General features: G+C 39.7%; 4 protein-coding genes and 2 pseudogenes across 4 annotated transcripts; 5 read left to right on the forward strand and 1 right to left on the reverse strand.

Annotated features, from left to right (window-relative positions):
* The first annotated feature begins 12,320 nt into the window (after window positions 1-12,320).
* LOC113181144 (olfactory receptor 1L4-like) lies at window positions 12,321-13,286 on the forward strand. The gene has a single exon (XM_026386543.2). The coding sequence runs from the start codon at window positions 12,351-12,353 to the stop codon at window positions 13,284-13,286; it is 936 nt and encodes a 311-aa protein (XP_026242328.2). The 5' UTR covers window positions 12,321-12,350.
* Window positions 13,287-26,893: 13,607 nt separating this feature from the next.
* On the forward strand, window positions 26,894-27,872 carry LOC113181140 (olfactory receptor 1L4). Its single transcript, XM_026386540.2, has one exon. The coding sequence runs from the start codon at window positions 26,937-26,939 to the stop codon at window positions 27,870-27,872; it is 936 nt and encodes a 311-aa protein (XP_026242325.2). The 5' UTR covers window positions 26,894-26,936.
* Window positions 27,873-31,243: 3,371 nt separating this feature from the next.
* Window positions 31,244-32,871, forward strand: LOC113181070 (thymidine kinase 2, mitochondrial pseudogene; annotated as a pseudogene).
* Window positions 32,872-37,339: 4,468 nt separating this feature from the next.
* LOC113181071 (protein regulator of cytokinesis 1 pseudogene) lies at window positions 37,340-38,642 on the reverse strand (annotated as a pseudogene).
* Window positions 38,643-54,609: 15,967 nt separating this feature from the next.
* On the forward strand, window positions 54,610-55,539 carry LOC113181126 (olfactory receptor 1L6-like). The gene has a single exon (XM_026386512.2). The coding sequence runs from the start codon at window positions 54,610-54,612 to the stop codon at window positions 55,537-55,539; it is 930 nt and encodes a 309-aa protein (XP_026242297.1).
* A 4,016-nt stretch (window positions 55,540-59,555) lies between these two features.
* On the forward strand, window positions 59,556-60,551 carry LOC113181073 (olfactory receptor 1G1-like). Its single transcript, XM_026386443.2, has one exon. The coding sequence runs from the start codon at window positions 59,556-59,558 to the stop codon at window positions 60,549-60,551; it is 996 nt and encodes a 331-aa protein (XP_026242228.2).
* Window positions 60,552-60,948: the final 397 nt, after the last annotated feature.

A 60,948-nucleotide genomic window follows, 5' to 3' on the forward strand; every position in this document is an offset into this window, starting at 1 on the left:
TCTCCCAATAACTCTTCTCAAGAAGTTATAAATCCTGCTTATTTTCAAGAAGAGATTACATGGACCTGGTAGGATTTTGAAAAGGCATTTTGGATGAATGACCTAAGGCCCCTGACTACTGGACTGAACACTGACAGAGGAAGCTTCAAAAGATAAGGAAATGGCCACAAGCAATGGCGCACACCTGTAATCCCAGTGGCTCGGAGGCTGAAGCAGAACGATCATGAATTCAAAGACAGGCTCAGCAATTTAGTAAGAACTTAAGCAACTCTGCAAGACCTGGTCTCTAAGTAAAATATTTAAAAGGCACTGGGAATGTAGCACAGTGGATAAGTGCCCCTGGGTTCAACCCCAGTACAAAAAAAAAAAAAAAAAAAAAGGATAAAGAAATGGGCAGAGACTTGAATCAAACTGTGAAATATGATATATTAAGAACTATGTAATGTTTTGAATGACCAACAATAAAAAATTTAAAAATTTAAAAAATTTTAAAAAATCATCAGATAGAACTGTACCCAATCCAAAACCACTTGATCCTAAATCTTTCCCCAATAACACTATACATTATTTTATGATCGAAGAGAAACATTTTTAAATTTGTATAAGCTTTCATAGCCTAATAGTGCTAAGCATAGGAAGAATTCAGCATCTGAATACTTATAATAAAAAGTACAATTCAAGGAAAAAAAAAGAAATGGGCAGAGTATTTCAAATATCGGAAACCAACCTATCATGCAGAGACAACAAACATAGTATTGTGTTTGAGTGAAAGGGAAGAGCCCTATGAGGCTTCTTTGGTTTAAAGGAAAGAGAAAGACAGAAGAAACTGCAAACATACTTACCCTTCTCACCCACACTGAAGTGTCATGACAGGTGGATCCTTGGCCATGAGAATCAGTCCTTCTCCCAGCCCCCTTAACTCTTCCTTTGTCCACACGTCCAGCATCCTCTAAGCTGTCCTTTCATGTGCTGGAAAAAGCAATATCTATCAGGCAGCCTCAGCTCAGTTGTGCTATGGAAATAGTAACTTCAAAACCTTAGGACCACAAAGCCAAAGCTTTACTTCTCATTTACACTAAATGTCACCATAGAATAATGTAAGGGTGCTGTTCATTTTAAACCCTTAGGGACCCAAGACTATGAGTCAGCCACCATTATAAACATTAGTCTTCCCTTTGTCAGAAGCTGAGAAATGCTGCTGAAGAATTTATATGTCCACTTAAATACTCTATTCCAAGAGTGACCCACACCACTTCTGACTAGAATTCATTGTCTATAACTAATCTCATGACCCCACCCAAACACTGCAAGCCAGAAGGCAAGACCTAACCATGTACCTGCAATATCAAGAGCCAGAAAGTTTGGGGAACAGAATTCCTGATGGCTATACATCTAGAATAACATTCAAACACCTAAGTGTGGTAGTTGCTTCATAAAGTCTTTTGACTATGCTACTGTCAATAACAACAGTAATGCAAAACTGACACTCTCTCTAGGTCCTTCTTCCTCAAACATTTCATCACATTCTCTCTCTCAAAGGGTAAAACACTGATTGCAAACTCATCCTTATCTATGACTTTCTGGAAATCTTCAGTGCTTCCCAAAATGTTCTTGGTGCTTCCCACAATGTCTGACTGAAGTTCTAACAGTGGAGAACTCACTGAAGTCATCAATTACCTTGAATATACACAACCCAGGAAGAAGAGTCACTTGACAAATTAGAAACGAGTACACCTGATAGGAATGGATGATCCGAGACCACATTTCATGTGGGAGGTGGGAGCAGAGCACGTGAGGGGACCAGAGAGGTGAAGAGAAGTGGGGAGAAATGTAGAGACCTGGAGGAGATCATTTCAGCAGAGAGATGAAGAATCAGCCCTCAAAATCAAACAGGAACAATCCCAAGCCCTCTTCTAGTTTCAGTGATTCTGCATTCTTCCACAACCCCGAACTGCTAGTCTCTGGTTGCTCTGAGAACGAGTCTTTCCCAAGGGTAATCCGGTCAAATGTCACATGGGGAGATGCATCCTGGATGAAAGAGAGATGCTGGGGTTTGAGGAAGCTGGATGGTACACTATCTTGGTTCCTTTCATGAATGGTACAGTTTGCACTTTGGGCCCCTTTGAGGGGTCTTAATTCAATTTACCATACAGGAATAGCATTGTAGAATATCTGATAAATGACTGTTACCCAAATGTCCATAGAAGATTTTTAGCTTTAATAGTAAGAAATAAACAACCGAATTGAAAAATTGGCAAAAGACTGAAACACATACCTCACCAAAGAAAACACACTGATGGAGAGTAAGCATTTAAAAAATGCTCCATGTCATTTGTCATTAGGTAAATGCAACTTCAAACAACATTGAGATACCACTACACAGCTATTAGAATGGCCAAAATCCAGAACATCAATAATAATAACAAATGCTGGAGAGAACTCAAAACAGGAATTCTCTTTGATTGTTGGTTGGAATGCAGCCCAGCACAATCGTTTTGAGAGAGAATTTGACAATGTCTTCCAAACCTTAACATACTCTTACCAGACAATCTAGCAATTGTACCTGTTGGTATTTATTCAAGTGTGTTAAAAATTTATGTCCCCACAAAAACCTGCACATAGACATTTGTAGCAGCTTTATTCATAATTGACAAAACATAAAATAGAAGTAATCAATATCCCCCTTTATAAATAAACTTTGAACATGCAGACAATGAAGTCATGTTTCGTGCTATAAAGAAGAATATTAAGCCATAAAACATATGAGAACAGTTTAAATGTGTATTACTAGGCAAAAGAAGCCAATCTAAAAACCACTTATACTGTGTGAGTCTAACTATACAACACTTTGGAAAAGGCAAAACTATGCAGACAGAAGCTAGGGGCAGACAGGGGTGAACAGATGAAGCACATAGAAATTTTAGAAAAATAAAACAATTCTTTGTGGTAGTGTGGTGGCAGATACAGGTCCTTATATTTGTCCAAACCTATAGATTGTACAACACCAAGAGTGAATCCTAATGCAACTATGGACTTAGGTGATAGTGATGTCTAAGGAAACTTTCATCAGTGGGAACAAATGTACCAGCTGGGGATGTTGGCAGTGGGGATCTAGGAGCAGGGAGCAGATTGGAACTCTGTACTTTGTAATAAGTATTTTTTGTGCATGTAAAACTTCTCTAAAAACTAGAGTCTTCTTAAAAGGAAAATTGTTTTTTAAGTCTATTTAAAACTTGTGATTATGGTGCCATTTACAGATGAGGACACTATACATAAGTGAGGCTAAATAAAATCCACCCATTCAAAATTGGGGGAACTGGGATTCCAATATAAGCCATCTGCCCTGAGAAACTGAGATAATAAAATGTTTTGGAAAGGCAGATGGAAAACAAAAAAATATTAAGGCTCACAAAGATTAAATATTTTCAAAGCTACAAGCCTGTAAGACTCAGGAATCTCCTCAATCTGACTCCCAGGCCTACACCTTCAAACCTTTTCCCAAAACATTTTGGATGCAGAAACCCTTGGGGATATCAGGGGCCATTGCCTGTCCTTCCAGGTAAGTACACCTAAGCCTAAACACAGGTATGCACAAACAGAGACACACATGTCCATAGAGAACACACGTGTCTAACACACCTCCACCCCTGCTGCTCCATGGTTCCAATTTCCTCCCCAGGTGTAAGAGGCTCACCTCTGGAGCCAGCTTCCCCATGGTGATGTTCTCCCCTCCTGGGAAGACCACAGCCCAATCCCCCCAGGGGCTACACCATGCAGACAGGACAGGCCCCTGGGTCTCCCTTCCTATCACCAATTCCCACGGTTGGTAGGAAAAAATCAACACACTTCTGAGGCTAGAACAGCACCTCAAAAGATCTCCTTCTAAAGAGATTCAGAGTCTGATCTTACACACCTTGCAAATCACAGCCAGCTCAGGACCCTGAATCTCCCCTTCACACCCAGGTAGGTAACAGGCTGAGGGTCTTTCATAACTTGGACTGGGGGACCAACATCTTCATATGATCCTCCCACCTCTCCCTAATCCTATCTTCTTCTCTCCTCCATCTCAAAACCCAGGAAACACCATCTCTCCCTCTATTTTGTCCTCTTTCTCCTTTGATCAAACAGCAGGACTGTAAAACATCTGCTCTGTGCAGAACACAGTCATGGGCACTGGCCCCTGCCTTGAAGGGCACAGCCCACATCCTGCAGCCCCAGACCCACAGACTGGTCTCCTCCAGGTAACTGGCTGAGCAGAGGACCAAGGGAATAGGACAGTGAGAAAGGTACAGGGGTCAAGAGCACACGCTCCCCATCTGAACCCCATCAGCCTCTGGCTATGCCCTTGGTCCAGTCACTCAGTTCTCTTGTCCCTCAACTGTGTTACCTGTACATTAGGGTGTTGTACAGATTAAATCAATTACTGTATGCAAAACCCTTAGAACAGTGCCTGACATCCTGTCATATGTGAGCGCTGTTTAAATAGCAGCTCTTATATCACCACAGTTGAAAATATCCATGGGAAGGGGCTGCAAGTGGGCATTTCCATACAAAAGGGCATCTGGGTGAAGCACTGCCAGCTCAGCAGAGCAAGACAGAAGATCAGCTACAGAAAATCCCTTGTTAGCACCTTCAGTTGATCGGACTCATACCAAAGGTAAGTTAAGGCAGAAGGAAGACAGGTATTCACAAAAGGAATCTCAGGAGCATATGTTCATTGCCATTTGCCCCTGAGTGTAGGTTGTCACAGCTAGGAAAGGCCAGGGAGCTCGTCTTAATCTTCCTGGCATGTCTACTAGGGAGGAGGCAAATTGCTCATGGTGGAGCTGGAACCAGGACCATGCTCCTGACTTTGGGCCCTATCCTCAACCCAACTGCCACAGGGAAACCCAGTTATAAGGTGTTCCATTAATTACCAGGATCAGAGATGGTCATGATGTGACATGGAAGATGATTTCAGATTAGTAGAACCACAAGGCATGGAGACCATTCAGGTAAGGAACAATTATATGAGGAGACAGTAATGAGGAGACAGAAAAGATATGCAAGCCATTGGACAATTGTTCAGAGATCTGAAGAAAGAGAAGACCTAAAAGCTAACAGGTGGATAAGAGGATCTAGAATCACGCTCACGTTTGTGTAGCACAATTAATTTGGAAAGTGTCTCATTTCTAACTTTCAATTAAATGAGATCAACTGGCCAGATGTTATAACCTTCTTGAAATGAATAAAATCAAGGCTCACATAGGCCAAATAATTATTGTAAGGCTTCTCAACAGCAAAATCAAAACCAGAACCTAGTTCTTCTGGCTCCAAGTCCAGGGATCTCTTCACAACTGTCGGACTTTAAAATTGGAATTAGAGAGGGAAGAAAAATTTTAGGACAGTCTAAGTCTACTGTATTCTAAGACTTCAGGAAAGGAGGACACCGTGGGAGCAGTACTTGTCACATTGGTGAGCCCATTTCTGAAATCCATTGCTGGAGGTTGATTCTCTGCATCCCAGCTGTCTTGTATTCCATGGCAAATACGATGGTTCCCCAAGGCTGGTAGGGTCCTCAAAGATTTGTTGAATCTCTGAGGTGTTGTTTCCCTTCTTCCCTTATTTTGGAGTGAAAAGTGAGGACAATAATAAAGAGGGCGACCAGACAGCCTACCTCTACCATTTGGAGAATCTCACATGAAGTAGTGTCCATAAAAACAGCAGGTTGGACTGTCTGGACTATGTTTTGAGAGATGGAATTGGGCAACAAACTAGACTATAGAATGGCAAAAATAGAAAAACAAACTTCTTGTGAATTTTTGGAGTCATTCCAAAGTAATTAGACCACCTCCAGATATTGGAAGCTCCCTCTCTGGAATTGTGGAAATTGGACAACCACTTTTCTGAGGTGCTAAAAAGACAGAGGTGAAAAGTACAGGGATCTAGATACCTATGACTCCAAGTTAAGCCAAGCTCTGAGAATCTGTGTCTTCAGAACCCTTCCTATGGCTCAGGGGGACACAGTCTGTACTCCCTCTTTTAAGAGTTGCACTTACCAGTGCTGGCTGGCCACAGCTAAGTGAGGTAGCAGGAGGTGCCACAACTCAAAAAATTAAATTCTTGAATTATTGAGAAAGGCAGAGCCAGGTATCCTGGAAACTACTTATTTCCAGTAGAAGAAATGTAGTTTAAAAAATGGGTCAGAAACTAGCTGAGAACAGCCTAGAGCTGGGTTTGATGAGAATCTGCCAAGAAAAACGTTGAACCTAAATAAAAATGAAATAAAAATTAGAGTCAAGAAACATAGAATGGAAAGCTGTAATCCGACATAGGAGTAGAAACTAGACAGAGGGATTTCAGAGCTAAATTAGGACTCAGCCTATAAAGGACCCTGCAGAATCCCTAAGCAGAATGTGTCCCTTCCAGGGGACCGTGCACCCTACACTGCTGACTTGGATAGGATAGACAGGGGGAATGGGGTTGCTAAAATCTACAGCCCAGAAAAGACCCAAGGTCAGGGTCCACTGCCGAAAAATAAGAGTTCAGCTCGGGATCCCAAAGAGCCAAAGTCACAAAGACCTGCAGTCTTTCCTCTCTGAAAGCAGGAAAAGAAGAGAACAAATGGCTTTGTGGACAGGAAGGAAGAAAAGGGAAAGGACCACAATGTTTGAGGCAAAGGCTGGAGTAGGAGGAATGGGTCAGCAAGGAGGAGCAAGGCCCTGTCAGTCACAGGACATTTGCTTACAGGGGACACCAATTTAGTTCTCTACCTATTGTATGCCTTTAGGAAGTGTAGGGTGGAGCAGTTTAAAACAGACTTTGAGGTCCAGATCGGCTGGGTTTGAGTTAGTCAGATGCACCCCTCACCAGTTCTGGGACTTTCTGAACTTCAAACTCCCTATTTGTAAAAGGGGGGTCAAGAGGAATAAATGAAGCTGGTGCTGAGCCACAGAGCCTGCCCAAAAAGAAAAATGTAAGCTGATGTTTCTTTGCCAATTGAGTCACTTTCCAAATGTCCTTGATCATTCAGGGGATCACTGCATGGATGACTGGGAACTCCCTCAGGTATTACCCACCCAGCATCGTTACCCCATTTGGTAAAGGAATTCTGTGTTTCCACTGTGTACCCTCTGGTTTCATGTAGATCCTTGGCTAGGAAGATGGCACATAAGTGATGGGTAAGCAAGGAAAGGGAAACCAACCTGAGAGGACAAATGTCCACAATGTGAAAATCCCAATGGAGAAAGTTCAAAAGGATAGAAATATTGTATATTTCCCAAACATCCAGGAAGGGAATAAATACTTCCTAAGATGGCGTGGTGTAACTCAAAAAGCTTAGAAAGACTCCCAGTCTCACCCAGTCCTTCCCAATCAAACCCCATAACTACAATGTCATTTATTCAGTTTATGGGTGACAATACTAACCACCGCCTTGTGAATTTCCAAGTAACACAGGTAAGTGGGGTAGAAAGTGTGTACACACACACACACACACACACACACACACACACCCCTTGTTATTGACAGATATACAAAAGTGAAATGACGTCCCCAAGGCATAAGGAAATATACAGTGCTGTCAGATCCCACTAACTCAGAAGAGGCTAAGCTAGTGCCACCAAGAAACATCACACAGGTCCACGGATTCCAGATTTAAGCACAAAGGTAATCAAATACCCTATTGGCACCAGGGCAAACTGAACCAGGAGAGAGGTAGAAAGACATAGTGAAAGAAAAGGGAAAGATTCCAGAGTCAGATGAATACCTTTACCAGGAGGAGTATAAAGGGAAGTGTCTCAGGTTGGAGGTATCAGCAAGGATTTTCAAGGTCATAAACTCCAACTTAGCACTCCTAATCTATATTAATATAATATATTATACTTAATATATTTTGCATATAATATATAATGTGTACTACCATATATAATATATAATATATATTTATTTATATGTACATGAATATCTATAAGAGACTTTTCAATTTTATTTATTTATTTTTAAAAGTTTTTGTGTTTATTAACATACTACATACACACACACACACACATACACATACACACACAAACACCCCCCCCCTTATAATAGCCAGTTGTGGAAGAAAAGTATATAGATGGCATGATTCCATTCCTGTTTATAGTGTTCATATAACTTTATGCAGACAAAAACACACAACCCTCATTCTCTGGGAAGTGCAATTATGAGAAACTTTTGAATTATAAAATTCATAGAAAGACTCATTAGTTTTTAAATGCAGACACAAAATCAGACCACAAAAATAAGTATGTAAGATGCTACATAGTAATTAACTCTATTTTAGCCATTCCATAATGTATATATATTTCTAAAAATTAAGTTGTACATCATAAATATACAAAATTAATTAAGAAATATGTATACTATACAAAATATTTAAAATAAAATATATAAATATAAATACACACAGTATATAAAATACATAAAATTATATATATATAATACATAAAATTATATTAGAAGAGAGGGAGAGGAAGAAAACATATATAATATAAAGGTCAATATGGAAGTTACTCCTCATTCCAACCCTCCAACATGACTTTAAAAGGCAATAACATTCACATAAATAAAACCATAGCAAACATAAATATAAAAAAAGAGCCAGACACAGTAGCACACACCTGTAATCCTAGTAGCTCAGGCGGCTGAGGCAGGAGGATCATGAGTTCAAAGCCAGCCTCAGCAAAAGCAAAACACTAAGTAACTCAGTAAGACCCGGTCTCTAAGTAAAATACAAAATAGGGCTGGGGATGTGGCTTAGTGGTTGAGCGCCCCTGAGTTCAATCTCCAGTATCAAACAAACAAAAAAACAAAGAAGATTTTCATTACAAAAATGGGTTTATGGTATATACATTATTTCACACTTGTTTTAATCACTGAACAAAATATCACAGGTGGTACAGTAACAGTGGTAACACGCTTAACAATGAAAAGCTCCAGCTGTGTCACCCACTGCCTGAACTCAAATCCCAGCTCTGACACTAACTGCCAGAATAGGTAAGTCACTTAAGTGCACTAAACCCTGATTTTTTTATCTATAAAATAAGAAAAATAATACTAACCTATTCTTAGGATCTGGAGGGGAAATATGGTAAAAGATGTGCAAATGTCTACTTTAATGTATGGCATATTCAGTGCTAACAAATGTTGGCTGACATTAGCCATCTTATTCCTTTAGACACAGGGTGAGATTTGGTAAAACAATACACTAAAAGTTGTTGATGAGTTCAACTATATCTGCATATGTAGGTTATTTGTGGATTATTATTAGTTGTTGGTTTGGTATTATAAGCATCACATAATAAAGATCAGAACATCCTTGTCTTTGTGACACACATTAATGACTATTTCTAAAGGACAGATTTCTTTAAACTGAATTATTGGATAAAGATGTGTAGATTTTCAATCCTGACAGAGATTACCAAAGGTCCATGCCAATTTGGCCTCTCATTCACAGCATGTGAAGATCTGTTTACTTTGGGGTATTAGAAAAGGAAATTATTGCCAATCTGATAAGTGAAAATTGTGTTTCAGTCTAATCTGTATTTTCTGATTACCAAGTATGAACATCTTGCCATGCGTCTTCGGTAATAACTGTGTTGCAGATATTTTCTGTGAGTCAAGAGCTTATATTCTAGCTGCTGTTTTATCCTTGCTTATCATCTCTTGGTGTTTCTTTCACAGTTATAGAGTGATTCTTCCTTCTGCATTTCACTTCTTGCTTGGAATTCTCTTCCCATCCTGACACCACAGAAATATGCCCCTTTAATTTTATCGATTTATTTCAAAGTGCATATTTTTTCACTTCTAGATTTTTCCCTCATCTGGGTTTGAATTGGAAAAAATTTAAGTTTATTTTCTTGAAATGTTCCAATTGTTATAAATATCAACCAACAGACAAGACTGTCTCCACTGTAATTTATTAATTATTTAGTTCAACATGGATTATGATCAAAATACATGTATAAAACATAAAAATACATGTATAAAACATTTAAAAAGAAAGTTACTTATTTTTGTCCATTTTAGATTAAGTCAAAGCACAGAATAATTCCAAACTAGAATTTAACATAGGGTTAGGAAACTTCCCATCATTATTATAATATTTTATAATTACCTTCTTTGTCCCTAATCTTTACTCTAAATGAATTTCAGGTCTTACTTCCTTTTTTATTTTCTTTTTCTTGCTTTTTAAGATTTGTTTGGAGGGTTTTTGTTTGTTATGTTTTTTATTTTGTTTTGTTTTGTTTTGTTTTGTTTTGTTTCATCCCTCTGGTTTATTCTCAACAATTTTTTAGACTTCCTTGCCATTTCAACTGAAATCTTATCTCATTACATTTCCTAATACAGGATGAGTATCAATATTTTGAGATTTATCTTATATGCCTAACCACTTTGATGAAATCTTGATAAGTTTTAGAAGGCTTTCAGGTGATTGTCTTGGATTTCCTTAGTACAAAATCATGTCATTTAAAAGATTAACAAGTTCATCCTTCCTAGTATGTATACTCTCTATTTTTTTCACCATTGAGCAATACAACTTAAAACAGGAAATGGGGCTATCCTTGCAGTATCTTTTCTTTTCTTTTTTTTTCCAAGACAGAAACTTTTATTTCCAGAAATTATGGATAAATAACAAGTCAAATTTAAACATTCTATTTGAAAGATGGGTGGGGAGGGGGATATACCAATGTCACTTAAGTAGAAATTTCTTACAGCAATCTGTATACGGGGTAAAATTGGGAGTTCATAACCCACTTGAATCAAACTGTGAAATATGATGTATTAAGAACTATGTAACGTTTTGAACGACCAACAATAAAAAAAAAAAAAGAAATTTCTACAATGAGCAAAAGTTGCTCAGAAGCCAGTATGACCTTTAATGTTTTGTCACCCTGAAAGATATATCCTGCTGTACATCTTGTCAGAGGAATTTCTGAAGAAAAGCACAACCTACTCAACTGGGTCACAAAAGTTAAGCAGTGTCACTTATGGCATTTTTGTTTTTTTATTTTCTAACCCCCAGGCTGAAATACTGTCTCTGTCCTACTCTATTCTCTCTCCCACACTTCATCTTATGAAACACCCATGCCATCTAATGTTCTCTTGTTCTAACCAAAAGGCGTTCTGCAACATAAGCCAGGTGCTACCTGGTCTGCTGTGAGGCTAGAAAACAGCCAGCCAGGATTCCAGGATTCCAAAGCACAAGGACGCTTTACACACTAGAGGTAGCATATTAAGTCAGCCACAGGCCAAGATCTTGGAATATTTTCTCTGTTGGAAATAGTTCCCAAACCTGGCTGGTCTGCCCTGGAAGGGGACTCTTGTGTGTGCCTCCAGGAGTGCTTGTGAAGGTGATGTGATATCAGAAAGGCTTGAAAAGCAACATGGGAATATCAAACCTATTTAAATTGTTCTGGTTAAAATATTCAAATCCAGAGTAACACTGAGAGACATAAGAGGAGAAATGTCGTTCGCTCGCTCTCGCTTCCCCTTTTCCAGGCTCTCAGAGGCTGCGGCAGCGGCGGCGGCGTCTCGATTGCGGTATCTTTTCTATGATATTGTTGGGAGTGGAACTCTAACATTCTAAAGTTCAGTATCCTGTACTACTTGAACATTTAGAGTGAGGACATCATAGTGTTTGATAATCAGAAACAATAACATATTTAAGGAGCTCATTTAGTAACATGAGCTGTTCCTGGTAGTGTTCCTATTTTGAACACATCTCTGAACCAAAATTTTCAATTAGAGTATTCACATCCTATTATTCAAACACAAATATTTAAACAAACATTAAGAAAGTTATGCTCTGAAGACAAAGGAGATACATGAATTCTATCGCTATCAAGAAGCATTAATTAATTCTGCTGTTCATTTCTATATTATCTCCACTAACAGCACTACCTCCAGCACTATGGAAAGAAGACTCTGAACGAGAGGACCTCATTCCTGGGAACCTCAACTGATACTAGAGAGACTCAGCAACTCTCTCTCTAAAATAAAGGGAAAAAAGTTAAATATCAGTCAAGAAACAATCTAAAAAGAATTTTATGAAAGTGAAATGATAACAATTCAGACAAATCAGTCCACATAGATGTTCCAAAAAACACATGGAAAACCATCTTTTTCTAACTTGGTAAGAATCTTGGAGTGTTCTGATTTGATCCCTGATCAATTTTACTTATTTGTCTTGAATTCCATAAGATGAACATATTTTTAAATGACTAACAAATGGCACTGGGCTGTATTTATAGGCCTGAGGTCAGGGGAGAAGCAGTCCTGAGAGATTCCCCTGCGCATCTGTCCCACCCCTCCTCCAAAACCTGTCCAGAGACATGGAGTTAAAGAACCAGAGCAGCAGCACCTCGGGCTTCATCCTCCTGGGCCTCTCCTCCAACCCACACCTGCAGAAGCCCCTCTTTGCCATCTTCCTCACCATGTACCTGGTCACCCTCGTGGGGAACATGCTCATCATCCTGGCCATCCACTCTGACTCCAGGCTCCACACACCCATGTACTTTTTTCTCAGCAACTTGTCCTTCATGGACATCTGCTTCACAACAGTCATTGTGCCCAAGATGCTGGCGAATTTGCTGTCAGAGACAAAGGGCATCTCTTATGTAGGCTGCCTAGCCCAGATGTATTTCTTCATGACTTTAGCAAACACTGACAGCTACCTGCTGGCCTCCATGGCCATCGACCGGCTGGTGGCCATCTGCAACCCCTTGCACTATGATGTGGTCATGCGCCCATGTCGCTGCCTCCTCATGCTGCTGGGTTCTTGCACCATCTCCCACCTGCACGCCCTCTTCCGGGTGCTACTCATGTCTCGCCTCTCTTTCTGTGCCTCCCATGTCATTAAGCACTTTTTCTGTGACACCCAGCCTGTGCTAAAGCTGTCCTGCTCTGATACATCCTCCAGCCAGATAGTGGTCATGACTGAGACCCTAGCTGTCATTGTGACCCCCTTTTTGTGCATCCTCTTCTCCTACCTGAGAATCATTGTGACAGTGTTCAGAATCCCCTCTGCAGCCGGCAAGTGGAAAGCTTTCTCTACCTGTGGCTCCCACCTCACCGTAGTGATTCTGTTCTATGGGAGTGTTATCTATGTCTATTTTAGGCCCCTGTCCATGTACTCAGTGGTGAAGGACCGAGTAGCCACTGTCATGTACACAGTAGTGACTCCTATGCTGAACCCTTTCATCTACAGCCTGAGGAACAAAGATATGAAGAGAGGCTTAAGGAAATTAAGGGACAGAATTCACTCATAGAAAGAATGAAATGATACAATATCATTATTGGGAGATGACCTAAAAGTTGACCAGGTTATCCTTCCTCCTAACCATTTTCTACAAGGCGCTCAAAGAAGTCGTGAGTGGTGGTGATGCTGGCTACCAGTGAGGACACTGGATGGGAACAAAACACTTGGTTTCTCTCCATGACATTGACCAAAGACATATTCAATACCCAACTAGGTGTCACTAGTAATCCAGGTGTCATGAAAATAGTTTTGAAATCCTCCACACATGGACTTAATGTATCTCCAAATAACTCTCAAGGAGTTGTAAATCCTGTTGGCTTCTAGAAATTAAATGGGTCTGATAGGGAACTGGAAAAGATATCTTGGATGAATCAGCCATTCTGAAGACTGGACTGAACACTGACAGAGGAAGCTTCAAAAGATGAGGAAATGGGCAGAATATCTCAAATACTGGAAATAAACCTAATATGCAGCGACAATAAACATAGCAATGTTTAAGTGACAGAGAAAAGCCCTGTGAGGCTTCTTCAATTTGAGAATAAGGTGAACTGGATGCCTTGGTGCATGGCTACAATCCCAACAGCTCAGAGACTGAGGCAGGAGGATCAAGAGTTCAAAGCTAACCTTAGCAAAAGTGAGTCTCTAAATAAAATGCAAAATAGGGCTGGGGATGTGGATCAGTGGTTGAGTGTCCCTGAGTTTAATCCCTAGCACCCAAAAAAATTATAGAGTAAGATGAATAAAGCTGGAAAGACAGAAAAAAAAACTGCAAACATGCTTACTCTTCTCATCCACATTTGAGTGTCACGACAGGTGGATCCTCAGTACCCAACTCCTCCCACCCCCACACTTCTTCCTTTGTCCACACGTCCAGCATCCTCACTCAGCTGCCCTTCCATAGCACAGCTAGGTCATGCTGTGCAAAGAGCAACTTCCAAACCTTAGGACCACAAAGCCAAAGCTTTACTTCTCATTTATATGAAATGTCCACCATAGAAAAGTGTAAGGGTGCTGCTCATTTTAAGCACTCAGGGATCCAAGGTTATGGGGCAGCCACCATTATAAACATTAGCCATCCCTTTGTTAGAAGCTATTGAGGATTTTGCATTTCCATTTAAATACTTTGTCCCAGGAGTGACCCACAACACTTTTGACTAGAACTCTGTCGACAACGAATCTCATGACCACAAACCCTGGGATCCAGGCGGCATGGCCCAACCAAGTGCCCACAAGAAAAGGAGCTAAACAGGCTGAGGTTGTGGCTCAGTGGTATAGTGCTTGCCTAGCATGCGTGAGGCACCTGGTTCAATTCTAAGCACCACATAAAAATAAAATAAAGGTTATTGTGCCCACCTACAACTAAAACAAGTTTTTTAAAAATCTGTTTTAAAAAGGGGGGGGGGCTGAGATTGTGGCTCAGTGATAGAGCGCTCACCTATCATGTGCGAGGCCCTGGGTTCAAACCTCAGCACCACATAAAAATTTTGTGTCCAATTACAACTAAAAAAAAAATTTTTTAAAGAAAAAGAAAAGGAGCTAAGCATGTTTGGTGAACAGCATTAATGGCGATTGCACATCTAAAATAACATGCAAACACCTCAGTATGGTAGCTGCTTCATAAAGCCTCCTCAACTATTAATTCACATATTTGCAGCCAACTGATTTTTGACAAAGACATCAATAACATACATTGGAGAAAGGGCTATCTCTTCCATAAATGGTGAGAAACTATACACACACACACACACACACATGCACACATGCACACACTCAAAAGAGTGAAGCTGGACTCTCCATCTCTCACTATATACAAAAATCAACTCAAATGGATAAACAGCCTCAGAGTAAGACCCCCAAATGTAAAACTATAGGGGAAAACACTTTAGGACATTGATATAGGCAAAAATTGAGGGTAAAATTACCAAAACAAAAATGCAACAATAGAAACATGGGATTATATCATATCATAAATCTTCTTCAGAGAGTGGGATTTAGCTCAGTAGGAGAGTACTTGCCTAGCACATGCAAGGCCCTGAGTTTGATCCTCAGCCCTAAGGGGAGAAAAAAGACACATATTTCCTTTGTGTTTCTTCACAACAAAGGAAACAATCAATATAGTGAAGAGACAACCATCAGAATGCCATATGTGGTGACCCATGCCTGTAGTCCCAGTCACTCCAGTGGCTGAGGTAGAAGAATATCAAGTTTGAGGACTGTGTGGACAAGTTAGCAAGGCCATGTCTTAGAACTAAAAAATTTTCTAAAAAAGAGCTGGGAATATAGTTCAGTTGAAGAGCACCCCTGAGTTCAATCCCAGTACAATATACATATATTTTTTCAACTATTCACTGGACAAGGGATTAATATCCAGAATATATAAGGAACTCAGAAAGCTCAACAACAACAAAATCAGATTTAAAAATGAGAAAGTGATCCAAATAGACATTTCTCAAGAGAAGATCTATAAATGGCCAACAGGTGTATGGAAAAAAATGTTTAGCACTAACCACCAGAGAAATGCAAATCAAAACCACAATGAAATATTATCTCACCTCACCTCAGTCAGAAAACCAATAATATACAGAAAGCAAAACATGGCAAGTGCTGGGGAGAATGCAGAAATGGACTCTCAAACACCTTGTGGGACTGTAAATGAGTACAACCATTGTGGAACACGGAATGGTGCCTCCTCAAAATATACTAACCATGGAAATACCGGATGAGCCAGCTAACTCACTTCTGGTTCTGGGTCCAAAAGAAATGAAATAATGATATCAAAATGATACCTGCATACTCATGTTTATTGTAGTAATATTCATAATAGTCAAAATATGGAATCAACCAACATGTCCATGTACAGGTGAATGGAAAAGGAAATATAGCAATGGACTATTATCCAGCCATAAAAAAAATGAAATCCTATCATTTGCAGCAATGTGGATATGTGGCACTAAAGGACTATTATGTTGAGTGAAGTAAGCCAGGCTAACACCACATGTTCTCACTCACATGGAAGCTAAAGGGTTATCTCACAGAAGAGAGCAGAGGGGAGAAACAGAAAAATACCAAAATGCACTTAGACAAGAGGAATAAGTTCTAATGTTCTGCAGCACAGTAGAGTGGATATAGTTGATGACAACTTGTTATACATTTTATAATAAACTATAAGAGAGGACTTCAAAGACTCCAAACACAAAGAAATGATAAATGTGTAAGGAAATGTTACTCACCCTGATGGGATAACCACACATTGTATACATATATGGGGTGGTCATACTATGCCCCTTAAAATGTACAATTATTATGTGTCAATTAAAAACAAATTTTAAACAGAAAAGGAAAGAAGCAAGTTGGAAAATATACTCCATTCAGAATGGGTCAATTGGAGGTGACCAAGGGAATTTTGTGAAGTGTTGGTGGATCGCTCCTTTGGAGCTCAGGAAGGAGCCCTTACTCTGGAACCCTACAATCCTGTCTCCATAGGAACACACGCAGTCCTCAAGAAACGTCAGAACATCAACTAACTCCATAGAGCTCAATAGGGCAAAGTAGGGAATGAAAAATGGCAGGAATATGGATATCAAATGGCATAGAAACATTCAGACCATCATCATCAGTATCATGAGTATCTCTTGATTGATAACTACATGCAAGAGACACAAAATTTTCAGGATTCAATGTACAACAAAAATGTGACATCCCTTATTCAAAAAGTAAATGAAGTTTAACACAGTGACAGTAAGGTACCAAGTTCTTCTGAGCACTGGGAGCACACCTATGAATTCGACCCTGGAGCCTGGCAATCTATTTAGAAATCAAAATTGTTTAATAAGATAACGAGGTAAGAATGGGTATTATCTCTGTGAAACAAACTGAAGCATGCAACTATCTAGCAATTTGGCTATTATACCACTAGTGATCATCCAGACACAGACCTTCCACACTTCATAAAAGTTAACTCAATGAATCATAGACCTAAATTAAAAATGAAAAACTATGGAAGTCCTAGAAAATAATAGAGAAGAAAACCTAGATGGGCTTGGAAATGGCATTAACTCCTTAGATAAAACACCAAAGACAAGATCAATGAAAAAATAATGCGTGAGCTGAAATTCATTAAAAATAAAAGCTTCTGTTCTGAAAAGAGAATTGTCAAGTGAATGAGAAGACAAGCCATAAGCTGGGTGAAAATATTTACAAAAGGTATATCTGATAAATGACTGTTACCCAGAATGTCCATAGAGAATTTTTAGCTTAACAATAAAGCCATTATACTGAAAAATTGACAAAAGACTGAAAGACACACCTCACCAAAGAAAACACACTGATGGAGAATAAGCATATGAAAAGGCACTTCATGTCATATGTCATGATAGGAAAATGCAACATAAAACAACACAGCTATTAGAATGGCCAAAATCCAGAACATCAACAATAACAAATGCTGAAGAGAACTTAGAACAAGAATTCTCCCTGATAGTGGGCTGGAATGCAACCCAGCACAATCTTTTTGGAAGAGAATTTGACAATGTCTTACAAACCTTAATGTTCTTTTACCAAACAATCTAGCAATTGTACACTTTGGTATTTACTCAACAGCATTAAAACTTATGTTCAAATAAAAACCTGCACATAGACATTTATAGCAGCTTTATTCATAATTTACAAAGCATAGTATAATCAAGATGTCTTTCAGTACATGAATTCATAAATAAACTTTGAACATCCAGACAATGGAATCATGTTGAGTGCTATAAAGAAAAGAATATCAAGCCATAAAAAGATACAGAAACAGCTGAAATGTGTATTATTTAAACACCAAGAATGAACCTTAATGCAGCTATGGACTTAGGTGATAATGATGTCAAGTGAAACCACAGGCACCTCTGATAGAGAATTAATCTCCAGGATAAATAACTCAAAAAACTTAACACCAAAAAATCAAATAACCCAATCAATAAATGGGTAAAGGAACTGAACCGTCACTTTACAAAAGAAATACAATTGATGAACAAAATGTCCAACATCTTTAGCAATTAGAGAGATGCAAATCAAAACTACTCTAAGATTTCATCTCACCCCAGTCAGAATGGCAATTATTAAGAATACAAGCAACAATAAGTGTTGGCGAGGATGTGGGGGAAAAGGCACACTCATCCCTTTCTGGTAGGACTGCAAATTGGTGCAGCCAATATGGAAAGCAGTATGGAGATTCCTTGGAAAACTGGGAATGGAAACACCATTTGACCCAGCTATCCCACTCCTCAGTCTACCCAAAGGATTTAAAAAACAACATACTACAGGGACACAGCCACATCAATGTTTATAGCAGCACAATTCACAATAGCTAAACTGTGGAACCAAGCTAGATGTCCTTCAGTAGATGAATGGATAAAGAAAATGTTATATATATATATATATATACACACACACACACATACATTGGAATATTTTTCAGCAATAAAAGAGAATAAAATCATAGAATTTGCAGGTAAATGGATGGAGTTAAGAAGATAATGCTAAGTGAAGTTAGCCAATCCCAAAAAACAAATGCTGAATGTTTTCTCTGATATAAGGAGGCTGATTCATAATGGGATTGGGGCAGGGGAGCATGGGAGGATTAGACCGACTTTAGATGGACAAAGGGGTGGGAGGGGAAGGGAGGGGCAGGGGGGTAGAAAAGAATGTGGAATGAGACAGACATGAATACCCTAAATACATGTATGAAGACACGAATGGTGTGACTATGTATCCAACCAGAGATATGAAAAATTGTGCTCTATATGTGTAATATGAAATGTAATAAATTCTGCTGTCATATATAACAAATTAGAATAAAAAATAAATTTTAAAAAAATGCACATAAAGACAATAGAATCTTTGTTTTGTTCCTGACCCATTGAATCCACCTCATTAGTTTCCTCATGAAAAGCTCTTCATTGATGTTGATTTTTGTATATCATGTTTTGGTAGACAGCCTTTAAGATTGTCCCAATATTCGTTGTCTTCCAATATTTATGTCCCCTAGATTAGCCTCTTATCTTGAGTAGGGAGCAAACTTATTCATTCACTTTTGATAAATAGAATATAACAAAAGAAACTAGATATCACTTCCAACAGTCAGCTCTGCAGAGGGACCCACATAAGTGAGCTTAGAAGTGGGTCTTCTGAGGTCAGTCAAAATCAGGTGAATAGGCTTGGAAGGAATTTTCTCAGACCTGTCAGCATCCATATGAGTGAATTTGAAACACAACCCCCTTAGACCTTTGAGGTGGCTAGAACTCTGGGTGACATTTTAATATCAGCCTTTTGACAGACTCTGGGACAGAAACACCCAGTTCATCTGTATTAAAAGTTTTGATTCACAGAAACTCTAATAATAAATATTAGTTGGTCTAAGTTGCCAAATTTTCAGGCAATAGGATTACTTATTCTTCAAGAAGATCTCTTGTTTTGTTACTTTGTTAAGCATTTCTAAAATCATCACTTAAAATGGTGTTTTCTTTTTCTTAATCATAACAGGGTAAAACTCACTGGCAATGAAACTTAATAACAATTAAGTTTGACTTACTATGTTGGCTAATCTTCAATATGGTACAAATCCTAGGTTTGTGAAGAGATGGGTAAACAATGAATAAAACGTGGGGATCCCTGAGTCACCTGCTTAGCAATGCAGTATAACTGCTGAAAATACGGGTTCTTTAAAAAACTCCCATGTGAGCTGTGCCACAGAGCCCTACCAGCTGGCAGTTCTCTTGTTATATAACTATGATTCAGAGCCAGCTGCACAGAGGTAGGGCATGAAAAGAAACATTGAATGGGATAAACTAGTAATTATGTTTGTGCAATTTGCTAGGTGATTGGGTTCTTTAAATGAGAAAGTTACTACTTGGAAAGACACAGAAAAGAACCTGAATAGAGTGTGAAAACAATATTTGGCAGAATTTTTCTCCTCAGGACTTTAATTGTAACTTTAATTGTAATGACTTTAATTGTAATTTTAATAAGTATATATTAAAGGAGCAAATAATTTATATTTCAGTATGAGCTCCAATAAATATGTCTGCATGTAGTTAACATTGTTTATGCCCATTTTTATTTCTTTGTTTGAACACTGTTTAAATGTATTTTGATGTTTTTTTAGGTATGATGTGTGATTTTGAAAATACATATTTGAATGCAGTTTCTTCCTTGTGAATCTATAGTAATAAGTTAAAACAGGAAATACTGTTTTTCTTTAAAGCTTGGCCACTCTAGGGCAAGTTACAAGCTCTTATCTCAGTGTTTTACTTTCAGGTTGTCTAAGCAAATTGGAAATAGTGCATTGAAGGCACTTTCACATGTGATATCTGTTAAATGTTATTTACAATTTATGTAGTCTTATGTAGAATTTTCCTTTCTATCTTTTGAGACTGATAAATAAAATTTCTTCCCTGCTTAAAAAAAAAAAAGAATACAAGCAACAATAAGTGTTGGTGAGGATGTGGGGGAAAAGGTACACTCATACATTGCTTGTGGGAATGCAAATTGATGCAACCATTATGGAAAGCAGTATGGGGAGTCCTCAGAAAACTTGGAATGAAACCACCATTTGACCTAGCTATCCCACTCTTCGATTTATAAGCAAAGGACTTAAAATCAGCATATTCCAATGATGCAGACACATCAATGTTTACAACATCTCAACTCACAATAGCTAAACTGTGGAATCAACCTAGGTGCCCTTCAACAAACAAATGGATAAAGAAAGTGTGGTATATGTATATACAATAGAATGTTACTCAACCTTAAAGAAGAATGAAATTATGGCATTTGTAGATAAATGGATGGAGCTGAAAAACATCATGCAAAGCAAAATAATCCAATCCCCAAAAACCAAAAGCTGAATGTTTTCTCTGATGTGTGGATGCTAATTCACAATAAGGGAGGGGGAGTACTAGAGAAGAAAAGAGTTACTTTAGATTAGGTAGAAGAATAAATCAGACATTATTACCCTATGTACATATATAACTATATGACCGATTGGATTCTACATCATGTACAAACAGAAGAATGAGAAATTACATTCCATCTATGTAGGATGTATCAAAGTACATTCTACTATCATGTATAACTAATTAGAACAAATAAAGTTAAAAAAAAAATCATCACTGCCAGCTCTGGTGGGGCTGTTGCTAGAGGGGATCTAAGAACAAGGAATAAGGGGAAATCTGTATTTTTGTAAAAAATTTTGCTGTGAATCTAAAACTTCTCTAAAAAAATGGTCTCCTTGAAAGGAAAAATAATTTTTAAATCTATTTTAAAATTATGATTATAATGCTATTTAAAGGTGAGGACAATAAATAACTTGCCCAAATCAATTCATAATTGGGGGAACTAGGATTCAAATATAAGCCATTGGCCTTAAGAAATTGAGGTAATAAAATGTTTTGGAAATGCACATGGAAAACAAAAGAAATACTGAGGCTCAAAAAGGTAAAATATTTGTAAGACACAGGAATCTTCTCAGTCTGACTCCTAGGCCTTCAAACCTTTTCCCAAAACACTAGATGCAGATACCAAACCTGGGGAATGTCAGGGGCCATCACCTCTCCTTCCAGGTAGGCACACCTAAGCCTAAACATAGGCTTAAACACACAAGAAACAAACTGAAACGCACATGTCCATAGAGAACACACGTGTCTAACACGCCTCCACCCCTGCTGCTTCATGGTTCCAACTCCCTTTCATGGTATAAGAGGTTACACCTCTGATCCGGCTTCCCCAAAGAGCACAGTGAGGGCATCAGTAATGTTCTCCCCTCCTGGGAAGACCACGGGCCAATCCCCCCGGGGCTCTGACATGCAGACAGGACAGGCCCCTGGGTCTCCCTTCCTATCACCAATTCCCACGGTTGGTAGGAAAATGTCAACACACTTCTAAGGCTAGATCAGCACCTCAAGAAGCCTCCTTCTTCAGAGATTGAGAGTCTGATCTTACACACCTGGCAAACCGCAGCCTGCCCAGGACCCTGATCTCCCCTTCATGCCCAGGTAGGCAGCAGGCTGAGGGGTCTTTGGTAACTGGGACCAAGGGACCAAACTTTTCATATGATTCTCTTCCCTCTTCCTGATCCTATCTTCTTCTCTCCTCCATCTCAAAACCCAGGAAATACCATCTCCCCTCTATTTTGTCCTCTTTCTCCTTTGATCAAATAGCAGAACTGTGCAGGACACAGTCACGGGCACTGGCCCCTGCCTTAAAGGGCACAGCCCACATCCTGCAGCCCAAGACCCACAGACTGGTCTCCTCCGGGGAACTGGCTGAGCAGAAGACCAAGGGAACAGGACAGTGAGGACGGTGCAGGGGTCAAGAGCACACGCTCCCCAGCTGGACTCCACCAGCCTCTGGCTGTGCCCTTGGTCCAGTCACTCAGTTCTCTGTACCTCAGTCTTGTTACCTACAAAATGGGGTGTTGTAAAGACCAATGACTGACTATATTGAAGCTCTTAGAGCAGTGCCTGGCAAGAGTAGGGAAGCCGAATTTGGCTGATGGTGAAAAATTTTTCTAAACATGTGCTGGGCAGCCCCCAATTAGTCTAAGCTCCCTATCTCTAGAATTGTGGGAACTAGACCATCATCTTCCTGAGATGTTAAAATGATGGAAGTGAATAGCACAGGGACCTAAAAACCTACGACTCCAAGTCAGGTGAAGCTCTCTGAGAATCCATAGCCTCCTCTCTAAGGTCCAGGCGCACAGTCTGTATGCTCTGTGTTTAACAATGGCCCTCGGGAATGCTGGCTGGTCACAGCTAAGCAAGGCACCAGGAGTAACCCACAACTTGAAAGCTTAGCTCCTTAAATTATTGAGAGAGGCAGAGTCAGGCATACAGAAAACTAGTGATTCCCAAAGAAGAAAGGCTAAAACCAACCCAGAAGCAGGAGCTGAGAACAGCCTAGAGAGATGGATGGACTGGGAATCTGACCGTCTAACACTGCTCAGAATAAAATAGTAGAAAATTAAAATTAGAGTAAGATATCACCTTCTCTAGAGCCAAGATACATGAATAAAAGACCTAATCTGACACAGGAATAAAACTAGACAGACTTCAGAGGCAAAAAGAGGACTCAACCTATAAAGGACCCTGCAGAATCCCTAAGCAGAATGTCTCCCTTCAAGGGAAACTTGCACCCTATACGGCTGATCTGTTTCTCTTGCAGTTGGCAGTGAGAAGAGGGTAGACAGGGGAGCTGGATTGCTAAATCCCAGGACCCAGGAGAGATCCTGAGGTCATGTACTGCTGCTGCAAAATAAGAGAGCTATTGTCTGCTCAGATAGAGGTGAGGTCAAAGTCGCCTCCAGTCTTTCCTCTCTGAAAGCAATGAAGAGAGGACAGCAGATGGCTTTGTGGGATGGAGGCAGACTAGGGAGCAGGAAGAAAGGAAAGCAAAAGGACTGCATGGGTGGGGCAAAGGATGGAGTTGGAGGAGTGGGTCAGCAAGGACTCGTAAGACACCTGGCAGCCAGAGGACATCTGCTTACAGGGGGACACCAGCTTAGTTCTCTACACATGTGTGTGGTTTGGGGAAGAGTAGGATAGGGTAGATTAAAACAGAGTTTGAAGTCATGATGGACTGTATTTAAATCAGTTAGATACACTCCTCACTAGCTCTGTGACTTTCTGAACTTTACATTATGATGCGATGATGTTTCCATCATTATGTCATCGTGAGGCTTAAATAACACAAGTGCCAAACACAGAACCTGATGATCTCTTTCAGTATAATTTTCAAAGTTGTAGGTCACCATTTTTTCATTTTTACTCTATATTTCATTTCTGACTTGGATTGTTAACTGAATGTTTTTGCCAATATGTGCTCCCTGGTTTCATATAGGCCAGTGACTAGGAAAAGGACCATAGATTAGTGAAGAGAAGTAAGGAAAGGAAAACCAACCTGAGATTACAATGACTACAAACTGCAGTTTGTATTTTTGTATTTTACAGTTTGTATTTTTTCCTTTAGTTTATTACAAACTGGAAAATTCCACTGAACAAAGTTAAGACAAATAAAAAATAGTCTGTATATTTCCAGTCTTTAAAAAGAGAGGATAAATATATCCTAAGATATGATGATAGATTTAAAAGACTTGGAAATGTACTCAGTCATTCTCAGTCTTTCCCGATCACTAACTGACACCAACACCCATCAATAAAATGTCATTGCTCTTGTTTGTTGTGTGAGTAATCATACTAACCACTTTTAGAGGGTTTGGATAAAGACTCACTGAACTGTCTTTTGAGTCTCCAAATGACAGAGAAATGAGAGGCAGAAAGGAGCATACACACACACACATACACAACACACACACACACACACACATACAAGTACCTACACACCCATACACACCATCACCTGTATGGAAGTGAAGTGACTTCCCCAGTGCACGAGGAAATCTACAATGGCACCAGATCCAGCTAAACAGGAAGGAGTCCAAGCCACTGGCCCTGAAAATTAACACACCAGTCTGGGGAATTCTGGTTCATGCCCAAAGGTGATCAGATTGTCCCTTAACACCAGGGCAAACCATGTCTCAGGAGTGAGGCTGAAAGACACATGAAAGAGAAAGGGGGAGTCCGAGGATGAATGAGAGTTGTCTCACATGGAGAATATCAAATTTCCAATGCTCCTGGTATTTTCTGGTTACCAATAAGGTTGAACATCTTATCAGCTTTCATGGGCAACTGGGCTACAGGTACTTTCTATGAATTAGTAATTCATATTTTAGCTTTGCTGATGATCTCTTTCAATATGATTTTCAAAGTTGTAGGTTTACCATTTTTTCATTTTTACTCTACATTTCATTTCTGACTTGGATTGATATTCCCACCCTAAAGCCCTAAAAATATGCTGCATTATTTGGGGCTAGAATTTATTTTACAGTTTGTATTTTTTCCTTTAGTTTATTCATCTGGGTTTACTTATATGAATGGGATAGATAGAAATCTAGTCTTATGTTTTCCAAATATTCAATCACTATTAATTTAATACTCCATCCTTTCTCAATTGCTATGAAATAAATCATTATTATACATTTAATTTCATCCAGATCACAATCTCCTTCATGCATAAATACAGATTACAGAATTATTTTTCTGTATGCATACATTATCTTATTGTTTTTATTTGTTATGTGCTTTGACTTGGAGTTAGGAAAGTTTTCTAACATCTTAATTTTTTCAAAATCATCTTGTCTGTCCTTAGCTATTTACCCCTCTAAAAAATTTTAGAATAATATTCTCAAATTCCACCAAAAATTCTCTTGGGGTCTTCTTAAAGATGCACTAAATTTTGTTCATTTGAGGAGAACAGATATTCATAAATATCAAGTCTTCCTTATTAGCAATAGAGTATCTCCATTTATTCAGAACATCATTTTGGGTTGTTATACTTTCTTCAGATAAGTCTTACTCATTTCTTTTTATCCCCCCCAAATTATTTATAAGTATTTTTATACTTTCTTGCCATGGTCAAATGAAATATTTTTCAAATCACATTTTTGTAAAGCATGCAGAGTATTAAAGTTTTTAAATATATCCTGTATCTGGACTTTTGGATGAATTCCTAAGTTTTAAAAGATTTTCAGATGGCTATCTTGGATTTTCTAGGTAGACAATCATGTCACCTGAAAAGAGAGAAAATTTCCTCTTTTCTAATATTCATGCCTCCCATTTCTTTGGTTTTCCTTTTTCCCTGCCTTGGTCTTTCATCTGAGTAAGGTAGCTCAGCATGAATATCAAGAGCCAGCACTGCCTTGTTTCCAAGGTGAAGGGGGAATTGGACTCTTGAGCACTAAAGTTTCACATCACTGTAATATTTGAATGTGTAAAGACTTTAGAGTAGTTGTATAGTTGGGGAAAACAATATATTTAAAGAACTAATCTCAGCAGCATAAGCTCTTCCTTGTGCTACTCTTTTTGATGGCATTGTGGACCAAAGGCTTACAATTAAAAGTGTCCAAATTATATTATCCAAATAAAAATATTTAAATGAACATGAAGCAGGTTTCATTCTGAAGATATAAGGAAGTCTCATCTGCATTCTGTGGGCAGTAAAAAGCACTGAATAATTCTGACATTCATTTTTTCTGCTGTCCCCACTATAACCACCACCTCCAGATCTATGGGGAGAAGAGGACCTTGATGAGAGGATCTCATTCAAGAGCAACCCTGGTATGACAGCATCCTAATCCCAGATGAGACCCAGCAACTTCTTCCTCTGAGACAAAACAGAGAAAAAGACACTAAAGAGTAGATACAGAAAAAAACCTAAGAAGAATACTTAGAAAGAAAAAGAATTCAGATAAATTAGGTGACAAGAAGTTGCTAAACATACATGAAAAACTGTGGCTTTTCATTTAGGAGGTGATGTGGAATTCTTTCAAAGTTCCCTTGTAGAATATTACCACCTGTTGTTCTATAATTTTATAAAAATCCTAAGAAATAACAATGGAGATATATATATATTATAAGCATATAATATAGAATTATATATTCCAGCAAGTGTGTATGTAGATAGGTAAATAGATAGACAGATAGATACACCTGAGGTCAGGGGAGAAGCAGTCCTGAGAGGTTGCCCTGCACATCTGTCCCACGACTCCTCCAAAACCTGCAGAGACATGGAGTTAAAGAACCAGAGCAGCAGCACCTCGGGCTTCATCCTCCTGGGCCTCTCCTCCAACCCACACCTGCAGAAGCCCCTCTTTGCCATCTTCCTCAGCATGTACCTGGTCACCCTCGTGGGGAACATGCTCATCATCCTGGCCATCCACTCTGACTCCAGGCTCCACACACCCATGTACTTTTTTCTCAGCAACTTGTCCTTCATGGACATCTGCTTCACAACAGTCATTGTGCCCAAGATGCTGGCGAATTTGCTGTCAGAGACAAAGGGCATCTCCTATGTCGGCTGCCTGGTCCAGATGTATTTCTTCATGGCCTTTGGGAACACTGACAGCTACCTGCTGGCCTCCATGGCCATCGACCGGCTGGTGGCCATCTGCAACCCCTTGCACTATGATGTGGCCATGCGCCCACACCGCTGCCTCCTCATGTTGCTGGGTTCTTGCACCATCTCCCACCTGCACTCCCTTTTCCGGGTGCTACTCATGTCTCGCCTCTCTTTCTGTGCCTCCCATGTCATTAAGCACTTTTTCTGTGACACCCAGCCTGTGCTAAAGCTGTCCTGTTCTGATACATCCTCCAGCCAGATAGTGGTCATGACTGAGACCCTGGCTGTCATTGTGACCCCCTTCTTGTGCATCCTCTTCTCCTACCTGAGAATCATTGTGACAGTGTTCAGAATCCCCTCTGCAGCCGGCAAGTGGAAAGCTTTCTCTACCTGTGGCTCCCACCTCACCATAGTGGCCCTGTTCTATGGGAGTGTCATCTATGTCTATTTTAGGCCCTTGTCCATGTACTCAGTGGTGAAGGACAGGGTAGCCACTGTCATGTACACAGTAGTGACTCCTATGCTGAACCCTTTCATCTACAGCCTGAGGAACAAAGATATGAAGAGAGGCTTAAGGAAATTAAGGGACAGAATTCACTCATAGAAAAAATGAAATGATACAATAGCAAAATTGGGAGATGATCTAAAAGATGGTCGATTATCCTTCCTCCTAACCATTTTCCACAAGGTGCTCAAAGAGGTCATGAGTGGTGGTGATGCTGGCTACCAGTGAGGGCACTGGATGGGAACAAAACCCTTGATTTCTCTTCATGACATTGACCAAAGACAATACCCAACTAGATGTCACTAGTAATCCAGGTGTCATGAAAACAATTTTACCATCCTCATGGACTGCCACCTATATGGTGGAACAAATATTTTTGTACAAATAACTTCTTTAAGCCTGGAAATGGACAGCAAAGAGGTAAAATAATTCCTATTTATTCTCAGAAGAGGAATCTATATGAATTTAATTAGGAATTTGTAAAAACTTTCTTGTATTTGTGTGTGCATGTGTGTGTGTGTATGAGAGAGAGAGAGAGACAGAGAGAGACAGAGAGAGACAGAGAGACAGAGAGAGAGACTGAGAATGCAAGAGAGACATGTTGGGGACTGAACCCAGGGCCTTGCTTATAATAGGCAAGTATTCTGCCACTGAGCTACATCCCAGCCACAAAAGGTTCTTAAAGGAATGACCTGAGGTCATCCCAAAAAAAAAATGGACTTAACAATTGACAGAGGAATCTTTAAAAAATGAGAAAATGGGCAGAGTTCTTAAGTAGTGAAAAACACTCAAAGTGAGTCATTAAACACTGGAATATATCTGAAAGACAGAAAGAAGCATTGGGAAGCTTGTTCAATTTAAGAGTGATGAGAATAAGCCTAGGAAGATAGGGAAACTACAAAATATATATATATATATTTTCACCATTAACACCCAAGGGCTAGGACACTTGAACTCTCAGCACCAAATTCGTTTTTCTTTACTTCTTAACTCTTTCTTTCTCCATATGTCCGGTATTCTCAGTAAGCTGCCCATTATGTGCTAAAGAAAGCAATGTATCAGGCTGGATAAGCTAGGCTATGCTGTAGAAATCAACAATCTCAAAATCTTAGGACGTTAAAACTTTATTTCTCATTTTCACAAAATGTCCACCATAGAGAAGTTTAAGGGTGCTTCTCATTTTGAATACTCAGGGACTCAAGATTTTGGAGCAGCCATCATTGTAAATATTAATCAGCATTCTGTCAGAAGCTGAGAATTACTCTCAAAGAGTTTACATTGCCAATTAAATACTGTGGTCCAAAAATGACCCACACCAATTCTGACTAGAATTCATTGTCTACAACTAATCTCATGACCTCACCCAAATACGGGAACCAGAAGGCATGATTCAACCATGTACCTGCAAGACCAAGAACCAGAAGTGTTTGGTGAACAGCATTAATGCCTGGATACACTTCTAGAATGACACACAAACACATCAGTGTGGTAATTGTTTCATAAAGCCTTCTGGATTAGGTTACAACTCTCAACAAAGTAGTAATGTAAAACTCTCTCTCTCTCCCTTCCTCCCTCTCTCTCTCCCTCCCTCCCCTTCTCTCCCTCCCCACCCCCTTTCCTCCTCAATTCTTTTGCCTCAAACATTTCATCAAATTCTCACAACTACCAACTTTTTTGGAACACAGGTTGTGAGTGGCACACCCAAAGTTGCATAGAAGACTTAAAGACACTGAAAGAGGTATCTGGTATCCACAGAAACACACAGGGTCCAACATCAAGGTTCCTGTCCTTGCTTTCCCTTGTCCTCCTCCACTATCAGGGAGTAACCAGCAAGCCAGGAAATACACCCATTTTTCAGTAGTTCTCATTTTTTTACAATCACAACTAGTGTTTATCACTATTACCCACCTATCATTTGGTTTGGGAGATGATGACTTAGAAGATGGGTACCATTTCCAGTTACTCTATTATGTGCCATGGCTTTCTCTTGCTCAATTCAGTACAAATAAGTCATTTAAGAATGTGAATTAATCCTGGCATATATTAAATTAATCATAGCTTCTATTAACTCAAATTAAGTCCTTTGGTCCTGAGAACAGTGATTTTTTTTTAATTCTGACCTCAATCTGCCATTAGCCTCAGATCTGTTTACCCAAACAAATGTGTAACAATTTCAAAAAGTATTTTTTATGAACTGCCTTAGAGATATTCCCAAAAGTCCAAACTAAAGGAATATTCTAGATAACAAGTAACCACAAGAGCACATTTTGGGATGAAAGGGTTCCCAGTCTGGCCCTCAAATGAAGAGTCAGACTAGGAACTCTTCTGAGATCTCGAGTGTTGTCTCTGACAAACATGAGGCCAGCCCTGCTAAGATATCCTGTTAGCCCTCAGGAGGAGCAGGCTGCAGTGAACAAAGTAGTCTCTGAAGAGTTTTTGAACATATTTGCTACTCCAACAAGAGAGACCAGAAGTTAACCTTGAAAGTTGTAATGAGCATCAGGAAGAGGAAAGAAATGTCTTATGCAGGTAGATATCATCAGAGAAAAGGTCAAAGCCAGTTTCTAAATATCTTACCACATTGAGTGGAATGCTGCTACTTAGAACTTGAGAATAGACCAGGAATTTCCTTGTGTGTTAGTCAACCTTTAATATCTGTGACCAAAATACCTGACAACAACTTAGAGGAGGAAAAGTTTATTTTAGGTTCATGGTTCAAGGGCTAAGGCCATAGTCGGCTAGATCCATTGCTCTGGACCCAATGGCAGAAGAGCCTGTGGAGGAAAGCTGCTCAGCTCGTGGAAATCAGAAAGCTGAGAAACAGAGAGGAGAGGGTGGGGAAGAGAGTGAGAAGCCAGGGAACAAGATAAAATCCCCAAAGACACTTATACCCTACCTGCCTACAGTTACCACTCAGTATTACATCAAAACCATAAATCCAACAAATAGATTAATCCACTGATTAGTTTACAGCTGTCACAATCTAACCATTATACCTCTGAACATTCTTGCACTATTACATGAGCTTTATAGGAGATACCTCAAATCCAGACCATAATGACTCGTAGAAGAGTGGTTGAAAGGGGAATGATACCATAGATCTGCCATTTGATAAAAAAAAAAAGCAAAGGAAACATATTGGGCTCTTCTACTGAAAGCTTATTACATATATGTAAATATTGGAGATCGGTTTAATATTGAAATACAGAAAATTTAGTTCATTTAACATATTTTTGCCTGTTGTCATGGTAAGTAATATCAGCTAGGAAGTGTGTATAGTGTGGCAACCAAGAAGAACTAGAGTGCAGAAAATTTCTGGTACTGAAGAGTTTGAGAAAGAATTAGCAAAGGAGATTTAAAACGAGTATTAAAGAATCCAAGAAAATAGGAAGCTGTAAGAGACAAAGCATCAAAATATGAGAGTTCAACAAAACAAACCTGGAATATTACCCATTGGAGTTGGTGAAAAGATGGCTGTTGATGACCTTGATGAATTTGCAAAGGAGGAAGGAGAGAGATCCAGACTGAAGCAGGGTAAGGAATGACTGAAGTGAGAATATGGAGATAATGATTATGATTTGTGTCAATCTTGTTCTATTTTCTTAATCTTGTCTTGTCTCTAAAGATAAATTGCCTACAATTCTTATCTCTGTTTCTCCTCTAGGTAAGTCATCATTTTGCTCTAGCTGATTTTATTTTTGTAATTTAAAAATTTGACTCTAGTTTGACTCTGTAGAGATATATTTGTATTTATTCTGCTTGGAGCTCCTTGAGCTTTATGGATAGATATTTTTCTTCACCTTTGGAAATTTTAGTCCAGCATTTCTTTAGATATACTTTTTTTCCACAATCTCTCTTTCTTCTTTTTCTGAGGCTCTAATTGCATGGTTGTTGGTCATTAGGTAGAAGTTTAGATTTTGAATCCTCAAAGTAGCTTCATGAAAATAGAAAAAAAAGAATGATAAAACAAAAATGATACAAAGATATAAACCATCCCTATACAACCAAAATAAGAAAGTCCCAACAGCTTTATGGCCCATGTGAGTCAGTAAAAAAAAAAAAAAAAAAAAAAAAAAACAGAGACAACCAACAGTCTTTACCTAAGTTATAACAGCAGGGTAACTTATAACTTAGGTAAAGATCTATTGGCAGATCTATTAATCTGCAATCTGTAATTGAAATTTGTGGTGGACCATTCTGAGAAAAGAAGCAAAGACTGAAAGGGTTTCGTCCATTCAACTGTCAATGCAACGGGGTCCTTAGTACAACCTGAGTAAGTTAGAGCAGTCTAGGTCTCATCGGTTCTCAAAGCTAATCAGAGACTGGCACAGCAAGGAAGCCGGGGCCATTGCATCCACATGCTGGGCCATGCTGCTGTGGCCACTGCAGAGCTGGGAGCTCTGGTGCAGGGCTTGGGGGCACCAGGAGCCCCACCTCAGGCTACTGGCCACAGGGTGGGGGCGCAGCAACGCATCTAGCTTCCAGATAGAGAAAAAAAAAATCAATGATCTGTGTGGACAGCAAAATTGCAAGTGGGAAGATAACATGGCTGGAGTTTTTCTCCAACATGACAGACATCGAGGTATTAATGGAGCCTGTACCCAAATGGAGAAATGTCCATGGCCACAATCCCCTGGGTCTGATGTCCCATAATGCCCATCAATAGGGTCTCTCGCTGCAGACATATGTGCAGCTCACCATGTTGGACCGGCCCACTCATCCTCAGATGTCCTGTATGACTGATGGAAAAGTCATTTCACAGCACAAGACACATTTTTGTGGAAAACCTGTACAGAAGAGGGAAGGTACCCGAAGTGGACAATGTGATTCTCTCTGAATGGTTTGACTGGATCCTGAGGAACACTGATGTGTCCATTGACCTGATAATGTATCTCTGTACCACTTCTGAGACCTGTTAGGAGAGATGAAAGACTGAGGTGCAGGCCAGAGGAGGACGGTCATTCCACTATAGTACCTGGGTGCTCTTCACCAGCTCCATGAGGAGTGGCTCGTCACAGGAAGCCTTTTCCCTGTGGCAGCCCCTGTTGTGGTGACTGAGGCTGACTACAACATGGAGGAAAATGTTGGAACTCTTTGAACAAAATTGGCCCAGATATTAACTCCAGAGAATTGGAAGCATGGCCCACAGGTGGAGACATCTGTAGGATCATGTCAGGAAAAACTCTTGAAGTGGCCAAGTTAGCTGTTAGCAGCAATTTGGAAAATTCCACACTCCAGATGATCTTTTATCTGGCCAGATTTATTTTCCTAGTGGTCTTTTCTCCTAGTGTCTTCATCATGGGTGTTGAGAGCCACAGCCGAAGGGGCCCCAGCAAACTTCTAACTGCCAGCAAACTTTCAGACTGCCAGCTGATGATTGGCTCACAGCAGCCCCAGCAACATCTAGCTGATTGGCTCCTCTGCGGTGATGCTCATTGGGGGACTTCTTTGGCTCCGCCCACGCGACCCAGCCAATCAGCCTCAAGAGCAGGAGGATTGTGGGAGGTGGTGAGGCTTGTGTTTGTGGGGGAGGCTTGTGGGAAGCCAGTGGTGGCAGTTGGGCTCTGAAGGTTTTTCCTGAGGAGCTGTGTGGTTTGGTGTGTGTGGTTCTAAAAATAAAGTTCATTTCTTTTGACGAGTGGCTCCTGAATTGTGCCCAGCCAGACTGTGGCGTTTGGTGGCTCGCACGGGGAGGTACTGAGGGTAAGTGATAAGGTAAACTGCTTGCCCCTGAGGGCAGGGCGAGAGGATGGGTAGCCATTTTAAGATTCCTCTTTTGTTTTGCCTCACTTTTGTTTTAAGTTGCCTGTGCCTGCAGATGAGTGAGACGGAAGAAAAACCGCTCACATCTGAGGAAAAACTATTTACGTCTGAGGAACAGATAGGGAGAAAGGACAGATGGACATTTCAGGAGGATAGAAAGGCTATAACGATTTTGTGTTGTTCCATTTTTATTTCATTCTGTCTCGGTTTTGTTTGGTGTTATCTTGTTGGGTTGTATTATAGTAGAAATATGGGATCAGAAATTAGTAAAAAACAAACCAAAAGAATGTTAAGTAAATTGTTAGAGGAAGGAGGCATCCCAGTAAAATCAAGAGTAGTCAGGGCATGCGTTGATACAATACAAAAATGTAGCCCATGGCTTTTGGAGGAGGAGTTGTTGAATATATCACAATGGAACCATCATGGTGAAGATTTAAAAAGAATAGAAAAGAACAGCCCAGGGACTCTGCCAGTTGGCACATTGCCATTGTGGACGTTCGTATCTGGTTTGTTAGTCCAAAGACTTCAGTTCAGACAAAGATAGAGGAACAAAGCTTAGAGCAGAAAAAGCCATCAGGGGGAAAGTTACAAAAGGAGACTGCTACTAACAATTTTCTATCACCAGAGGGCGTAAGTGTCCAACCAACAGCGCCACCTCTACAGGAGACTGTTACTAACACCTTTCTATCACCAGAGGACGTAAATGTCCAACTAACAAGGCCACCTCCATATGTTGGGAGGCCCCCAACCCCCGCAGTTGATAGTTGGGATCCTGAGACAGGATCTCAAGTATTAACATGCCCTGTATTTGAGGTAGGAGGGCAGCGAATTCACTATGCTTTAAATTTCAAAATAGTGAAGCAGCTAAAAGAGGCTGTAACAACCTATGGTCCTCAAGCACCCTTCACTGTAAGCTTGGTCGAATCCATTAACAACTTGAACATGACGCCAGCAGATTGGGCTAATATGTGTAAAGCTGTGCTAAATGGAGGTCAATACCTGTTATGGAAGGTTGCCAATGAGGAATTTTGCAGGAAGAACAGCAGCCGATTTGGATTCTGGAGAGATTAGCTAAAGTCCTGACCCAGTGATTGTATGGAGTCGGGGGCCTGTTTATGTGTTTCTACAGGGAGAACAGCAGCCGATTTGGATTCCAGAGAGATTAACTAAAGTGATTTCTACAGACCAAAAAGAAGATGATTTGGCTCAAATCCATAACAGCTGATATCCAAAACTCCAGTTTGGCTATCCTTACATCTGTGACAGAACCAGGATACTTTGTTCAATATCTATTTTGTTATTGCCCTTTCCCACATCATAAAGTTCTATTTTGTTTTTTGAGCTCATACAGACCTAGGTTAATGTTTTGCTGATCAGTTCTATTTTTTGACTACAGAGTTTTTAAACATTGCAATGGAGATTTCACCTGTAAAAAGTTATAAGGCCTTTACTATTATATTATGTGTTGTATGTATTATATTATGTGTGCACACTTGTATTTTGTGTTATATGTTTGAATGTACGTATGTCCATATATCATATATGATGAGCGCTCATGAATAAATGGATCCAAATTTTTTTTTATTCATGTGATTTAAATGTTTTAATTTAAATTGGGTGAACAACTGTTGAGGATTGTTTTAATATGTGAACAAAAAAGGAGGTTAACAGATCTGTTTGTTTACTTTCACCTTTCCTTTTCATTATATTTAATAATTCTCTTCAAGATAATGTAAATTGTTAAGAAAATTGTTTTCTTTTAGTGCCTTCTGGAATGTTACATAATTTTTTCTTTAGCCATTATTGCCAGAATTCCTATCTTCATCCCAGTGCCAGTGAAGACAAAGATAAAACCAATCTACAGCTTCTGCAATAGCCATCACTGAACTGCTTGTAGAACTTGCCTGGACTATGTATCACTTGTATGCATTGTGAATTCACCTGTATGCCTTGTGAACTATCTGTTGGTGAGGCGACTTGTGGTAGTGTTGTGGTACTTTTGCTGATGATGTCATCGGTGGTACAATTTTTCCAAAAGGAGCCGTCAATTGGCTTGGTGTATCTTCCTCCCTTCTGCTTGTCATGATCGTTAAGCTAAAATTTGGGAGCCAACAGAGGTGAGGCAAAGAACCTCACCCCCCTGCTGGTACAAAGACCTCTCCACAGGTGTGGCTGTATACTGGACCGGTAGTCAGTGACGGGTAAGATCCAATTGCAGTGGTACCAACCTAAGACAGGAGGCTGATGCCTTGAGGTCAGCTCATCTGATAACAGGTAAGGACCATATGTAGTATTGGACAACCTAAGGCAGGCACGGTCCCTAAGCCACATGCTTGTTGTTTAAACAGAGGGGGAGATGTTGAGAGCCACAGCCGAAGGGGCCCCAGCAAACTTCCAGCTGCCAGCAAACTTTCAGACTGCCAGCTGATGATTGGCTCACAGCGGCCCCAGCAACATCTAGCTGATTGGCTCCTCTGTGGTGATGCTCATTGGGGGACTTCTTTGGCTCCGCCCACGCGACCCAGCCAATCAGCCTCAAGAGCAGGAGGATTGTGGGAGGTGGTGAGGCTTATGTTTGTGGGGGAGGCTTGTGGGAGGCCAGTGATGGCAGTTGGGCTCTGAGGGTTTTTCCTGAGGAGCTGTTTTGTTTGGTGTGTGTGGTTCTAAAAATAAAGTTCATTTCTTTTGACAAGTGGCTCCTGAATTGTGCCCCGCCAGACTGTGGCAATGGGTAAATGATAAGCGGGACCAATGGTTTGTTTTTTGTAGCCTCACATCCCCCCTGAAGCCCTTAGGACAGCATTTGCTGTGTGCTGGGTGTCATGCTGGGTTCTGTACACACAGACCACCAGGAGTGAAATAGCAGCCTTATATCCCAGCCCAGGAATTTGAAGCTGAGAGGTTAAGGGGCTCCCCAGGATCACGCAGCCAATGTGCAGTAGAGCTGGCACCATTCAGACTATTAGCCCAGCCTGCCTTGTCCTAAGCCCTGTCCCCTAGAGTCTGCCTTTCCTTGCCACAGACCTTTGCATCTTTATGAGGAGAGCTGGTAGTGAGTACAGCTGACCTCATCTTGTTACTGAACAGTTCTCAAGGATGATCAGCAGTTCTAGACTTTGCATAGAATTGGCTTGGTCCCAATGTTTGGAACGCAGGTTTCCCAGCATAAGGCTGTGGTCCCTCAATCCCCTTATCACCTGGATTTCCATGACCACAGAGGAATCATGTATCATCTCCTGATCAGTGCCAGTCTCCTCTCTGAACTGCTGCCAGTTCCACTTAGGGAAACAGCATTTGGGGCCTGGCCACTTTGCCCTGTTCTAAGGTACGACCAGGGACAGCCAGCCCTGGCTTCAAGGCTCAGCCACTCCCTCTTGTCCTTGTTGCCCTGGGAATTATTGAGCCTTTGTGGCCCAGTGAGAGAGACACAAGTGGCCGTGAGTCTTTTTTAAATGTTTTTCCACCCAAGGGGACACTTTGGGCCATAGAGCATGAAACCACCTTCACTGATTCAGAAAATAACTTGGTCCAGCCGTGATGACGCACAGAAGGCACACCTGCCCCCTGTACCAAGTGGGAAGCAAAAGAAAGGACGAACATTCCCTTTGGGGCCAGTCTGGACAGGAAAGTCAGGTTGGTGAACAAAGGCTCTTGAAACATTGCTGCTCCTGACTTTTGGGAGGAGGATGGAGAGCGTCAGGAAACTGTATGAAGCATGTGTAAGATTGTTGGAAACTCCAGAGAAATGCAGCAGCTGTTGGCCTGTGCTCCGCCCCCCAGTATGAACACCTGAGCATGTGCACTCAGCCTCTCAACAGGTACCAGGTGATCTTCAATCAGTGCATCTCCCTTTGTTCAGTCATGTACTCCATAAATTTTGGCCCATTCACCACAAATACCTTTGATTCCTCCTTTTCCCACATTTCAATCTGTATCTTCAACTCCTCTTCCTGCTTAGGGAGTGTTATCTGGAGCTTGACTCATTATCTTTCTTCTTTTAGATTTCCTTCCCACTTTGCAAATTGACTTGGATCTGAAGCTTTCTCTCAAACTCTAGGAAAAGCCACCAGCTTCATAGAGTTCTTTATAAACTTCACAGTAGTTTCTTAACTGCACAATCTCAGCATCATGCAGCTGAAGCAGGGTTTCTGTGTAGTCCTCAGCATAGTAAGGGGCAAAAGCTCATCTCTGCTCCTGGGTATAAAAACACGTCCCTTCACTCAAATTGCCTCAATCATTTTCTTCACATTTTGCATTTTCAGTCCTTCCAATGGACCCACTTTTTTTTTTAAGTCCAATCCACTTCTAAAATTGCAGTGCCTTCCTGACCTTGGTCTTAGACCCAGCCATAATTGTGGCCACAGCTTCTCTCTCTTCTTCAGGAAAAGGGCTAGCTCAGAACTCTCGAATTTGAGCATGTAGACCCTTACATGCTACTTCCTTTGATGATCTTCACATTTCTGGATGCTGCAGCAATTTTTATAGTGATGCAATATTCTCCAAAGACAAAAGGTGTCTTCATCTTTACACACCACATCTTTTTTCCAAGTTTGTGTCTGGTGTGTGATCTAATTCTTCCATGTACAGTACGATCTGTTTCTTTATGTTGCCAAACTCTTCACATCTCGATGCCTTTGCTTCCTTCAAAGTTGCCACATGTTGTCTGAACTGGTTCAGCTCTTCTAAACGAGGAACAGAGGTGCTGTCCATGTCACAGTGGGACATGCCAAGACATTCACCCAGTTTGTGATCTTGTTCTTGAAATAGCTTCAGTTCCTGTTTTCTCTCCTTTTTTGGTTTTCACATCAATTGCATCTGAGTGTGCAGACTTTTTCTAGTTGCAAGATAGTTGTTTCTCCTTCTTCCTGAAATGGCTGGATACAAAACTGACCTCACAGGGTGTCTGGATATGCTTTTGACAAATCTTTCCTTCAGGTTCTCTTCTTCAGCAATCATCATATCCAAGAGATCTTTGATACGCTTCTTGACAACCTCAGTTCTTCACAACCACTGGTCCTCTGAAATGCCAATCAATTTTCATATTTCCCAAATGTGATGTAGGGCCTTCTGGAGACCCACTGTGGATTCCTCTGCCAGTACCTCACTTCTCCTGGCAATGCAGCCCCGGGAATCCAGACCCCCAACCTCCTCCACTCGGATCCGAGCTCAGCACCAGCCGTACACCCTGGCAGTCTCACTCAGTGGAAGTAGGTTATTATGTGAAAATGCTCTTATGTTTGAATTTATTTAATTCTCCAGACAATGCCGTCTGATTTACTGGTACACTACACCTATGTTATAGATGAGAACCCTAAAATTCAGAGAGGCTATGAGTTCACCCAAAATCACAGCCACTTATTGGCTGACTAGAGTTCAGGAACCTTCACTCCCAGGATCATTTCCACGGCATCATACGTCCTCCCCTACATTCAAGGGACAGGCCCGGGCCCAAGTCTTCGCTACTTATCTACTTTGAACTCTTTCAAAATCACAAGGACAGCAAGTCATTAATTATCTGAGATTTGAAAAAAATTGTGAATACTGAGATTCCACAGTCCCCACTCTTCTCCCAAGTCTCCCTTCTTAATGAGCTCCCTGGGGTGGTGGATGGAAAGACTGCTTGCCTCTCTGGGGTGAGGTTACCTGAAGAGCAATCCCCTCCTTCCAAGTCCCCACGCTTCCTCACCATTTGATGAAACCTGAAGGGGCCAGTGTTGATAGTTGGGGAGTGGGGAAAGCTGCATGTTCCTCATGCTTGGGACATGTTTGCAGGATTCCTACCCTAAAGGAAGAGAGGGAGTGACTGACGTGACCATGGCACACATGACTCCCAGGGTACAGTGAATCCTGTCACCTCCCACACCAAACCTGGGCCCTTTCCTCCCTTGCCTGCTTTGAGAGATCTGCCCTCCCCCTGCCCCCTCCCCTTCCTTCAGTCAATGTTAGTGAGGAGAGGATACCTGGACCCTCAAACAGCCATTCTGGAGGTCACCAATCCTTTTCTGAGTAAGTACTCTTATCTTTAATCCCATCACTATACCCAAGTCCTCAATCCTAGCACATTAGAAATCAAGGAATTCTTTTGTATGACATACTCTTTTTGCAAGTATGGATGGAATCTGAGGCTTCGTGTGCCTGAGAATATAAACCAGGTCATCTGCCTATGCTTCCTAAGCTTGAGGCACACTGCCTTAGCTTTTAAAACCAGAGGCTTCACATTCCCTGGTTTCTCCTGCATTTACATATTAGCAGGTTAGACCCCAAGAAAAGGGGTTCTGTACTTGGAAGGGATAATTGTAGCTTCTATTGGTCCAGCCTGGCTTCTGATTGTCCCCAAAGCCAAGAATGTTAAGGAAATCTTCAGATTCTATGTTCTCACCTCAACCTCTGAAGATCTTCACAGCAGTATGGACCATAAGCTCACGCACGCGAGCAGTAAAGGAAGAGAAACCTGGTGTGGCCTGCGTGCTCATACCACTCCCGTTGACAACTTAGTTTATGGTATTGGGTAAATCACCCCCTCTCTGAGCCTCAGTTTTTCACAGATAAGTATATTATTCCAATCACATTTTCATGCAACTTCTTATGCAGTTATTCAATATATAAATACAAAAATAGAATTTACCCAATTAGAGGCCTAGATCCCCTCTATTAGCATTGCCCTCAGCCTCCCAACCATTTTTAGATGGTAGTAAATCTCCCAAAGAACACAATTTGGAAAGCTATGAAATAGATAAGTTTGTATATGATTATTTCCATCTCAATAACATAGAATTTCATCAATGACATTGTCCCCCATGACTTTACACTATAAAAAGAAATACTTAATCACCACCCAGGGAGCTTCACCTGTGCCTGATGGTAGCTAACAAAATACTAAGGTAAGGATTAAAAGCAGCTAGGGAAATTTTACCTAGGAAAGAGGCCTGGGGACAGTCACTGTGTTCAAACATCAGAACAACCGTCATGTATCTGATTTTTCTGTGTCCTTGGTGCTCAGGTTGTCTCCTAGAAATCAGTGAAAATGTATTGAGTGAATTAACCTGAGAAAGCAAAGTTCACTAACATCATTAGCAGTGACATCAGCTGACGGAGGAGGCTGGTACTTCCAGGCTTAGTGGAATCCTTGGCTGATGAATCTCCACCCAGGATATATAAATTTATCCAGTTGTGATTAAAAGGGTTCAAGAGTATGATTTAGGAGGTGGACTCTCTTTACTGGCAATATTTCAGCTATATGACCTGGCATCTCTGTTCCTGATGGGTTCATGCTTTGAGGAACAGAATAAAAAAAAAAAGAAATCCCCTGAGTTCTACTTAAGACTTCAAATACAAAGAGTTGAATGAACCACATGGCACAGTACCAGCACCTGGCCACTTTAATGTTAGCTTCCTCACTCCCCCATGACCTTGTATGCTCATTCCCCACTCCCAGGACCTTCCTATTCTCATGTGCTTAAGGTCTCACTTTGCGTATGGATAACACTTGTTAGATTTTTTGCATTTTTAATTTACATAAAGTACATTGTCGTAGATTTCCGTATATTCTTTTCACTCAAATTATGCTTTTAAAATCTATTGATGTTGCTTCTAAACAGCCCCTTGGTACACCTCTGTCGTGTTTACCAGCCATTGATGGGCACCCGAATTGCCTCAGACCTCCCACTGCTGCAAATGACAGTGCAAAAATATCCTCATCCTTAAGCTTTTATATGCCTGCTTGGGAATCACTCAGAAATACACATCTAGGGGCAGGATTGTAGGGTCACAAATGCTGACAAGCGCTTTGTTCCTGAGGGTATCACACCAGTCTACATTCCTGCCTGCAGTGCCTAGAAGTCTCAACGTCCTCACATCCCTGCCAATGTTTTCCTTGTTCTTCTTTCTAATGTTTGCCAAGATGACAAATAGAAAGTGAAATATCGCTTACTTTCTCATTTCTTGGATAAGAGTCAATTTGACCATCTCTTCATACACTTGTTAGCCCTCTGGCTTTCTTGAACACTTCTTCATTGGAGTTCTTACACTTTTCTTACTGAAGTAAAAGTGGTCAATGCATATTCTAGTTATCAGTACCTCCTCTGTTAAATATTGCAAATACTATTTCCTAGTTTTTCATGTCTGTTTTATTCATAATTATGATGTAACTGATTTAATATTTGCCTTTTAGCTTTTTTAATGTTGGGAATCTTGTTTTAAGTTTTTCCCCTTTTAACTCATAGCCTCCTATAAATTTTTTTCTATTTTCTTGATAGATTTATATGTCACATGTAAAACCATAATCCATCTGGAATCCACCTTTATATGTGATGTATAGCAATTAGATAGCAATTCTCTTGGTTTATGCTCCATATAATTAACCAGTCTTTCTAACATTTCCAAATATTCCATCTTTTCCTACTTGGCTTTTAAATGCCACCATTTTCCTGTTCTCATATAAATGTTGGACTTGCTCTAAATCTTTAGGTTATCTACTATTTTCCACCTACTCTCTGGTCTTGCACCAAAACCACATGATTTCCTATTATTATTAGCTTTTATTATTCTTAATCTCTGAAAAGACAAGGACTCTCTTTTTACTCTTCATTTTCAAGTTTAATTGACTACTTCCAAATCTTTTTTTTCCTAGTGATGACAGAACTCTTATTTGTAAAACAAAAAGTGTTCACAAACAATAAAATAAATCTGTTATTGTGTGCCATATGATAAATGAGAGAATAAACAATTGCAATGGAAACATTCCAACAATCTTCTCTCTGAGTCTGACACCAGGACTATTCAACCTGTTCTCCAGAAATATTCTATCATCAAACCTATCATTTACCCAATTTTCCACTGACCTTCATGTCAGGTGTTCTTTTTTTTTCAACAAAATCAATAATTAATTTAAATATAAATGAACTAGATATTGTACTTAAAAGGTATAAATGTTCAACATGTATAAAAAGCAAACAATAACGATATGCTCTATACATATCACACTTTAAATATCAGTACACCAATAGGTTAAAAGCAAAAGATGGGGAAAGTAAGCATGAGAAATCTGAAGTAGAGCTTTAACATAGAATAAATTTCAAGAAAAAAGATTTTCAGAGATAAATGGGAACAATTCATAACCATATTAGGGTAACTTCTTCAAGAAAGCATAACAATCCTAAATGTTTATGTACCTAATAATAAAATTTCAAAATACATGAAGTTAAAATTAAAAATAGACAATCCCCAATCATATTTTGAGATTTTAAGCCCCCTCACTTTGCTCGAAGGTGTAATGATATAGAAGGCTTAACAACATTATCAGCCACCTTGGCCTACTTGTTATTTATAGAGAACTATACACAAAAATGACAAGTAGAAAATTCAAGAAGTTTGGAACTGGGGCTCAACAGTAGCGTACTTGCCTGGCATGTGTGAAGCACTGGGTTCAATTCTCAGCACTGCATATAAATAAATAAAGATCTATCAACAGCTAAAATATATTTTTAAAGTGCTTTGAACTAAGTGATAATAAAAGCTTAAAATATCAGAATCTCTGGGATGAAACAGTACTCAGATGAACACTTATAACTTAAAAGTACTTGAGTTAGAAGCTAGTTTAATAATCAAATTATTTTCAAATTAGGTAGCTGGAAGGAAAAAAATAAGTAGGAGCAGAAATATATGAAATACAAAAGAAATAATACAGCTAAAAGTTGAGAAAAATCTAACAAGTCTAATCAAGAAAAAGCAAGAACACAAAAATTAATATCAGTGGAAACAGAGCTATCAAAACAACTCTACAGATGCTAAAAATATATTCAGTTAATATTACAATTGCATGCCAACGTATGTGATAGCTTACTTAACATGCTATTTTAGAGAAGGATCTGTGTGTTGCTGAGAAGAAAGTGTATTCAGTCATTGATGAAAGAAATATTCTATACATGTTTGTTAAGTCTAAATTATCAATTGTATTTTTTAGTTCTGTATCTTCTTAGTTTTTGTTTGGAGGATCTATCTAGCAGTGAGAGAGGTGTGTTAAAGTCCCCGGTATTATTGTGTTGTTATCTATTTGATTTTTGAAATTGAGAAGTGTGGTGCTGGGGTTGTGGCTCAGGAGTAGAGCACTTGTTTCACACGTGTGAGGCACTGAGTTCAATCCTCAGCACCACATAAAAGTAAATAAACAAAATAAAGGTATTGTGTCCATTTACAACTAAAAAAAAACATTAAAAAAAGAAATTGAGAAGTGTTTGTTTTATGTATATGGATGCTCCATTGTTTGGGACATAAATATTTACGATTGTTATGTCTTATTGATGTATAATTCCCTTAAGCAGTATAAAATGACCTTCTTGGTCCCTTCTGATTAACTTTGGCCAGAATTCCACTTTATCTGATATGAGAATAAAAACCCCTTCTTGGTTACTTCATCCATGTGAGTGATATTTTTTTTCTACCCTTTTATCTTCAGTCTGTGGATGTCTTTGTCTATGAGGTGAGTCTCTTTGGAGACAGCACATTGTTGGGTCTTCTTTTTTAGTCCAATCTGCCAGTTTATGTATTTTGATTGATGTGATTAGGCCATTTACATTCACTGATATTATTGAGAAATGATTTTTATTTCCTATAATTTTGATTTATTTCTAGTTTTTAATTTGAATTAATTTCTCTTTGATTGGCAAAGAGAAATTTTTGTACTGTATTCCTCCCCTTGCTGGTTTTCACTTTTATTTTTCATTTCTTCTTCATGAAATATTCTATTGAGAATGTTTTGTAGTGCAGGCTTTCTGGTTGTGTATTCTTTTAACTTGGTTTACTGTAGAAGGTTTTTATTTCATCAGCAATTCTGAAGCTTAATTTTGCTGGGTATAATATTCTTGACTGGCATCCATTTTCTTTCAGAGCTTGGTAAACATTATTCAAAAACCTCCTAGCTTTGAGGGTCTGAGATGAGAAATATGCTGAGATTATATTGGTTTTCTTCTAACTGTGACATGTCGTTTTTCTCTGGCAGTTTTAAAATTCTATCCTTATTCTTTATGATAGGCATTTTCATAATAATGTGCCTTGGTGTGGGTCTGTTGTAATTTTGTCTATTTGGTTCCTGTAAGCCTCCTTTATTTTATTTTCCATTTCATTCTTTAGGGTTGGGGAATTTTCTGATATTATTTCATTAAAAAGTTTCTGCATTCCTTTGGTTTGTATCTCCAGGCTTTCATCTATCCTGATAAATTGTAAATTTGCTCTTTTCAGGTTATTTCTTGGAAGTTCTGTTCATGGTTTCTTACCATATTCTCTGTGTGGCTGACTTTATTTTCAAGAGTATATATTTTGTCTTTATCTGAGGTTCTGTCTTACAAGTGGTCTAGTCTGTTGGAGATACTTTCCATTGAATTTTTAATTTTGTTTATTTTTTCCTTCGTTTCAAGGATTTCTGTTGATTCCTTTTATATAATCTCTGCCTCTTTATTGAAGTTATCTTTCACTTTCTTTATTTTCTTTCTGATTTTACTCCTTACATTATCCTTTACCTCACAGATCAGTTTGTGTACATTCTAAATTCCTTCTCTGACATTTCCACTGTGGTGTCTTGGATTCTGTTATTGAAGTATCCTGATTTATTTGGGGTGATTTGTTCCCTTTCATGTTTGTGTGTTTACCCACCTAACAGTATATATCTGAGGTAGTAGAGTTTCTACCCTGTGGACTTGTAGTGTCCCTAGAGGTTTCCAGTACCTTACCATTTAGGAGGAGACAAATAGTAACAACAACAATTGCAAACAATATATAGGATTAAACCAAATAGTTCCTGCTATGACATCTACAATGCTACTTGTCACAATTAATGATATGATCAATTACTGCCCAGAGTAAAAACAGTAAATTTTCAAAAGGGTTTGTAATTTTGAATGGTAGACTGTGAGAGAACAGAAGTGATGTAGAATGTGATGATTATGAGGAAGGAGGAGAGAAGATAGAAGTAAAAAATTAAAGGAAGAGTGAAAGACAGAACAATAGAGATTGGCTGTTAGCAGAAAAAAAGAGAGAAGGAGAATCAAAGGAAACAGATAAGTGAGAGAGAATATTTATATGGAGAGTAAAAATTTAAAAAATAAAAATAAGGGCTTGGGTTCAGTGGTACGGCACTCACCTAGCACATGTGAGGCACTGGGTTAGATCCTCAGTACCACATAAAAAATAAGTAAAATGAAGGTGTAAAAATAAATAAAGATAAAATAATACAAAACAAGCTGAAATATACTGATCAAATACCCTAGTCCTCAAAATACTGATCCATGAAAAATAACTGGCTTTAAAAATGCTAGAGATGAGGGGGAAAAATCACAAATGTGTATAAAAGCCCATGAACCATTAAGGTCACAATAAAACAGAAAAAAAGAAAAAAAAGATCTCAATGAAAAGTTTAAGAATTGTGTCCCTTGGAGTTCAAAAAATTCTCAGCTTCCCTTCTCAGGAGTCTTGGGTGGGGTTGCTAAAGTGAGAGAGGTAATCCTGTAGGCAGAACTCCTGGAAGTGGGGGTTAGGCTTAGGTGGACTCCAGGTTCTTCACTGAATGCCAGTTGATCTGGAGACTTTAAATCAGCTCACCTCCAGAGCCTAGCAATTGCCAGTCCACCTTGGAAGACTTCATCCCAAGGATCATCCCTGGGTTCCACTCATGTGGTGGAGGAACCAGTTCTTAGTCCACTACATCACTTGCAGACCCCACATTTCCCAGTCTCGGGTTCAGTATCCAAACTCAATCATTCAGGCCCCTGCCATTTCAAATTCCCCTCCAGGTGCATTTCTCCCAGTCCTGCAAGCAGCCAGGTTGGAGGGGGAAGGGGAGAGCCAGGTAGGTTTCCATGACCAGTAGTCACCCATGAAAACCTCTCTCCACATTTGATTTTCTCCTGGTCATTTAAGCACACTTTATGTTATGCTGTGTGGGTTTGCTAGATCCATATTTTGGGGCAAACTCGGGTTTTCCAGGAATCACCTTCCCTAGCTGCTGGCCTAAATTCCACAGCTACAAAATGCTTCCTTCCTCCATCCTCTGCATGCAGCCTGGAGAGATGGCAGCTTATTTCCCACACAAGGATATTGTGCAGCATGCCTTTTAGTGTCTTTGATCTCTAAACTCTCCATACCAGACATAATACAGACCTCCTAAAAATATGAGTTCCAATGAGCCAATCCCCAAAAAACTAAAGGACAAATGTTTTCTCTGATAAGCAGATGCTGACCCATAGTGGGGCAGGGGTTAGAGAAGAATGAAGAAACTTTGGATTGTACAGAGGGGAATAAAGGAAGAGGAGGGGTTGTGGGGATGGGAAGTACAGTAGAATGAGATGGACATTATTACCCTATATACATGTGTGATTACACTACTGGAGTGACTCTGCACAGACAGAGGAAAGAGAAGCTGTTCTCCACTTGAGTACAATGCGTCAAAATGCATTCTAGTGTCATGTATAACTAATTAGAACAAATTTAAACTTTTTAAAGTTTTAAAAAATAAAATATTCCAAGGTCTGGGGATATAGCTCAGTTGGTAGAGTGCTTGCCTCACATGCACAAAGCCCTGGATTCAATCCCCAGTACCACAAAAAAATAAAAATAAATAAAATATTCCAAAGCTCATTTGTTTTAATATTTTAAAAAGTTCATTTCTTTAATTCTCTTGTCCCTCCACTTTGCCCCTAGAGGGACTTTTCTAGCTGGTGTGTTGGGAATTCCTTCCTTGTTTTATTGTATCCAACCCCCTGAGTTTCTGATCTGCTTTGAATGTTCAATATTAAATTCCAATAAAGTCCCCCCCTTTTTGTTGTTTACCCACCTTGCTGAGAAGCTATCTATTGGCTTTCTTGGTTTCATATCATGGATCAGTCAGAAAAGCAACCTTCTCTATTCTGTCATTTTGAAACTTTCCTCCAAATATTGATTATTATATGTATATTTGAGAATAAGTTTATTAAAGGCTTCAAAAAATACAAAATATCTTTTAACTGATATTGAATTAAATTTATAGACTAATATGGGAAACATTCTTTTGTAATGTTACTCATTCTACGCAAGAAGATGGAATTTCTCCCCATTTATTCTAATCATCTTATTTGCCATTTTGTTGGATTTTAAAATATTTCCACATAGTAGTTTTTATATTCTTGAATAAATTAATTCCTTGAGCTTTAGAGTTTCTGCTGCAACAAAGGATATCATCTTATTTATTATTATATATTCCAGTGAATTATTTTTAATTTAGAGAAATGACATTGAATTTGATTTCTAGGATGATCATGTGCCCAGCAATCCCACCACACTCATTTATTGGTTCTAATAGTTCATCAATTGATTTTTCTCTTTTTTCCCAGATGAGTCTATCTTCTTTGTTGACAGGGTCCTATCATCCTACCATCTGTGGTGATAATGGATGTCCCATTTCTTATCTTTACAAGGAATGCATCTGAAGTTTCCCCATTTAGTATGGTATATTTCATAGGGTTTGGGTAAACACAGCTTCTACCAAATTGAGAAAATTCTAGGAGCTGGGGTTGTAGCTCACTAGTAGAGTGCTTGCCTAGTACACGTGAGGCCCTAGATTCGATCCTCAGCACCACATAAAAATAAATAAAATATAGGTATTGTGTCCAACTACAACTAAAAAATAAATATTTTTTAAAAAAGCAGGCATTGAACTTTCAAAAATGGTTGATCTGCTTCAATTAAAATTATCATATAATTTTTTCTTTTATTTCATTACTGTGGAAAAGTATATTAATGCTTTTTTTTCAATTTTTTTCAAATTTAGGATTTTTTTAATGTTGAGTGGTCCTTGCATTACTGGGATAAATCTGTTTATTCCTGCTATTTTATTTTAATGTATTGTGAAGTTTGCATCATATTCACAAACAAAATGGGCATATAATTTTATTTTCTTCATTTTTTTCTGGCTCTGAAATCAGAATTAAACTAATCTTGCAACATGAGTTGAGAAGGTTCTCCCTTCTCTCTACCCCCATTTTCTGGTTACTGGCACAACTTGTATACAATATAAGTATTTTGAAAGTTTAATAGAGTCTACCTTAAAACTATCTGGGCATGAGGTTCATTTTGTTTTATTTTGGTTTTTAGAAGTTTTTGACTACCATTTCTAATTTTTTTTGCATGGATTAGCCTATTTTATTAATTCCTAAATGCTTTATGTTTATATATGTTTATCCATTTTATCCAGATTTTCTGGTTTAGTTCATAAGACTTTTATTATTTTATCTTTGTATATCTGAAATAATTTCTTGATTATTTTTACATGCATTTCTTTATTTTCTTAATATGTCTTGTGAGGTCTATTTCATTAATTTTTTATGAGATACATGTATTAATTTCTTAAGGGTGCTATAACAAAGTATCACAAATTTGGTGACTTCAAACAGAAGAAATTTATTATTTCACAGTTCTGGAGTCCCGAAAACTAACATCAGTTTCACTGGGCTTCACTGAACTTCTGGTGTGAGCAGGCCGTGCTCCTCTAGAAGCTCAAGGGAAGAATGCACTCCTTGCCTCTCCCAACTTGCCGGGCTGCCAACACTCCTCGACTTGGGATCACATCACTCCAATCTTGAAAGCCTCAAGTACCTTCTTTATGATTCTGCTTCCCTTTACTTCTGCCACATGACTGCCTTCTCTTTGTCTATCAAGTCTCTCTCTCTTTCTCTGCTACAAGGACAGTTTATATAAGGACCACCTAGATAATCCAGAACCATTTCCCGTCAAATAATTCTTAACTTGCTGGTCATGGTGGCACATTCCTGTAATTCCAGCTACTAGGGAGATCAAGGCAGGGAGATAGCAAGTTTGAGGGTCTGCCTCAAATCTCTTTCTACTTAAAGTGACATTTACAGGTTCAAGAGACTGGAATATCACGTTCCTGATATTTTGCAGAGCCATTGTTTTGCATACTACAAAACAATCTTGGTAAATTAATATTTTTATTTGTTTGTTCTATGAGTCATTGAATTTTGCTCTTTATTCTTTTCTGTTGCCATCTTGTAACTACTATTATTTATTTTGTCATCCATTTATATTCTTCTATTATGTATTCTTCTATTAGAGTTTTCTATCTTTTTTTAATTTTTAATTGACAACTAAGTGTCAATTTAACAACTAAGTGTGTGTTTGTGGAATATAATGTGATATTTTGCTCTATGTATGGATCATAGAAAAATTCAACATAATGGGCTAATTATCAGGCCCATCACCTCAACCATTTACCATTTTTTCTTCAGTGAGAATGTTAAAAAATATATGTTAGTAATTTTGAAATGTACAATATATTGTTATCAACTGTGGTCATTGTGTAGCACAATAGATCACTAAAACTTACTCGTTCTTTGAGTTGTTAAATAACGCTTTCCAGTATCTTGGTGTTGTTTTAGTTTTTGTTGATTTCTGCAATTATCTGAAGCTAAAAAATTCTTCTATGTTAGCACACTCATAGTAGTCCACACTATTTCCTAATTTCCTTTTTGATTTTCTTTTTAACCAAGTTATTTGGTGATATATTGTTTGGTTTCTAAATCTTGAAGTGTAATGTATATGTTCTCACTTCTTTTTCTTTGATCCATAGATGTGTTTGTGTGTGTGTGTGTGTGTGTGTGTGTGTAGTTTTTTGGTTTTGTGCAAAAAAAAAAAATACATTTTATTAAAGTATTTGGTGATGCCTACTTTCAATCTTTCATGTCATCCCCCTGGATGGTTTTTTGTTTTGTTTTGTTTTGTTTTTACTCAAAAGCTTTCTCTAAAATTCTTCTAACTTGGATGTTTGTGTAAGGAGCCTTCTGAGGCTTATAAGCCTGTTAATATCTGCATCAGACTCTCAGATTTGAATTACAAGTCTGGATATACAATTCTAATTTTATTATTACTTTCTTCACCACCCCATCTCATCTCCCCATGCACTTACTTGCATAAGGACACAAATTCTCATTTATGGCTCATTCCTTTACCCTGCCCTCTGTATGTGCTCTCCACACACACACTACTACTACTTCCTCCGCAGCCACCTCCCCCTCCCCCTCCTCCTCCCCCTCTTCCTCCTCCTCCCCCTCCTCCTCCTCTTCCTCCCCTTCCTCCTCCTCTTTCTCTCTCTCTCTCCCCCCAACACCTCTCTCTCTTTTCCTATTGGTTCAGCCCACACACAGTTCACTTTAGAACCCAGAACATTTCATAATACCTAGTGAAATGATGGCAAATGATGCACCTTTTGAACAAGTCAGAAATGATGCACCTTTTGGAACAAGTCAGAAACTACTGGAATAAGAGAGCACTGTGGTAAGGGTGAAATGCTCAGAACCACCAGAGAATGTCATCCATTGACAGTTCATGGAAACAGCTGTCAAGAACTTAGATCCCTGAATTTCCTCATCATTTTGTGGTAGATAAAACAATAGCCTCCTGAAGATATACACATCCTGATGCCTAAAACCAATGAATATGTTATGCTACCTGGCAAAGGAAAATTAAGTTTTCAGGTAGAATTAAGGTTGCTGATCAACTGACCTTAAATTAGATTTTTCTGGATAATCCAGGTGAACCCAGGGTCCTTAAATGTAGAGGAGGAAAATAAGAAATGAGAACTAGAGAGATGGCAGCATGAGAATTCCCTCAACATTGCTGGACTTGCATGCAGATGGACAAAGGGGATGACTAGCCAAGAAATACGGGCAGTCACTAGAAGCTAGAAGAGGCTAGAAGGAATACAGCCTGTCAACACCTTGATTTTTAGACCAATAACACCCATATCAGACCTCTGATCTATACAATGCAAGGAAACAAACTTGGGCTTTGCTAAGCCACTAAGTTTATGGTAATTTATTGCAGCAGTCAGAGACCACTAAAACACACTCATGTAAGAACTGTCCTAAGGAATAGAAAATCCTTGACGACTTTTGTCCTTTTCCTTCTCTTCCTGGGAAAATCCAGTGTATCCCAGGTCTGCAGCATGTTTCTCTATTGCCCTCTTCAGCCTGGATGCTGCACTCCTTCCAATGACTGTTTCAATCACCTCCTTGCAACCGTTTTCAAACACATTAGCCCCTTTTACTGCTACCTGGTTTCCTTTAGATTTCATCCACTATTTTTCAGTTGCACACAATTAAGTTTAGCTAAATAATAAGAAATCTTATTGTTTGTACAAGTAACATTCATATAGAACATTGTGGACTTCAACACATAAGATACAAATGTGTGTCTTATTTTAACAATAAACTTCTCAAGATGACGTTTTAATTTCCCTATTTTTCAACTAAGAAAAAAATGGAAGCATAAAGATTTTTCTCCCATGGGTAAACAGCTAAAAAAAATATTTGAACCGGAACACAAAACTCATATCCCCTGGAAGAACTCATGAACTTTTCCCATTGGCTTTCCTGATTCTAGGAGTTTAGTCTCCCAGTTACTTATGTAAAAACTCATAATTTTCAAAGTCCTATTAAAGGAGATATAGCTGCTTCAATCTGTCCATTGGTGGGTTTTTTATGCAACTATTATGTGTCAGGTACCATGAAAGGAACTGGAAAACAGTGATGAGCAAAGCAGACTTTGATCCTGTCTTTGCAGAATTTTCATCATGCACCACTCCAGATGTTGTCCACATCTTAGAAGCCCCTCTCCTAAAGTGGAAGGATCCAAAATAGACCAGCACCAAGCATCTCAGAGAGAAAAGATGTTTCAGCAAAAGTACTGTGATGCATATTCTTGCTAAAGTTTTAAAAGAGAAAAAGCCTGGGTTCTCCTGAGCAGAGCAATGAGTTTAAGATCACTGAGGTTTAGAAACACACTGCTGTGTATTTTGGATATTAATCTCCTGTCAGAGAAATACCTGGCAAAGATTTCTCCAATTTTGTAGACTTTCCCTTCATGCTCTTGTTTCCTTTGCTGTGCTAAAGCTTTTTAATTTGGTGCCATCCCACTTACTGATTCTTGTTTATATTTCTTGAGCCTTAAGGGTCTTGTAAGGAAGATGGTACCTGATCAACATGTTGGAGTATTGACCCTATGCTTTCTCCCAGCAGTTGCAAAGTTTCTGGTCTAATTCCTAGGTCTTTGATCCACTTTGAATTGACTTTTGTGCAGGGTGAGATAGGGTTCTAGTTTCATTCTTCTACATATGGATATCCAGTTTTCCCAGCACCAATTGTTTAAAAGGCTATCCTTTCTCCAACATATGTTTTTTGGCATCTTTGTTGAGTATCAGATGACTTCAGCTATGTGCTTCAGTACTGTTAGTGAACAAGGAGATAAATCAGTCTCACGGACAGTTGTAGTTCTTTTGATAGCTAGTTTTTAACTGTCCTTTTTTCCTACTGATTAAAACAATTATGTTGTTTTTATATATACAAAACCACAACAAGTGTCTTTGGTGATAATCACCATGGCGAGTCTTAACGAAAGCTTCCCCCATTTACCTATGAGACAAGCAATAGGAGTGAGACCCTGGAGGACAGCCTGAACTTACTAGAAAGTGTCCTTTTAAAGGTACCACCCTCAAATTCATCACCACAAACACCCATCTCCCAACTTTTTCCCATGCCCACCCCCAATAACCTAAATAAAGCACCCCATGTACACCATAAACTGCCATGGAATTTCATTTCTGCTAAAACTATAATTTTTTTCTAATTCCAATTTAGTTTTAAATATTTGAAAAAGCCAGATGGGGCTAGCAGATGTTCTTAAGGAAAACATTTAATTTCCTGTTTCAGACTGTGTGTTTGATATAAGCATTTAATTAAATACTTGAGTAGCATTAAAGACCATTTCTTTGGTGAGGTGTGGGGGGGGAATAAAAAACACACCACTATAATTTGGGTTTGCTTTTGACTCATTGTCAAAAGTACCAAAAAGATGAGGAGGAGATAGAAAGTACAGGATGTGGACTTTAATTGAGAGCCTGCCTCCCTAACTCTGCCCTCATTTATCTGAGGTTACCACACCACCACTGATATGATCCCTTTTCCATTCTCTCTTCTCCAAAGCCAGTCCTGTCCCTTGGTGAGTAGACATAAAGAGGATGTGCTCTGATACTCAGGGGTCTTAATTTCAGCCTGGTAGGTTCCTGGTTTATTCTAACATTATGCCCTGATGGCTTTCTGGTCTTTTTTTTCTCTACTTAGGCAAATGGGTAACTAGTGATTCAATTTCTGCCAGATTGGAGCCTTGGCCTATTCTCCCTGGACTTGTTTCTATGGAGATGAGGAACCAATTCCTGAACTCAGGACCCTCCTATTCTCACCTCTTGGCTGTATTTTGCCATAATATATAATAACTTCTCACATTTCCCACACTTCTGCCTTTTAGACTCTTCTTGCTCATAAGGGCATGCATCTCTTAGTTCCTCTGTGTCTTCCTTAATTCCACCCACCTGTGTGAAACACCAAGCCCAATGTTGGGTAAGTAGACTAACTTCTTCTAGAAGTAGATCTCCAACCTCCCACCCACCCTAGACAGTTTCACACCCTGAGGAACATGTCAAATGTCCAGGTCCCAGCCTCTCCCAGTGTGGCCTTTCTACACATGATTAAACTCCCAAATAAGTATACCTCTTCCAAGATGGTTTTGATTAAGGAATACAGTCCCTACAAACATTTGTGTGATTTCTGCAGGAAAAAATTAGGATACCCCACCTGCTCTTACAGAGGAAGAGAAGAAAGAAGGCAGTCCTCCCCAGAAGGATCAGGTAAAGACTGCACAGAGAAGAAGCAACTGCATCAATGCAGAGGAAAAATCATGTGTCATATATACAACACCTTTGGAAACTCAGCAAAATAATTACTTTCTGAATACCTTTCCAAATTCTTTACCATTTATCCCCAAAATAGCCAAAGAATGTGAATGTCGTAAGCTTTGTCTTTTGAACGAGGAGCAAGAGCTCAAGTGCTCGAGTTTGCACCATTGGTTGCAAAACTGGAAGTGAAATCAAAGTATGCCAGCACCAATGCTATGAAGCTGTATCATTGACTAACTGGTGGTCTACATGAATGGCTCCCTGATGCTCTAACATCCCTTCACATTTTTTACTTGTAGGACAGCAATGCTGAGGGCAAACCAGAGTCATGTGACTGAATTCCTCCTTCTAGGACTGACCACTGATGCCAAACAACAAGTATGGCTTTTTTCCAGCTTCCTCGCCATGTACCTGGTCAATGTGGTTGGCAACTCAGTCATCATTGCAGCCATCTGGGGGGATGCACACTTACACACTCCCATGTACTTTTTCCTCTCCAACCTGTCCCTGGTGGACATCTGCTTCACCACTGTCATCGTGCCACAGATGTTAGTGAGCATGCTGACACAGAGAAAGACCATCCTCTTTGCCCATTGCCTAACCCAGATGTATTTTTTTGTGGCCTTTGGTATCACTGACAGTTTTCTCCTGGCTGCCATGGCGGTTGACCGCTACGTCGCCATCTGTAACCCACTACACTACACTACAACCATGAGCCCCAGGTGCTGTCTCCTGCTGGTGACTGCATCGTGGGTGGTGTCCCACCTCCACTCACTTGCCCACACAATTCTCATGGGCTGCCTTTCCTTCTGTGGCCCCAATGTCATCCATCACTTCTTTTGTGATGTCCAGCCACTGCTGACCCTCTCCTGCTCTGACACCTCTGTCAATGAACTTTTGGCCTTCACAGAGGGCTCCTTTGTGATCATGAGTCCTTTCATTTTCATTATTGTCTCGTATGTCTACATCACCCGTGCTGTTCTGAGGGTCCCTTCCGGGGGAGGCAGGTACAAGGTCTTCTCCACCTGTGGATCCCACCTCACAGTTGTGGCACTATTTTATGGGACCATAATATCTGTGTACATTCGTCCCTCATCTACCTACTCAGTGACAAAGGACCGTGTGGTCACTGTCATCTATACAGTAGTTACTCCCATGCTGAACCCTTTCATCTACAGCCTTCGAAACAAGGATATAAAACAGGCTTTGAGAAAGCTGGCTAGAAGAACAGAATAGAATGTCTATGCTTTACTATCTCCAGAAGCTTCATTGTTGACTCAACAACCAATCACCACAGTGTGCCCTGGTGTCACATTTACACAGGCTGCTCCTGGACAGTCATTGGGCATCGCAGAGGCACCAAGGCAGGCCCATTCCAGAGAAACAGGGGACTCTTCAGATGGATAACTTTGATTCTAAATGCACCATTGGCCAAAACTTTCTTGGTACTTCATTGCAATCCAAGACTTTCTTCCTACCCCAATCTTCCTTCATTCCCTCTGTTCTTCAAACCAAATATGAGAGATTTCTCCTGCTCCCTCCCCACATTTGTGGAGGCTGATTTTTAACTCCTCAATTTGACTGAGCTAACGGATGCCCAATGTGTCTCTAAAGCTCTTTCCAGAGAGGTTACCATTTGACTTGAGTGTAGCCTTGAGTGTAGAAGATCACCCTCACTGATGCATGTGGGTACCATCCAATCTACTCAAGGACCAAACTGAACAAAAAAGCAGAAGAAAGGTGAATTTACTCTTGAGCTATGACATCCACCTTTTTCCACCCTTGCACTTTGGCTCTATTGGTTCTCAGTCCTTCAAACTTGGACTGGGACTGACACTACTGGCTTCCTGGGTTCTGGGGTCTGTAAGCTTGAGCTGTACTCCTGACTTTCCTGGGTAAGCACAGGACTTCTTAGCCTCCATAATCATGTCAGACAATCCCTCCCAATAGTAACTTTCTTTCTGTATATCTATAAATATCCTATTTGATCTTTTCCTCGGGAGACTAATACATACATCTAATTACATCTTGACATCTGCTTCTCAGAAAACCTTGAACTAATGCACTAAGCAATGATCCAGTGGACATTTCTCTATAGTTTGATTCAAACTATAGAGACTTTTAAGCAGGTGCACCAGAAAACCGTACAAGATGTTTATGGCATAACTTTGAAATGGAAAAACATTATATTCTGGCTTTATTATGGTTTTACTTTCTCACTTATAAAAAAATCTAACTTAATTTAAGATAAGAGTAAAAGGGAACAAAATATACATTTTCTGGCCATTTTTATTGAAATAATAAGTCTTGAGCAATCATTAAAATATCAATAACAGAACAAAGAACTGATTTATTGTTATTATCATCATTATTATTGATGTTTTCTTTAGAAGAGGTAGTCTCAAAATGTTTCTCCTATTTGCATGCGGGACATTTTTTTGAGAAGAAATAAACAATATAGAAGGCCAGGTTCCACTTATTTAAATGCCATTTCTGCATTTTTTTTAGACTTCACTTCTTATGGGTTTTTTTTCTTGTTTTTTTATGGTTTTATTTTTATAAGATAAGAAGGAGTTCTAAATTTATTATCACAATTGAGATAATAAACTGTTTAAATAATGGCAAAAACATGACAACCAACCCAAATGTTCATCAACATTCAAACATTCACATAGATACATTATGGTAATAATCTCACAAAGGAATGGAAGCCCACATCCATTTGCTACAATCCTAGAATCCAAAAATCAATGAAAGTGGGCTGGGGTTGTAACTCAGTGGTAAAGTGCTTGCTTAGCAAGTGTCAGGGACTAGGTTCAATCCTCAGCACCACATAAAAATAAATTAATAAAATAAAGGTATTGTGTCCATCCACAGTTAAGAATTTTTTAAAAATCAATGAGGGCTGGGGTTATGGCTCAGTAGTACAGCATTCACCTAGCCAGTGCGAGGCCCTGGGTTCGATCCTCAGCACTACATAAAAATGAATAAATAAAATAGAGATTTTTTTAAATCAATGAAAGAGTTTCAGCAAACTTATTTTGTAGCAAAACCTGACCCAGATTGGTATGTGTCCTTTTATCCAGCTTGATATGAGCATTTATTTGCCAAAATATTACTATGTTTTATTATAATGCACAACCTCAGAACCTACTATGGATACCACATAACAGATGATATATGCACAATATTCTTTTCTAAAGTTGAAACACTCTGCATTCCAAAGCAAAAATTCCCTAATAATAGAGAGAAGTATAATATGAAACTTTACTGCATAGTGGCAGAAAAAAGTGACCTGAATTACAGGTATCAACATGAAGATCGAAAACTTCATATTGAACTGGGCACTGTGGTGCACTGTAATCCCAGTGACTCAGAGGGCTGAAGCAGGAAGAGCATAAGTTTGAGGCCAGACTGGGCAACTTAGCAAGTCCCTGTCTCAAAATAAAAACAAAAAGGGGCTGGGGATATAGCTCAGTGCTTGCCTAGTATTTACAAGGCCCTGAGTTCAATCCCTAGTACCATGCTATGGACAGGGGGACACAACACATCATATTGACTGAAAGACGAATAAGGATTCCATTCATGGAAAGGACAAACATAGGCAGACATAAATAGTGAATGATTGAAGGTAAAACCACAAGAAAATCATTCCTGCTTATCCTATACATTTTTGTGATCATTCTACTGTTTTAATTTTTTTCATAATCTTTCATGGAGAAGTGCCTATAACTTCTGCATATTTTATACATGAGTCACATGTCTTCCTCTGGAGTCACGGGGATCACGTCTGTTTACTTTTTCTATATGATAGCTCTGTAGCCATCTGGACACAGGGATTATGCTGCCCATCCCATACCAGGTCTGTTCTACCCACTGATCATTACGTATTTGCTGGGAGATGACAGGGTTTCTTCCTGAGGATTGGAATCTGTTAGAATGTGAGGATTCCATGGCAAGTTAGGGTGGGAGAAGATGAGCCCTCCCACTGCTTTGCCTTAGGGAAGGAGCACCAGAGAAGTTATCTCAGGATTCCCAGACCCTGAATCTGATGGAAAAATGCTCCTGATACTGTTAGGACTCAGGACTCCAGGCCCAGAGGGGACAGGTGGGAGCTGGACCTCTGCCCCATCTTGTCTCTAACTAGGTCTGGGCTTGGGTCTCAGGAGACAACTGCATATGAAAAGCCCAGAGCTCTTCCCTGCTCCTGTTCCCAAGGATAGGTTGCTTCCTCACCCACCAAGTCTGGCTTCTACTAGTCCTCTCAAGGAGAAGCAGGGAGGAAGATGAAGCAGGAAGGCAGACCCAACACCCAGAGGTGGTGACAGGCTCTGAGGATGGCCACAACTTCCAGGTAAGAATCAGTCATTTCCAGGTAAAAGCAGGCAAAGTTGGAAGGCATTAGTCTCTTCTCCTCTTCTCTCTCTCTCTCATACACACACATGCACTTGCATGCGCACACACACACACCCACACACACACACAACTTCTCTTCCTTCCTCCTTTTCTTTCCCTTCCTAATTTTCAGCCAAATACAAGTGGATTTACTAATCTTCATGACTTAATTTAATATTCATGGCCTCCCTGGGAATCAGCCTAAAGTTAAGACAGATCAGCCATATCCAAGTTCCTGGCAATGCCAACACTTTGTAACTGTGTAATAATGGTGCCCAGGCCCTATGTGCTATGTACTATAAAGATGTTTTGTCCACATAATCTCATTTGTTGGGTCTACATAAGAAAAAGAGAGTTTATAATTCCATTATATCAAGAGTATCTGAGACCCAGCAATGACCCATCCATGTAAATCATTGCCTCTTCTCTCCCAAACGCCCACACACACACGCCCCTCTTGATAAATTTCTACTAAATACATATGCCTATATATATCAGAATCAACTTTTGCAATCCTTCAAAACTGATAGTTTTCCTAATAAAAGAGAAAGAAGAGAGGGGAGACTGATTTAGAAAGGTTCTTCCTAGCCAAACTCCAGTTCAACCTCATTGAGGAGGTCTACAGGACAACTTACTAGATAACTAAATACAAAACTCACTCCCAACAACATCTCCTTTATCATCTTACAGAATTCTCCCCTCTTGACATGTTTATATGCCTAGCACCAAGAGACACCAATGTATCTCTGTGATCTTTAAGAAAAATCACAGAAAACAGGTGGAAGGCCTTAAATACTACAAATTTTTGAAGTCTATATACATGTAACCAATGTTTTTCACAAATTGTTCAACTTTGAATGGAAGTAAAAAACCAAAGCACCATCTCTGACTTCCTGCTCCTGGGCTTCTCTGAGCACCCAGAGCAGCAACCTCTCCTGTTTGGGCTCTTCCTGGGCATGTACCTGGTCACCCTGCTGGGCAACCTGCTCATCATCCTGGCCATTGGCTCTGACCCCCACCTCCACACACCCATGTACTTCTTCCTGGCCAACCTGTCCTTCGTCGATACCTGCTTCACCTGCACCATCGTCCCCAAGGTGCTGGTGAACATCCACACGCAGCAGCACACCATCTCCCACACTGGGTGCCTCCTGCAGATGTACTTCTTTATGACATTGACCTTACTGGATGACTTCCTGCTGGCCGTCATGGCCTATGACCGCTATGTAGCCATCTGCCTGCCTCTGCACTACACCATGGTCATGCATCCCCAGTGTTGCCTGCTGCTGGTGGCCATGTCCTGGCTCTGCTCCAACCTCCTGCCCTTTTCCCTCACTCTCCAGATGGCTCAGCTCTCCTTCTGTGCCTCCCGCTCCATCCCACATTTCTTCTGTGATGTACCCCCACTCCTCAAGCTTGCCTGTTCAGACACCCCTACCTTTCAGGTCACAATGTTAACTGAAGCAATTCTCTCAGGTATTATACCTCTCACCTGCATCCTGGTCTCTTACACCCACATCATGCACACCATCCTCAGGATTCCCTCTGCTGGGAGGAAGCACAAAGTCTTCTCCACCTGTGGCTCTCACCTGACAGTGGTCTCCGTATTCTATGGTACCCTCTTCCTGGTGTATTTCCAGCCCTCATCCTCCTACTCAGCAGATTTTGGAGTGGTGGCATCTGTGATATACACAATGGTCACCCCCATGCTGAATCCTTTTATCTACAGCCTGAGGAACAGGCATGTGAAGGGGGCTTTGTGGAAACTGTTTAGCTTAGGAAAATGCTGTACTCAGGAAAGGGCACTTCCACAGAGTAGAAGCCTTGGCTCTTCAAAATGTATTTATAACTGAACTCCTCTATTACAATCTTTGAAGAACTCAAATTCAAGTCAGGATTGATGCTCAGCATCACAAACAGGTTTAATCAGTGAAGGATGCCTGACTTGGCAAACCTGGAATAAGATCAACTGATCAAGGAGAGAGCTACATCCCGGAGAGAGGGAGGCTAGCAATCCCTTCAAGGTGACTTAATTGATGGGTTCAGGTATCCAATCATATTCCAATCAGAGGGTGGGAACCACCAAAAGAATGGAACCAGACAGAATTTAGGTTGTAGAAGGAAGCTCAGTTAACAACTCAGTCCACGATGGAAGTCCCACCAAGAGATAAGGAATGCTGACAAAATCTGACACGTGTCAAGTATGCTGAGTTTCGGGAGCCACTTCCAAGTCCAGCTGTGGAAGTAGCT

This window comes from Urocitellus parryii, chromosome 4 (genome assembly GCF_045843805.1).
Source record: "Urocitellus parryii isolate mUroPar1 chromosome 4, mUroPar1.hap1, whole genome shotgun sequence".
Lineage (NCBI taxonomy): Eukaryota > Metazoa > Chordata > Mammalia > Rodentia > Sciuridae > Urocitellus > Urocitellus parryii.

Excerpts from the sequence above, each read along its gene's own strand:
- LOC113181126 (XM_026386512.2), top strand. The coding sequence starts at position 54,610 with ATGCTGAGGGCAAACCAGAGTCATGTGACTGAATTCCTCCTTCTAGGA.
- LOC113181140 (XM_026386540.2), top strand. The coding sequence starts at position 26,937 with ATGGAGTTAAAGAACCAGAGCAGCAGCACCTCGGGCTTCATCCTCCTG.
- LOC113181073 (XM_026386443.2), top strand. The coding sequence starts at position 59,556 with ATGGAAGTAAAAAACCAAAGCACCATCTCTGACTTCCTGCTCCTGGGC.
- LOC113181144 (XM_026386543.2), top strand. The coding sequence starts at position 12,351 with ATGGAGTTAAAGAACCAGAGCAGCAGCACCTCGGGCTTCATCCTCCTG.